The 72,089-nt window shown below is 39.1% G+C and overlaps 1 protein-coding gene and 1 long non-coding RNA gene across 2 annotated transcripts; both read left to right on the top strand.

Annotated features, from left to right (window-relative positions):
* The first annotated feature begins 14,340 nt into the window (after nucleotides 1–14,340).
* Nucleotides 14,341–22,421, top strand: LOC121147901. The gene is made up of 3 exons (XR_005882481.1): nucleotides 14,341–14,552; nucleotides 15,077–15,191; nucleotides 22,231–22,421. It is a non-coding gene; the product is annotated as an uncharacterized LOC121147901 (long non-coding RNA).
* Nucleotides 22,422–25,250: 2,829 nt separating this feature from the next.
* On the top strand, nucleotides 25,251–49,691 carry LOC121148215. Its single transcript, XM_040968301.1, has 9 exons — nucleotides 25,251–25,410; nucleotides 36,593–36,742; nucleotides 37,578–37,648; nucleotides 38,191–38,281; nucleotides 39,821–39,973; nucleotides 40,943–41,025; nucleotides 41,348–41,440; nucleotides 45,210–45,402; nucleotides 49,491–49,691. Exons 3-9 carry the CDS (start codon nucleotides 37,608–37,610, stop codon nucleotides 49,689–49,691), a joined length of 855 nt encoding a protein of 284 aa, XP_040824235.1. The 5' UTR covers nucleotides 25,251–25,410; nucleotides 36,593–36,742; nucleotides 37,578–37,607.
* The last annotated feature ends 22,398 nt before the right edge of the window (nucleotides 49,692–72,089 follow it).

Below are 72,089 nucleotides of genomic sequence, written 5' to 3'. Positions count from 1 at the left end.
ATCTCTGCTGCTGTCTCAGATCTCTTTGTTCCTATAGGGTTCCTGTATCCTCCAGGCTGAGTTCTAGTGTTCTCTCCCTCAGACATTCACTTTAATGCAGCTACTTATTTGTTGTTTCGATTCTTTTCCTGGAGGAGGAGCCAAATGCTGGACTGTTTCGGAGTCTCTCACAAAGTATATTTTAAAGGGTACAAATAGGACCTGGTGCCATGGTATAGCAGTCTGGGCCTCTGCCTGTGGTGCTGACATTCATGTGGGTACCAGTTGGTGTCCCAGCTGCTCCACTTCCACCCAGCTCCCTGTTTGTGGCCTGGGAAGACAGTGGAGGATAGCTTAGGTCCTTGGGCCCCTGCACCTACATGGGAGACCTGGAAGAGGCTCCTGGGTTTCAGCTTTGGATCAGCTTAGTTCTGGCCATTGTGACCATTTGGGGATTGAATCAGCAGATGAAAATGGCTCGCTTACTCTCTGCTTTCCTTCTCTCTATAGCAATGTTTTTCAAGTAAAAATAAAATAAATCTTTTTAAAAATAAAGTATACAGATAGATAACAATGGTTAGGAAATATATAGGGAAAAATCTTGAAAGGTCAGGTGTGCAGAAGCTTCTCTTTCCATGGAGCTGGTGTGTATCAGCCTCATGGTGGGTGTTTTATTCGCCTTCCTAAGGTCCCATATGCCCAGCTAGTGACATTCTTTCCAAATCCTTTCCCCTTTGGGTTTCCTTGCAGACTTCATTCTATAGGTTAAGTCATCAGTTGTTGGTGATCAGTTTAACCTTGATCTGTTTTTTCTTCTGCAGAAGTTGGTTTTCCTAGTGTCAGCACCCATCCTGGAGCTACCTGAGAGATGGCCACCACTATACCCATTAGTATAGGAAAGAGTCCAAGGATTGTACTTGTTTGTCAGGGAATAGGGACATAGAACAAATATTTTACAATATTTAAAAAGAGCTGGCAAAGCAGTAGTTCCTTGAGACCCAATCCCAAAGTTGGTACAGTGTAGGAGCGTGAGATGAGGTAAGAGAGCTAGTTTATTTAGAATCAGCCTGGAGTGCAGGTGGAGGAGAGGCTGAGAGGGGACAGCTAAATAAGGACTTCAAAAAAACCAGTGTTGTGCAAGACTGCTATCATTCATGAAGAAAGCTGAGAAGAATATGGGGGAAGGAGGAGTAGGAAGAAAGAAATGAAGTAAGTTCTGGAGCTGTTGTTCAATTCCTGGGATAATTCAGACAGAAGCGTCTTTGTCAGATCCCTGGGAACTGCGGAGGGCGGTGGGGAGTTGGGGGTCTCTCCTGTGTTAAAGATGCCTGAGATTGTCACAGGAATAAGTACCCCAGAATTTTACTCCTAGTTTTTGCCCCTGCATTAGACAGCAATTCAAAGTAGAGGCATAACTACGGTGCCCAGATGAGACCAGGATTTATTCCAATGAAGGAATGAGCCTACATTCAAGTGAGAGCATTGGTAACTGTATAAGGAGACATTTCCCATGAAAGGACCAGAGAGAAGGAGAGGGTTTTCCATGAGAGTGTAGGAGAAGGCCACAAGGGGCGATCCCCAGGTCCCACCCCAGTGTGGGGTAGAGGATGGTGAACCAATTGAATATACAAATGGGGTGGAGCTTGGATGAGGTTTAGCATGTGTGAGCTTCTTCTAAGAGTTTTATGGTGTCTTTATGTGGAAGTCAGTTGCAAGTGTTCATGGTGTTTCCTCTTTGCTGTGTGCAGGTGAGGTGGGTATATCATTGACAAGTGGGCATAGTGGATTGACATGCAAGGGAGTAAAGCATAAGCAGATGCGATACAAATGGTAGGACCATCTTCCAGTTCATTTCTCCCTAACTCCGTGCACAGTTCTCCCATACCTTAGTGAGTTGCACTTCTCTGGGATCTCCTACCTGTTATCTAAAAATAGGAGGCCATTGTTCTGGGTTAAGCTTCTGGGCTGTACTGCTCAGATCAGACTGAAAGTCCGAACAGAGTCAGTGATGCTGAATTTACACTTCATTCAGCTGGAATTAAACTGCAACTCTGGATTTCTGAGAGATTAGAATTACAGACAGGTAATAGCCAGGTTTCCCAGACCCCAGTTTTTATTAGCCAGTATTTTTACCCAAAAAAGAAATCCAAAGTAGCCTGATGTTAACTAAATCATTATTTTAAAAAAATACATTTATTTATTTTTGTTAGGAAGGCAAATATACAGAGAAAAGGAGATACAGAGAGAAAGATCTTCCATCCTCTGGTTCACTCTCCAAGTGGCTGCCATGGCTGGAGTTGAGCTAATCTGATGCCAGAAGCCCAGAGCTTCTTCCAGGTCTCCTATGTGGGTGCCGGGTCTCTAGGCTCTGGGCTGTCCTCTACTGCTTTCCTAGGCCACAAGCAGGGAGCTGGATGGAAGTGGAATAGCTGGGGCACGAACATGCACCCTTATGAGATTCCGGTGCGTGCAAGGGGATGATTTAGCCACTAGGCTATAATCCCTGGCCCAGTTATTTTTCTGTTGTTCTGTGTCCTTAACAGGAAAAGTAACTTTGAATGACTCAATCAACTTTTTTTGTTTTGGTTGTTTCTGCTTCCTTTAGTTCCTTTCTTTTATAAAACCAATTTCTTTTGCTTGGCACATTGGAATACTTACTCTATGTCATAAAGTGTTGCCCTATTCTAAAATAAAACAGGAAATCAATGAAGATTGTTCAACTAAATTGTAATTTTGTATTTTAAAACAAGTGAAGGTGAGAGAGGATGAGCATCAGAACTCTAGGGGTCACAAAAGGCTGCTGGGGGCTCTGAGGCGGGAAGGCTGGGGTGGAATTTCTTGTGGAGACACTGATCAAGGTGTTTCTGTGTGAGTTGCTCTCAGCAGGACGGGGATTGTGGGGAGGGAGGCACTCAGTGTTGAGCTACCAACCACTTCCTGTCTATTTGACCTCCCACGGGCTCCTTAATCTCATTGTGCCTCATTCTTTTCATCTATAGAAGAACATCAGGTTGGGGACAGAGCTGTAACTCAATTGGCTAATCCTTTACCTACAAGCACTGGCAACCCATATGAACAACAGATTGTGTCCTGGCTATTCCACTTCTGAGCCAGCTCCTGCTTATGACCTGGGAAAGCAGCAGAGGGTGGCCAAGTTCTTGGGACCCTGCACCCATGTGGGAGCCCTGGCTCCTGACTTTGAACTGGCTCAGCTCTGGTTACTGGAGAGTGAACTAGCAGATGGGAAATCTTCGTCTCTACCTCTACTTCTCCCTCTAAGTCTGCCTTTGCAATAAAAATTAAATCTTAAAAAACAAACAAAAAGTATGTCAGGTCCCAAATCTAAAATATTCTGAGGACAAAAATGTGTCTTATTAATTCATTGGGTGGTAAACATCTGATCCAAAGAACTTTTACTCCCTTTGATGTGTGTTTGTGTGTGTGTGTGTATGTTTTAATGATTTGAAAAACAGAGAAAGAAAGAAAAAGAAACAGAGAAAGTCTTTCAGCTGCTTGTTCACTTCCAAAGTGGTTGCAATGGCCAGGGCTGGGCTGAGCTGAAACCAGGAACCTTGAATTCCTTCCAAGTCTCTCAGTTGGGTTGAACTGTTATTTTCTGCCTTCACAGGTGCACTAACAGAAAGCTGGATCAGCAGCAGAGGCACTGGGATTTTTGAGCCATCTTATGTCAAGTAGTAGTATAACCAATGCTCTACTGCAATGCTGTTCACTGTTACTTGTTTTCTAGAAGGAAAATTAATTACTTTGCCTGAGAGCTACTTCAGATGTTGTTGGGAGATTATGACATATAAGTTACACGCACGTATCGTGTTACCTTTCTAAAGTCTGAAATTTTCTGAATTGGGAAAAATAAGTGTCTAGTGCCTAGCTCCCAAGGCTATTGTGTGTATCAAGGAGGCCAGAGTGATAACACACTTAGCATAGGCCTGGCACATAGTGTTAGCTGTTACTGTCATACTAGTTAGAGGCTGCTCTGTCTCTTAACTGAGTGGTCGGGTTTGGTGTCTCCATCCCCTACACTTCTGTGAGTGGATGTGATCTAAGGGCTTCTGGGAAGACTGAAAGTACAAAATGGTTTCAGCAGTTGTATTCTGGTAGGAAAAAATAAAGCAATGTGATAGAATATCAGGGAGGTATAATTATGTTTCAAGCTCTTTGCATTCCTTCCCAACCTTAATCCGCATTGTTTTGGCTTAGTCACTCTTTGCTTTCTACCTGAAGAGCAAATGCAGGAGTCTAAGCAAGAGCTTTTAGCAAATAACCTTTTCTTTTTCTCTTTCTTCCTTTTGTCTTTGAAGGAAGCCTGATCTTATCATTGTTTATACCAGTTATCCAGCAGTGAGAAGGGAGCTGATGTGGGGGAGGGTTTTATTCCCCTCCTCCCACAACTGGAGGTGGTGTGTCTCTCTTAGGTGGGGAAAGGGGACACGGCTTGTGGTCTCATGAGCTTCATGAACTCAAGCTTCAGTCCCTGTGGCCCAGGGCAGTTGGTCAGCTCTTGGAGTGACACAGCCATATGATAAATCTTCAGACTTCAAGAACCTACCACAGATGCTGCTGCCCAGGCTTGGCATTGGAAGAGAGAACAACCTGCCCTATATTTAGAAGAAGACCTTTGTTTCAGTGGCTAAATCCTCCCCTTGCACACACTGGGATCCCATATGGGTGCTAATTCATGTCCTGGCTGCTGTAATTCCCATCCAGCTCCCTGTTTGTGGCCTGGGAATACAGTAGAGGATGGCCGAAAGCCTTGGGAACCCTACATCTATGTGGGAGATCTGGAGGAAGAAGCTCCAGGCTGCTGGCATTGGATCGGCTCCAGCCGTTGCAGCCCCTTGGGGAGAAAACCAGTGGATGAAAGATCTCTCTCTGTTTCTCTCCTCTCTCTGTAAAATCTGCCTTTCCAATAATAATAAACAAATCTTTCTTTTTTTAAAGGAAGTCCTGAATTTTCATATGAACATAGGGAAAGAGACTCTGGAAACTCTTGTGTTGGCTATATAACATTTTATGCACATTTAGCTAGCAGACTAATATTAGTAATGTGACACAGCAGATGCAAAATACTATATTCATACTATGATTCAATTTATATTAATTGTCCAGAAAAGGGAAATAGAGACAGAAAGCAGACTGATGGTTGCCTGGGGTGGAGATGGTTTTGACTGCAATTAGAGCTCAAAGAAAATGTGGATTGTGATGGAAGGAATATTCTAAAAACCAGATGGTAATGAGGGATGTACACCTCTGTAGGTATAACTAAAAATCACTAGAATGCACATTTTGAATGAGGTAAATTTAATAGCATGTTGGTTATATCTGAATACAGTTTCACAAACACTACCACAAACCACACTAGAGACTGGTCCCAGGCTTGTGATAACAGGGGGATGATAACAGTGATAACAGGGGGTGGGCATCTGTGTTCATGAGTAAGACAAATCTTGGGATGTCCACATTCTTCACTGGAGAATCTGGGTTCAATAACCAGCTCTGACTCCTCATTCCTGCTTCCTGATAGCACACACCCTGGGAGGCAGCATGTGATGGATCAAGTACTTATGTCCCTGCATGTTCAGTTTAGTTAAAGTTCTTAAATTTCTTACAACAGATTCCCACAGCCAAGTCCTGTTTTCATGGTAAGTTTACCACAAGCCAAAATCCCAGATGTAATGAGGTATTAGGAGGCCTTTTATTTCAACAGGGTAGGAACAGGAGTGGGAGTGTGAGGAGACAGGAAGGGAAACATCTCCTGCCATGGTGGCAGGATGAGGACTGCCAGGGCAGGGGAAGGGGACAAGCTAGAGGACACAGGGGAGAGCCAGGTAAAAAGGGAAGGGGAGAGAGGGGCAAGGAGAAGGGAAGGGCTGTGGGCGGGTCCCAGGGACTGGTGACTGAGTTGCAGGTAGGTGGATGCGGACTAGGGGGAGGGACTGCAATCAATCCCTTGCTCTGTGCATATGTCTTCCTGTTGGTAGGTTGTCAGGATTGCTCTTAGTTCCCCCTGTATGTCTTTGACTGATTTTGCCTATTTTTGGAGATGGGAGCAGGTGAGACAGAACTAGGTTTATGCTCACTCAATAAAGTTGAGTTTTTGCAACAAGAGGGGACTTGAAAAAGTTCATGGAGAATGCAGTTAAAGATACATTCATTTTGATGAAAAAAAAAAAGAAAAGTTGAAACCAGTGCAGGGCAGGTTTTTCATGTTTTGCATTTCCAAGATTTTGAGGATACCCTATGTGCATCATCTCTTAGAGATATGAAATTTAGTTTTAATTTCTTTTAAAGATTTATGCGTGTGAAAGGCAGAGAGAGAGAGACAGAAAGACAAACAGAAGGAGGAATAGGAGGAGAAAGAGAAGAGAGATTCTTTATCTACTGACTCACTCTCCAGATAGGTGCCAGACCTGGCCAGGCCAATGCAAGGAACGAGGAATTCCATCCAGGTCTTCCTCTTGAGTGGCAGACTACACATAAAAATGGAGAGACTTCCCATGTCCATGCGTTGGCCCAATTAGTATCATTAAAATGTCCATCCTACAAAGTAATTTATGGCTTTAAGGAAATTTCCATCGAAGTACCAATGACATACTTTACAGAACTAGGTAAAACAACACTAAAATTCATGTGTATGCAATTTGGAACTAAAACAGAAGGCATCACACTAGCAGATTTTAAAATTATTTAATTTGAAAAAAGTCAGAGACATCCACTGATTGACTGCAATACTGGTTACAACAGCCAGGTCTTTGCCAGGAACCTCATCTTCGTCTCCCACATAGGTGGCAGGGGCCCACATAGTTGAGCCATCTTCTGCTGCTTTCCCAGTTGCATTAGCAGGGAGATGGATCAGAAGCAGAGCAGCCAAGGCTTGGCCCACACTCTAATATGGGATGTCCTTATTGCAACTGGGAATCTATGCAGCTGCACCGCAATACCAGCCTCTGAAACTTAGTTTTGATCCCTGATTCTCACATAACCTTTCAAGGTAAAAAAAAAGTCTTTGTCAATGATTCATTTTACCTGGAGGCATGTGTTCATTATAGCCAATAGCAATTGCTGTATTTTAGGGCTCTCCTGCATTTATAAACAGTGGTTTGCTCAATGCATATTTCCTTTTCATTTGTGTTAAGATTTACATAGCTCCCATGCAACTGAAATTTTCTTATTTTTGAAACAGCTTGTAAATCCTTTCTTAACTCTTTTTCTCAATTACCATGTCCTCTTAATGATGACTAGAAACCCATGCAATTTTAAACATACCTGGTGAATAAGACCATCTATACATCCTGCCTATAAACTAACATGAATTTTTTTGTGGATTGGGCTTCTGGTAGTGTTGATTGTGGCTGCCAACTATTAGTTACATAGGTATTCACTGCACAAGGGTACATTAGCCGAGCAGAATTCAGAACTGCAACTGGCATTGCCCTTGCCAGCCCATGCACTTCAATACAGACCTATGGGTAGCAACTCCTTTTTCTAATTCATATAGAAGCCTTCTATCTTCTAGCTGAGTCTTAAGTTTGATCATTTTAAGCAGATCTTCTACAATGATACCCTAAAAGGCAGGGGTAGGACAGTCCTTCCTTAAATGTCCAAATGTGAGCATAAGGTCTGGAAGAGCATCTAACTCTTACCTTGAGGTTGTAGCTGTTCATTCAAGCCCATTATAGAATTTGCGAGCTGTGGCTCATCTGCTCTGCATGCCTAGCTGCCCCCTCCACCTTCTCCACTGGCCACAGAGCATACTTCTTGTTCTGAATCACATAATTGTCCCCTTGCGGTTGGGAGGAAAACCTCTTCCCTTCTGGATCACCTCCTTTTCCCCTTCTCATTTCCACTTTGTCATGGCCATTGTGTACTTTGATCTCACTCACCCTGCTTCCAGGGGGCTGTGCTGACATGTGGCCTTTTTATCCGCTCTTCCATTGCAAAGGTGCCTGGTTGTTGATTTTTAAAAAAGATTTATTTATTTATTGGAAAAACAGAGTTAGAGAGAGAGAGATACCTCAGTGTTCTATGTGACGGTTCATTCTCTAAATGGCCACAATTGCTGAAACTGGGCCAGCCCCAAACCAGGAGCTAGATTCAGGGACCCAAGGAGGCAGACTTTCCCAGGCACATCAGCAAAGAGTTGAATCTGAAGCATTTGAATCAGTGCCCAAATGGGGTGCCAGAATTACAAAGGGCACCTTAACCTGTTAAGCCATAATGCCAGCCCCCCTGGGTTATTGATTTTTGATGAGAAGAGGAGTTGGGGTAAGCATGGGGAAGGGAGAGGGGCCAAGAGGTTGTAACAGATGCTGTCAGCCCATTCTTACTTTCTTTCATGCTCCCCTGTAATTCGAAGGTTACAAACCTGGAAAGCATTTTTTTAAATTTATTTTTATTAGAAAGATTTACAGCAAGAAGGAGAGACATAAAGAAAAATCTTCCATCCACTGTTTTAGTCTCCAAGCCGCAGTGGCTGGAGCTAAGCTGATCTTAAGCCAAGAGCCAGGAGCTTCTTTAGGGTGTGCCATATGGTTGCAGGATCCCAAGGCTTTGGACTGTCCTATACTGCTTTCCCAGGCCACAGGCAAGAAGCTGGAAGGGAAGAAGAACAGCCAGAATACGAACCAGTGCCCAGATAGGATCCTGGCACATGCAAGGTGGACTTCAGCCACTAGCCCTCTGCAGCAGACCCTGGAAAGCATTTTTTAAAAATTAATTTGAAAATCACACACACACACACACACTTGTTCCATTCACTGATCCAACTCCCCAAATAGATACAGTGTACTCAGCCTCAATGAAAGCTAGGATCCCAGAACTCCATTTGTAATTCCCACAAGGGTAGTTCGTTTTTTGGGACTTGGCCAAGCCAAAGCCAGGAGCTTAGAGCTTTCTGCAGGTCACCTATATGTGTGCAAGCAACTGGGCTATGCTCAGCTGCTTTATCAGGCACATTAGCAGAGAGCTAAACAGGAAGTAGAGCAGCTGCAACTTGCATCAGAGCAGACATGGACACACCGCTGGCCCCCAAGACTTCTTAAATAAATCTTTAGCTTTCTGCTATACCTAATGTTCTTTGTGGTTTTTATAGATTTTCTGCCTCCAAGATCAAACTGGTTTTGTTAAACAACATTGAGTAGGTTTCTTTTACAAGGTCTTTAACATGCATGACAAAGCTCTGAAAATTGGATGTGATATTTAATGTTTCAGAACACTTTTATTTACTTTGTCCAAGATGGCCAAGGGCCTCTGATGTGGTCACACAACATGGTGTAGAATTGCTTTAAGAACAAGAAACTAACAGAAGTGGCAGGCTATTTGAATTTCTGGCATGCATACAGAGTCATCATAAGACAGACTTTCTGAAAGAGCCAACTGAAGTGGCCCCTCTTAATTTCAGAGCTAACCTTGTTGGAATGCAAATACAGAAATGTATTTATATACTCATTTTCCACTGGGCTTGGCTTAAGAGGCAGATCTCACACCTGGGACCATATCCCAAGGTTGCTGGAATGTTTGTGGCTTTTTGCCTGGAAAATACCTTTCCAATTTGTTATTTTGTCAGGATCTTAGAAGTGCTCAGGAAACACTTCTTTTCTGCCTTGGTTCTGAACAAGCAACAACCAAAGGAAAAGGCAGAACTAAGAGAAGGGTAGACGGAAGATTAGGCATTTTTGTTATGGCTAGGGGGAGGCTCTGTTAGTGGGAGGGTGTGGATTATTCCTTGGAGAACTCACCTGCTAATGGGCAGCACCAGAACTTCTGTACTTATCTACCAGGTGCATTGGATTCCAGATGCTGTGCTTATAAGTGAATACAGCTGAGCTTAGGTTCTTTGGGTGGCTCACACCCGGATGAAAAAAGAGGCGACATAGGTATGTTTGGTTGATTTTTCTCAAATTTTCCTATCAAATCAACCTCCCTCCCTATCTTCCCTAGGGTGAAGTAAACACATAGGCAGATGCAGGTGGCATCAGGAGTACTCCCAACTGCTCCAGAGAAGCTGGAATTGGGGGCAACACAAGCCCCTTAAATTGGACACACACATACACTTATCTAGAGGATCTGTATAATGTAGGCACTGCAGTATACATCTTTGCTTCTAAATAAAAGATGGACTCCCAGTGAATGCTGGACTTTATACCATTCTTTCTATCTACTACATCAGGACACACTTAAATAGCAGAATGATGGACCTGTGACTGTTGTTGAGGGACTCAACTATTGTTACAATAGAGGGAAAAGCAGTGGGGGGAGGTGGAAAGGGAAATCCCTGAGCCCAAGGGAACTATATCATGAAAAACAAGTGGATTAGCATATCTGATGAAATGAGAAGACCTCCCCATGATCAGCTGGGGATCCTTTAGGGTGAGACTTCCATGCACAGAAACTAGCTGATGCAGTGGATTCTCTTGTTCCAAGCACACCTCAGAACATTGGGGTTCCCTGAGAGAATTGTCTGTAATTACATACATACATACATACACATATGTATGTATGTATGTGTGTGTTTGAGAGAGAGTTTGTGCATTGTACACTCTGAAAGACATTGTAACACCAAGGAGTGGTAGCTTGAGGTCCTGGCCTTCTTGATGGCTCATGGCAGTACTAAGTGGAAAGGCAGCCTTATGCTGCCCTGTATCATGCATCTCTCTGCTTCCATTCAAAGTCTGCTAGCAAGTGCTTAACAATCAGTTCCAGGGGATGGCCCTGATCTGCAGCATTTGCTAATTTTTCTGGTATCACCACTCTCTGTGGCTAACTTCAAACTACTAAAATGTGAGAAACTTTTCAGCATTCCTAACAGTTGGCTAAGACTAACAGTTGGCTTTTTATGAGATGGTACCAGCCAGCTTCAGGACATGCTGGCCCTAATCCTGGTGCAGGCTTTTGACATCCATCCCCTTTTCTCTACCTTCTCCTGGTTCATGGCCTTTCTCTAGCTGATTGTTGCTTGTGGAAGCCTCTCTGTCCAAACTTAAATCTGACCCTGCATTGCCTGCGTGATTCATTCCACCCTTTTACTGACTGGGACGAAGCACCTTCTACCTCTTCAGTGCCATTTCCAGTCCTTGAGGGGTTGACTCTGTCCACTGGCATTTATACTGGTGTGACTCTTCCCCAATATCTTTCTTATGCTGTCTGCCCCCTCTTTCTTCCTCTTTTTCATTTGATCTCTGTATTTTGCTTGTTTGAGACTCAGCTTGTCTGAAACTACCTCCAACCATTCTTCAGAATGGGTTAGGGCCTGTGTCTGTGTCCATAGTGTCTTTAGTATGCTTTCAGCCCTACACTAGGACCTTACTTATATGGGGACCTATTTGTTTTGTCTTTTCTTATTAGTCTGTAAGCTTCTTGTGTGGATATGGGGAACTTGGTTGTTATTACCCTTATACATCGTCTATTTGCTGATAACAGGGTTTCTGTCTCCAGCTCCCACCCCTTTTTTTGATATCACCTCCTGTCTACCTGCCTCCTGGAGGTATCAGCCAGTCTAACTCATAGGCAGCTCCAATGTAAATGGACAGAAGCAGGCTATGTCCAGCAAGGCCTGGGATGCTTCCCTCAGTACTCTCTATATTCACTTCCCTCAAGTTTCAAGGAGCTTACATTTTGGCTTCTCTGGTTAATCCAACAGGTGGATGCATTGCACAGTTGTTCTTCATAGCCATGTCTAGTGCCCAATCCTGCTTGTTTACTATGTGCTCTTTCCTCCTACCACCAGGTAGTATCTGTTTATCATTTACTTGAATATTATGGTTCACTGTTCATTGATGAGCAAATGTATGGTTATTGTGAGCAAGTTACCTAAGCTTGTGAGGCAATTAGGCTTTTTCTGTAACCTTTAGAGGACTGGATAACAAGTGAAACAATGCCTATGGAAGAGCCTGGTTCACAACCTGACACACTTCAGATGCTTACTTAATATTGCTGTCCTTTGGGGCTGTACATAGTAAGCACATAATGAACATCAAACAGTGCTTAAGCAAATCTGGTGTAAAGTACATCAAGTAGTTCCTAACACAGCATATCAGCTCTAGGACTTAATACAAATAAAGATGCCCTGGAGACAAGGATTCAAAGAATTGAGTCCTGAAGCATGCTAAAGAGTGAGAACCAGTGATATAAAATACATATTAAAGTGTGGTATTGGGTTTAGTACTTAGAAGTCTCCAGGGACCAGAGCTAACAGGAGAAGGAAGTATAGAGAGGTGGACAAATTTGTAGGGTAGAAGGCTAGAATGTCAGGCAAAGTTTCTATGATACCATCTTAAGAATATTCTTGCACTGGAAAAACTGTCTATGCTGAGTATTAAGGGTGAGCTGTGTGACTCCAAGTCAACTGACTGTGTCAACAATACATCTTCACAGCAGTAGCTCAACTGGCATTTGACCAATTACTGGGAACCACAACTCAGGCAAGTTGCACATACAATTGACCGTCACATTGTACAATTCACTATTGATTTTTAATAGTATATAGAATATCTGATGCGTCTCTAATTCTAGGCTGGGTTGCATGCAAAACCCTCATTTCTTCCACAAGAATTTGTTACTGACTGTTTAGTACTTCTTATTCTTAAAAAAATGGTTTATTTATTTGAAAGGCAGAATAACAGAGAGGAGAAACAGGGAAAGAGAGAGATCTTCTATTTCCTGGTTTACTCCCCAAAAGCTTGCAACAGCTTGGACTAAGCCAAGTACAGACCAGGAGCTAGAAACTCCATTCAGATTTCCTTTGTTTGTGTCAGAGCCCCATCTACTTGAGCCCATCTTTTGTTGCTTTCCCAGGAACACTGATGGAAGGAAGGCAGATGTGGAATTCAATCCAAATCTCTGATACAGGATGCTGGCTCCCCAGGTGGCGTCATAACCTGTTGGAAGCTGCCCCACCTCTCTCATTCTTCACAGATTAATTTTAGAGATGGGGAGAACTTCATAGTCTTCATAGGAGCTTTTCAATCATTACCCCCCCTTCCAGGCTGGGAAGTCTAGTGGAGAAAACCTCTCTTATTGAAATAAGGATATCTGTGAGCCCAGTGCAATGGCTCAATGGCTAAATCCTCACTCTGCAAGCGCCGGGATCCCAAATGTGCAGAGGTTAGTGTCCCAGCTGCTCCACTTTCTATTCAGCTCTGTGTTAATGGCCTGGAAAAGCAATGGCGGATGGCTGAAAGCCTTGGGATCCTGCACTTGCATGGGAGACCTGAAAGAGGCTCCAGGCTCCTGGCTTTGGAATGGCTCAGCTCAAGTTAGACATTCCAGCCATTTAGGGAGTGACATGGTGAGAAGATCTTTCTGTCTGTATCTTCTTCTCTGTATAAATCTGCCTTTCAATAAAAATAATAACTTCATTTCCAGTTCTGCTCAGTAAGTGGGATGAAATAGTGGTTTACAACAATCAACAATGCTGCTTACTTAGGTGGGAGAGGGATGTAAAAACAAACACCAATTCCTCCAATTTGTCCAAAAATAGCTATTATCTAATGGTTTTGACAGCTGAAGAATGACTAGTACCAGAGGCTGAAGGTTAAACAGGAAATACAAGTGGGAGTGCCCTCCCCTCCTCATTCCCACCTAGTCCAGAGCTTCTCTCCTTCAGTGGTGAGAGGTCACTCAGCCTGAGGTCTTGGCTTCAGCACCCACAGGTGGGCATTCTCTCCTTTGCAAATCTGTAGGATCACCTGGTTCAGATCGATTTCTCCCTGGCCATTAGCTCCCATTTGACTGGCTTCACAGACACCTGGCCTGTTTTCCATTTCCTGGTTCCTTGTTGCACACTTGCAGGCAACCTGCCCCACCTAGGGTTCTGGGACTCCTTGACACCCCTTCTCCACTAAAGACCAACCCATTCCCGAAATCCCAGGCTTAAGATAAAAGCGTCGGCCAAAGATCCGAGGAGCACGTTTGACCCTGTAGGAGCGCAGAGCCGAGGGGGCACCCACTTTCATATTCTGGGCCGCTGCAGCCAGTAGGGTGCGACAGGCGGGGGAGCTGAACCAACTGCCCCTCTGCTGCCCAGCACGAGGACATCCTCAGGGCGGGCAGGGAGAGGTGGAAGAGGTGAGGCAAAGGACTCTGTGCCACACTAAGCGGACAAGGAGGAACACAGCCATTCTCAGGATGAGGGAAAACGAAGGCAGGAAGAGAGCAAAACTGCAGCTCACAAAGAGGCAAGCCAGGCAGCCACCTCAAACCGGAAGGGGGGAGGAGGAGGGAGGGACCGAGCAGTGGAGACGTACATACAGAACTCTGCGAGGGCCGCCAACCACGTTCTCCCCACCTTCTCATTGGCTGTATTCCACCTGTTGGTGCAATTTTGCCTTTCCCATCTCGTGAGAGGAGTCGCCATCTTGGGTTTCTGTTGGCTGCCGTCTCTCCACCGCGGTGTTTGGAGTGAGGCCAGGGACCAGGGATGGCGTTGACAGAGAGGCTGTAGCACAGCTTCCATGGTCACGACTTCCCTGCTCGTGTAGGAGCTCGCCTTGGTTACGGTGCTTGAAAGAGGGCATTGGACATTGTGTGTGGGGCCTGCCGGTGCGGTGACTTCGTGGGTAAGGGGATTGGCACAGAGTGGGCTTTTGGTGGCTGGCGGCCTGAGTGCCCCCTCTTCGGACCCTGACAGGGACTGAGACAGAAAGAGGGCCACTGCTGCCCTCCAGGCTGGGCAGAGTGGGGCGCTGCCGGGACAAGTTCAGACTTGGCGTGCGTAGTCTTTCCCTGGTTCTGCCACACACGTTTGGCCTGAACTGTACCACGACTGAGCGCAGTGGCTTTTCCCATTGCAGTGCCTTTACTGCCTAGCTTGATGTAACCTGAGAGTGTCCTAGTGCTAGGCAAATGAACCTCAGCAAGCTGGGCTGAAAGCTGCCAGCATATTTGCAAATAAGGCAAACAGAGAATTGTCTGTTCTGGCATTTCTGCATGTGATTTCCTGCTTTTCTGGTTAGAAATAGTGTCCACCAAGTTTTTTGGGGGGGGGGGGGATCTTCTAAACCATCTATGGCCCAAAGAGCTACTGTTACTTATTGATTGCTTCAATAAACATTAGTTTAAAGCATTTTCTTTTTTTCAACAGATTGTTGTGATGGGTGGAACTAAAGTAGAACTTTGAGCAGCCCTCAGGAGCAGCAAGCCGCCACACCTGGAAGCTTTCAAGGCCCTTGGAGCTTAAGTGGCAATGGCGCTCTTGGGTAAGTTTCTCTCTTTGGATCTCAAATCCTATGCACTTTGTGTTCAGACCTTCCTGTTTTCATGAGCAGACTCTTTCTCCCTTGCATTGTTGACTTGGGATCAGTTAAGAGGCCTTCCTTGTCTTCCTGGGTTGGTATCTGAACTGACTCCTTGGATTTGACAATTAACTGGATTGAATCTACAAAAGGACTTGCAAAAAGTTCCTAAAAGATAATGAAAAGGTAAGCTTATTTTCTTGCAAAAATTTGTTAAGACATGAATATGAGTTAAGGACCTTGAATGACTTTTTTAGGTCTAACCTTTATGATTCTTGATAATGTACTATCCCAGACCATGGACTCTGGGACACTTACCTTCTGAATATGCACATTTTGGAGAAAATAGTTTAGCCTGATGAGAGACACTTATATAAAAACAGTGTTCACAATAAGAACATTTTTATTTGGATGACACTTGTGAAGCATATTAGAAAAATAACCTGCAAAAATGACACATTCTTTAATATTTGGAGGCATCTGAAGGACAAAATTGCTCCTTAAAAGATGCTTTGGGAAAAGAAGATGAAAAGCATAAGCAGAAAACTAAAAACAAAATAAACTAACCCCAGCCATTCCATCTTTATGTAAATATTCTGATTCTATTCACCGTTTCACTTGATTGCATTGTCACTTGAAAACAGTTCATACAGGAAAGAGAAATTCATACCTTGTAAGGTGAGACCTCATGACGAACGAGGCCTGCCTGGTTTAAGACAGGGATAGGGAACCTTTTCTCTGCCAAAGGCCATTTGCATCTATATGATATTATTTGAGGATCATGCAGATTTGTCAACCTACAAATTAGCCTTTGTGTGTTTATTGAACTTGAGTTCTTGCCTGTACTTGCCTTGGTAGAGCCAGACAAAATGACCACACTGACCTTTCACAGCCAAAAGACTGGATGTTCCTTACCTGCTAAGGCAAAGCTTACAGGCGTCACAAGAGAATTCCCCATCCAAAACAAGATTCTCAAAAATACAGTTTTGTAGGTAAAGGAAAGATTAATAAGCTTCAAATTACAGAACTCATGTAAAAATGGTATGAAGGAGTCTGCACTTCTCTGCAGAAGCCATAGTCAGGAACTTTTCTGCAATGAAAATCAGCTGGCCATGAATCCTTCAGAAGATAATGAAGATAATGAAGAAACACTGCTGTTACACCTTTCACCCTTTGATTGCCTTCCTACAATTTCCACATGGATCAGCAACCAAAGGATCAGGAATTTGGTCAGGTGGAAGACGTAAGAAATGCAAAGGCCTTAATGAGTCTGGACTAACCTCTTTTTCTGCCTTTAAAAAAAATTTACTTACTTGAAAAAGCATTGTATAAACAGGGGTGGAGGGGTATTTTCTATCCATTGGTTCACTCTCCAAATGGCTGCCATAGCTGCTCCATACTGTAACTGAGATCATAGAAGGCCATCCTCATCTCCCACATGTGGTTAGCCAGGGCTAAATTCCTCAAGCCAGCTAATGGTGAGTTCTCAGATGCATTATCATCACCTGGATGACAAGCGGAGCACTCCCAACTGGCGCTTAGGTGGGTTGCTGACATCCCATAAAATGATTTAACCCACTGTGCCACAAGGCTAGTCTGTTTCTGTCCCTTTCAGTTGTTGGAACACATGACATCTTGACAGCTGCATGAGTTAAAGTGAGATCTCCCTGTGTCCTGTGCATGTCCAGTATACCCAGTGCAGTCCTTCTACAGACTCAAACTATACTGTAAGGCCAAGGCTGGCTCCAGGTGTAAAGCCGTTTATTTGGAAGGCAGTGTGGTAGCAAAGACAGAAAAGGGAGAGAGAGAACAGTACACTTCCATCTGCTGCTCCTCTTTAGCAGTGGCTGCAAGGGCTAAGTCTAGGTTGGCCAATTCCAAGATCTTGGAGCTCCATTCTGGTCTTCCACATGGGCAGCAGAGGTTTTCTATTTTTTTTTTTAATGCCATAATTTAAGTGGCAACATTCTGAACCGTCATTGAGTTTGGAGTATTGCCTGTTTCAGAGCCTAGATATTTCCCACTTCAACTGTATTCCATTTAATTCATCTCAGTTTTTTTTCTTGCGCTATGGGAACATGAGGAGAACTGGGAGGAGTAAATAAAAATATTCTTTTAAAAGGAAACTTTGAAAGACTAGGTTTAACTTGGAACCAGCTGTTTACCTAATGAGGGTTATAACAAACCACCCAAAACTGGTAAACTGACCAGTGCATGAAATTTTGGTTATGAATATAGAGAGAACTATCCCATTCGCTTTCTTTCTGCACTCCCTACACATGCTTTCTTCTAGAACTTTCTTTTTTTTTTTTTAAAGATTTATTTTTATTATTTTTTTATTGGAAAGGCGGATATACAGAGAGGAGAGACAGAGAGGAAGATCTTCCGTGCGATGATTCACTCCCCAAGTGAGCGCAACGGGTCGATACTATGCCAATCCGAAGCCAGGAGCCTCTTCGGGGTCTCCCACGCGGGTGCAGGGTCCCAAAGCTTTGGGCCGTCCTCGACTGCTTTCCCGGGCCATAAGCAGGGAGCTGGAAGGGAAGCGGGGCTGCCGGGATTAGAACCGGCGCCCATATGGGATCCCGGGCGAGCAAGGCGAGGACCTTTAACCACTTGCGCCACCGCGCCGGGCCCTCTTTTTTTTTTTTTTTAAAGATTTATTTATTTTTATTACAAAGTTATACAAAGAGGAGGAGAGACAGAGAGGAAGATCTTCTGTCCAATGATTCACTCCCCAAGTGAGTGCAACGGCCAATGCTATGCCAATCCAAAGCCAGGAACCAGGAACTTCTTCCAGGTGTCCCACATGGGTGCAGAGTCCCAAGGCTTTGGGCCATTCTCGACTGCTTTCCCAGGCCGCAAGCAGGGAGCTGGATGGGATGTGGAGCTGCCGGGATTAGAACCAGTGCCCATATGGGATCCCAGGGCATTCAAGGTGAGGACTTTAGCTGCTAGGCCATGCCGCCAGGCCCATTCTTCCAGAACTTTCATTGCAATCTCCAGCTTTGGTTGAATTCAGGGTAAGCAGAGGTTATATTCCCCAAAGGGGTGGGCTGTGAGGAGTCTTAGCCAAGTGATTTTTCTAAAGACATTCTAGGAAGTCCATGTTTATAATATGTGATAAATCACTGTACTCAGCATATATTAAAGAAGTGATATTTCCCTCAAGATTCACATTCAAATCTGAGTGGATAAGGACTATCCAAGGCATAACTTGATAGATAGAGCTTTTTTTTTTCATAGTTTTTTTTCATAGTTCAATAATTCAGGTTGGAGAAAATGTGATGATGTTTTACAATATTTCTTTACCCTATGGAGTTTTAGAAAGTATGCCGAAGTGTGCCATGTGCTGCTTTGGGGAGCAAGGAGAAGAGTTAAAGTTTACAAAAATAGTAAATTAACTTGCTAATTAGAAAATGAATTTGGGGGAATTTAAAAATTTTAAATTATGTTTTGAGAGACAGGATTCCCATCTAAGCAGTTCTCATTCCCAAACCTCCAGCAGCCAAGGCTGGACCCACCCAAAGTCAGAGCAGAGAATGCCTGTCAGCATTGAAGAGACTTTGAAGCATATATGCTGAGTTATTTTATAGTTTGCTTTATTTTAAAAATATTCATTTATTTTTATGTACCCAAAATGCAGAGAGAGAGAGAGTGAGAGAGAATAATCTTCCGTACATACAAGATTCTTTCTGCAAATTTCTGCAATAATTAGGACTGAATAAGGACTACAAAGAAGAGAAAATGGGCTTCTGCTCTGTTTCTAAGTATTCCTCTGTTACATAGAAACTCCCATATTGTCATGACAGATCCAGTCAAACCATATATGGACTAAAGTGTACTCCCCCACTTGTCTAGTTAATTTCCTCATTCTGTAGAAATACCAAGCCATGGGAAGTATAGCCCAGCCGTCAGTGAAGAAAATGGCATTCCCCTCTTGTGGATTAAGACAGCCACTCAGCATCTTACTTGCTTGGGTTTTTCGAGAGAGTTCTTATGTTTTGCCTAACAAACTTCTCACTTGACTCAAACTGGCTTTGGGGTTGGCTGAGGCCTAGCCCACACCTGGTTGTTGAAACCATCTGGAGAATTGAACTAGCAGAGGGAAATCTCTTTCTCTCTTATTCATTGTCATTTTACATTTCTGATAAATAAATCTCAAGAAATAGCATGCTGTGCCTTTAAAAGGTTGCAGCTTTTGGTGGATTGATAGGTTAATAGGCTGCTAGGTGAGAATTGCTCAGGTTTGTTACACAGCTTTAGACTCTGAAGTATTGGTTTGGCATTTGTATATAAAATATTTGATAGGTTGTTGTAAGCTGTAGTCATCCCACCATCTGCTTATTCACTCACCAGATGACCACAATAGCCAGACTATCAGGCTGAAGCTAGAAGGCAGGTGCTTTATCTGAGTCTCCAATATGAGTGACAGGGGCCGAGGCTCTGGGGCCATGTTCTGTTGTTTTTCCCAAGCCATGAGAGAACTTACTATTTCGCTCTAACTCCTACTTTTTTTTTTTTTTGTTAACATATTCCAGTCCTGTTTTTCCCCACCCACAACAACAAAAACAACAAAATGCACATGCATTTTGGAAATAACTGAGGAAATCCAATTAATTAAAACCAGGGCTTAACATGTAGGTAAAGCAAGAGACAATTAAGTCTATGTATGTGACTGTCATTTATTGCGCAATCAAAATACAATAAGCAACATAGGAGGATATGAAACTACTTTCTCTGATGAAACTGTGTATGAGTTAGTCTTGTTTGCATTATTGTTTCCAGATTCATGATTCAAAACTTTATTTTTCAGTTTTTCAATCTGCCATTGTACTTTGACATTTGGTAATAGGATTTGTCAAAAAAAATTGGAAATTTGAACATTGATGATAAAGATCCATTGTATTACAATCAGTGACAACAGTCAGTATCCCACAGAATTCAGACAGATGAGCTTAGTTGATGAAGCAAAGAGTGTTGGAACTATATTTCCATTAATTCTGTTGTCCCTGATCTGTGTGGATCATAGCTACCATTAAACAGAATTCAACCCCAGAATATCTCTTTACAACTTCATTGTACCGCTATGCCAACTCTCAAAAATCACTTGGCAATTTTACCTTGTGTTTAAGAGTAATTTTGCTTTGGTTGGTATTTAGCGGAACATGGCAAGCAGATTTTAGGATTATACTTACAACTTTGACAGGCTGATGGAAAGTAGAAATCCAATGATAACCAACTCAAACACAACATGGCTTTGGCTTTTGTTTCTCAACTCTGGGTTTGAAACTATTACTTAGAATTGAGTGCTGTTTTTAGAAAGCATCTTTCAAGTCAATACATAAAATTATTTCTTACAACTTATGTGACTTTATTTTTAGAATTGACTTTTCCAGTAATAATGAATTTTTTAAAATTAATAACATTGTATTATGTGACACAGTTTTATAGGCACTGGAATTCCTCCCACCCTTCCCCAAACCCTCCCCTCATGGTGGATTCCTCCACCTAATTGCGTGACCACAGTTCAAGTTCAGTTGAGATTCCTTTATTGCAAGCATATAATGAAAATTGAGGATTTATTGAATGATATTTCCTCAGATGTATTCAGTATAGTCTGTTGCTTGAATTTTTATGAATAATAGTTAACATAAATTTGTTTTAGGGAAAAGGCTACCATTTACAAATAATACATGAAATCTGTTCATTCTACGAAAGCCCTCAGAATTAAATGTGTGTCCTACTGTAAGTACCAGCTAATGAATGGTCTCACTCACGTGATCACATCTGTACAAATACATCCTTTAAAATTTTCATGCCTATGCTTTACATTCCTGTCTGTTGAATTGTCATAAGAGTTTTCTCCAGATCATTGATAGTAACATAAGTACTGACTTATCCAAATTATTTTTTGCTGTTATTTCTTCAGGAGCTTTGTGAATTCTAGATACAGGAATTTTCTTTTTTTTTAAAGATTTATTTTATTTATTTTTATTGGAAAGGCGGATATACAGAGAGGAGAGCCAGAGAGGAAGATCTTCCGTCCAATGATTCACTCCCCAAGTGAGCGCAACGGCCAATGCTATGCCGATCCAAAGCCAGGAGCCTCTTCTGGGTCTCCCACATGGGTGCAGGGTCCCAAGGCTTTGGGCCATTCTCGACTGCTTTCCCAGGCCACAAGCAGGGAGCTGGATGGGAAGTGGAGCTGCCGGGATTAGAACCAGTGCCCATATGGGATCCCGGGGCGTGCAAGGCGAGGACCTTAACCACTGCTCCACTGCATCGGGCCCGATACAGGAATTTTCAAATGGAATACCTCAATTAGTTTTCTTAATAAAGGAACGTGTCTAGTGTCTCCCCAAGAAGCTGTTGCCATTTACGAGAAATGAGAAGTATTTCATAAAGAGGAAATTTGAAAACCAGTATTGTATTGTGGCACTTCAGATTAAGCTGCTGCCTGTGATGGCACGGGGCATTTCCTCGCTGCTCCAGCTCTGATGTAGTTTTCTGCTAATGTACCTGGCAGAGCAGCAGAATGGCTCTGCTGGTCTGGTGGGAGTCCAGGACAGAGTTAGAGGTTCCTCCCTCCAACCTGGCCTACCCTTGGCTGTTGAATGCATTTGGGGAGGCAAGTACTAGATGCAAGATTTCTGTCTCTGGCTCTTCTTTTCTCGGTGTAACTCTGCCTGTCAAATAAATGAAATCAATCTTTTAAAAAAGATTAAAGTATCATTAAAATTTAAGCTTAAACTCTGAATTGATAAACATATATCTTTTATAAAAATTGTACCTGTCATCTTACTCAACTAAGCAATATATTAAGTAAATATCCAGAAATACCAACGGTAACAGACCTAGCGGTGGAAATGCCAAAGAAAATAGCACTAATTGGATTAGACATCAGACAGTTGCTTCTACTATGGTCCAAAAAGATTTCCTAACTACACCAGAGAATTGAAGCATATAATTCAAAAATAAGACAATGTGTTTGCTGTTACAGAAAGGAGTAAGAAAAGAAAACTACTATGGGCCATATTCATGAAGCCATTTTGTGGTCATGGCAGAATTTATAACTCTGTAAGTATGGTACCTGAATTAGAAAATGCTGGTTCTCCAACACAGAATGATGTTGAAAGAATACCCAAAAAAGCACAAGAGTGGCTTCACAGAAGTGAACATAACCGGCCACAGGTAGGTTGAAATGTAAATTTTAGATTTTTCTTTCACTATTTTTTAGTATAAAAACAAAGAGTATGTCAACTGAAATTATCTTCCACACTAACCTTTTAGAAACATTAGGTCTTAATTTAATATCTAATTCAAATTATTTTATCTTTTGCAACTAAATGGATGCAATTGGAAACCACAATTCTTAGTTACATAACCAGTCAGTCCCCAAAAGAGAAGTTTATACACTTATCCTAATTTGTGAGTACAAAAAATATAATGTATAGATATGAGAGTGACATTCTGTGGTTTGATTATTGTGTATAGTCTTTGTTTATACTTTGAACAGTAGTATTTTTTTTTTTTTGCTTTTAAAAATTCTTTGTTATTTTCAGCTTGGCATGAGCTGATATTATTGCCTAATGGAGTGTTAAACTCTGGAAAAAATATAAAAATATTATATATAATTAAAAACTTCATATATTCTTAGAATCTGTTGTAAAGAATAACTCATTTTTATCATTGGAATAGAGACAAAGAAATCCTTAAATAGGATTTGCACTTTTAAGTTAAATTCTTAAGTTGGTCTTGTATTTTTATAAACCATGTTGCATGCTCATTTTTTCCTTGTGCATACTTGGATTACATCAGAAAAACATGCTTTAAAGACACGTGACCTCACAGGAGAGACATCGTAGATTGACACTGTTGCAGCTGATCTTGTGTGGCAGCAGGAATCAAAATCTAAAGAGGCACAAATAGATAAGGATTGTGATAGTTTGGATATATACATTCTGCTTTCGGTAATTAATGTATCTGTTTGTGAGAATGAAGATGCATTTGTAGTATCTCTGTGACAATGCAGGAATTTTGTGGAAAACAAAGATCCTGGGCTTAAAAATGTCTTTCTGTTTCTGGCATGCTCTGGGTTCCTAGAAAATGATACCAGCTCATCTTTAAGTTTCATTTAAGTGAGAATATGCTACACTATTAAAATGATAGTGAAGGAGCAGTCAGAGTTATTACTATAGTAAAAAATAAGGAACCTTGAAATAGCTAAGTTGAAATGAAAGCATACAAGGAGCTATTATGCCAGTGACAAAATATATGGAGAAAAATACCAGTAGTTGGAGTTTAGACCCCAGACATATGCCTCATTCTATTACTCCAGCAGCCCTTTTGGATGTAGGGCTTGCTTATCCCACAGAAATGAAGAACATGGTTAAAAGAAAACAAAACAAAACAAAAAAAGATGTTTTTGCTGTTACAGTTACTAGGAGAAAAAGGCAAAAGTCACTATATGATAACTGCAAAGTCAGCAACAATAAAAGTATGAAATGCTGTGGAGAAATGAAATGGTATATTATCTCCTTTTATTTTTAAAGATTTGTTTATTTTTACTGCAAAGTCAGATACATAGAAAGGAGGATAGAGAGAAATATCTTCTGTCCGGTGATTCACTCCCCAAGTGACCCAATGGCCAGTGCTGCACTGAGCTGATCCAAAGCCAGGAGCCAGGAGTAGATCCGTTTCTCCCATGTGGGTGTAGGATCCCAAGGCCTTGGATTGTCCTCTTGGACTACAAACAGGGAGCTGGATGGGAAGCAGGGCTTCCAGGATTAGAACTGGCGCCCATGTGAGATCCTGGTGCATTCAAGGTGAGGACTTCAACCGCTAGGGCACTACACACTGGGCCCCTCCTGCTATTTAATGTACATCTTGGTCATAGAACAAACACCTAGGCTAGATGTTGCTAAGGTAACTTGAATTAGAAAACGTGAATTCGTTTCTTTCATATAGTGACAAAACTTCAGAAATATATTTAAATGACATTTTACAACAAGGAATGCAAAAGGAATGCAGTGATTTAAAATCAGTTGGACTAACATTTGTCAGAGTGGTGAAACACTGCTTGGAACGCCCACAGTTTTTGGTTCACACTCACATACTTGTGGTGAACAAGTTTTTTACTTCATATTATCTAATGAAGTATAGTAAATATTGGCAAGTATTATTTCATATAAACAGTATTAACCATCACTAGCAATTCTGTATTTGATTCCAAATTAGAAAACAGAACATGGTTCTGAAGTAGTTTGAATGTTATAGGTAAACAAAAACCTAGAGAAATGCTCATGAAAACATTAAGATATTTGGCCAAAATCACATTGTAACTTATTAACTTGATGATTTCTTTTCTGGTGATTTAATCTGAACTTTTATCTATCCCCTAGCTTTAAAATTGTCAGTTATTGATCTGAAATGTGGGAAACTTGGCATGTTTCAGAATCGCATTGTAGTGGCTCAAACATTTTCCTCTGTTCCCTGAAGTATGAACATTTGGCTGATGTACTGTGGGAAGCATTTCCACTGTTTGTGTTTTGTTTTGTTTTAATTATAAAAGCATCAGGGACACACATATCTCAGTGCACAGGGGAAAACCTTCCTTTCTGTTACTGTGGCCCTACATGCTCAAGTCCTCTGACTGTGGCTGCTTCATTTCAATTCCAGGTGGTAAAGATAGGAAATGACACGTTTTCTCCCTGTGTCCTATCTTTACCGGGCAAATAGGTTACTGAAAATGTTGGATAGTGAGGAGTGAATAGCATTAAATGTTTAAAATTAAGAAGTGCTACCTTTGGTATTTTGGACAATTTTCTAAGAATTTTGAATTCAAAATGAAGGAAAATACATACAAATTTAAGTGGCAGATAATGTTAAAGCCAAAGTAGCACAAAATTTTTGACGAAATCATCACACTTAGCTTAAGTTTCAAATAAGCAAATGAATGAAAACAATTTTTGTTGAATGAAGTAACAGCAACAATCTTTAAACTTTCATTAAAGTTTGAAGAAAGGAAAAAGTTGGAAAGAAATGACTTGGGAGTATCAGAAGATTTGTCTGAGTGTGCTGCTCCTGCTCATGACAGTGATGATGGAGGACTCATCCCTCAGAGAAAGAGTGGACACCCTGACCACCAGCAGCTTCCCAGCAAGGAAGAAGGAGACTTGGAGTAAGCCAAGAATCATATTTAATGGTAGTTGATGGTTATTTAACCACAAAATTGCCCTAGTTTGGAGAATATTAGTGAGCAATACGTTCTATATTTCTAGGTCTTAAGCTACATTTGTAATCAGGCAAATACAAATTGATAAAACTGAGATCTAAGGTTTAAACCATATTGATAAGCGTATTGATCATAAGGTATTAACTAGTTTGCAAATGTAAAGAAAATGTATTTTCAAAACTTGGTACAGAAAATTATAAATCATTCTAAAAGGTAATAGGAGCATGTATCAAACTGGATTGTATCATTCTCTTTGATTTGGAAACTTACCCTTTAGGAAAAAATACACATACACACATCTAAGTTAGATGTTTCTGATGCATTAACCTCAAATATAAGGTAAAATCATGTAAGACATTATAGATATAAAAAAGCAACGACACATACATTTATACAAACATGGCTTGTGTGCAGGTGTTTGAGCACTATTTGGGATGTCTACATCACTTGTGGGAGTTCCTACTTCAGGTCCAGGCTGCTAGTGTGAATCCTGGGAGTAGATGGGAGCTCAAATGCTTGAGGGTCTGTCGCCAACAAGAGAGATCCAGAGGGAGTAACAGGTTTCTGGCACTCCGTGCTTGCTATCATGGGCATGTGGGGAGTGAACCAGTACCTGGAATATCTTTGTATATCTGTCTGTCTCTTCATGCCTTTTGGATAATATAAATGTAAATTAGCATTCTTTATGCATACATATGCACAATATAGATTTTGTTATAGCATTTTTGTATTATATTGGAAATAGTCAAATGCCAATCAGTAAGGAAAATAGTTAAGTCTTCATACATGTAACTACTTTTGAAATTAAATTAGATCTTTGGTATACTGATTATTTTAAATATAGAGTATAAATAATTTTGTTAAGCTTATGACAAACATTAAGCACGTTCTGTCAGAATGTTCATTCTGTCTCTTGAATTGTCCATGGTACACTGGCACTCTTCCTTTTAACTAATGGAATTATGATTCTGTTTTGGGGTTTTGTTCATAATGCCCAAGTATTCATTTGATCCATGAAATAATTTGAATGTTGCTGAGGGATTCCATAGCATATTTCTATATTCCTAGAAGCATTTCAGCATATTGGTTAAATCTGTTAAAGTTTATGAAGGCTAATTGTATGAACTAAATGAGGGGATAAAAAATGTTCTTTGTAAGGAAGTGTGTAATGAATACTTTAGGCTTTGTAGACTAGAAGATATATATTGTAGTCTAAAATATGTTGGAAGCCTGAAGTTAATCAGTGTGACTTTGTATCAGTGAGGCTTTATCTACAGAACCAGGCAGTGGGCTGAATTTGGCTCACAGGCACAAATTTACTGGAGGTCATGACAAACCTTTGCTGCCGCGAATGTGACAAATCTTTGAAAAGGTGTGCTGTTTACAAATTTAGAGATAATTTATTTCAATATATTTTTTAAAAACTTTATTTTGAAGATAAGATTATTTTCTGTATTTCTTTTTAATACTTATTCTATAATTCAGTATTTTAATTTCATTGATTACTGTTTGTATATGACTGATATAGGACACCTTAGAATTGTTATATTTCACCTGAACCTTAGGTGTTCTGTAATATTTATAAGCATAAGAAAAATACACATCGGTTTACATAATAAATGAGAAGCTTTTCAAGGGGGATTATTCTATGATTTTATGAAGTTATCCATTTGGAGTGCTTTTCAGATCCAAAACCATCAGAATGTTACAAATGGTCAATATGATCATTGTGTAAACTGGAATTAAGCTAAACAAGAGGATTTGACCACATCTAATCATGCCCCTTAGTGATGGTGTCCTTGAAAGAATTCACCGTACTCACTGCCTCACGCTTCCTTTCCATTCAGTCCTGAACTCACTCCCATTTGCTTCCCCAACCTCCTCCAATGCTGGTTTTCTCCGGGTTACCCCTGATTTTTCCTGGAGTTAGGCATAGTTTTTTTTTTTAACCCATCAGTCATCTTTGACCCGACAGAAAACTCTGATTCAGACACTATTCCATATTTGAATTTCAGAATATGATTCACTCACTTGTTTCTCCTCTTGCTGTTCTTCTCCATCTTATATACAAAAGATAGACTAAGAATAAAATATTACTTTTCAGTGTATCACAAGTTCAAATTGAAATCTTACTGCTCAAAGACTTTTCTTAATTCCACACCCATAAAACAATCTGCTTACTTAACATTTCTCTTTGGTTATCCCTTGAGTATTTCATTCAAATTAACTGGTTCAAAATTGAGCTAATGACAATTCTTCACGTAATCTTTCCTGCTTGGGGAAATGACAGCTCTTCCAGTTGCTATGACAAAAGCCTGGGTGCATATTATGTATGTGCTTCTGTTTTTTTAATCTCATCTCTATATGGTCACCAAATCTTCCAAGTTTTTTTTCAAAATATGTCTAGAAAATAGACACATTATTTCCAAGCCATTTTTTTCTCCCTCAGACGACTTTTCAATTATTATCATAGTGAACCTCTTAAAATATAATTCATTATGAAATTCCTTTGCTAAAAATCTTAGAACTGCCACTCATTTCATCATTCATTGTGCATGCTGAAGGTCTTCCTAGAGCCTACGAGACAGTACAGGATCTGACATCTTTGACTGAAATCTCTGATTTTCAGTCTCCTTTCCTCTGCTCCAGCCACACTTAATTCACCATTCCTGTACTTTAGCTTCATCATCTGTACTTTAAGCTGTTCCTTCAACTAGTATCTGATGTTTCTTGAAATTTCCATTCAGTTTGTTAACATTTATTTAAATATAGAAGTGTGAAAATGCTACATTCTTTAGGACATCAGTAAAGGCATAGTTTTATGGTTGAAAGTGTTTCATTCAGAGCTGATTTAGGACTGTTGATTTTACTTTTTGATTATTGAATACTTGGAGTCATTGACTTTTGGGAAATAATATATATATAATAAAATGTTCCTTAAAGGGGCTTGTGCTAGGCTCAATAGGCTAATCCTCCATTCTGTGGTGTCAGATGTCATGTGGGTGCTGGTTCCTGCCCTGACTGCTCTACTTCTGATTCATAAATCTACTTGTGGCCTGGGAAAACAACAGAGGATATTCTAGTTCTTGGGACCGTGCACCCATGTGGGAGACCTGGAAGAAGCTCCTGCTTCTGGCTGTTTGTTTCAGATCAACTCATCTCTGGCCATTGAAGCTATTTGGGGAGTGCACCAGCAGATGGAAGACCTTTCTGTCTTTCCTTCTCTCTGTAAATCTGCCTTCCAAATAAAGTAAATCATAACATTTATCTAAAAATGAAATGTAAGTTTAAAGAAATAAGTTCTTCAATCAGAACTTTTCCAAAAATTTGAGATATATACATGTAGAAAAAACTGTATAATAAATATGAAGGGGCATTTTAAATTGTTTGAATAACTTGTGGAGATTAATGAGAAAAACTTATGAATTGTGAAATCTTATAAATAGTAAAATATATTGGAAACTCTTAAATGTGAGTACTTCTTACTCTTGCACGTTCCTTGCAATTTAGTTTTAATGATTCTTGTATTCTGGAACACCATATGGACGTGTAAGATTATATAAAGTCAAATGTTTTGTATTTTAGTTTTTTGTGTTATGAATGTGGTGAAATTTTTATTATAAATATTTAAAGATTTTTGACAAAATAATATATCTGCAGTGAATCTGATACAAATATTTGTTTCTTTTTTTCTTTTTAAAACAAAATGTAATTCCCATAGAAAAGGAAGACTCTACGGTAATTGTCTTCATGGTTTTGCATTATTTCGCTCACATAATGTTCTTCAGTAGCAGCCATTTTTATGCAGATGACAAATTTTATTCTCTTAGCTAAATAATAATCTTTTATGTATGTGTGCATGTGTGTGTATACATATTTTCTCTCCTCTTCCATTTAATGATGAGCAGGTTAGTTAATACCACATTTTGGCTTTTGCGAACAGTGCTACTCCAAATATTTTGCTGCATGTATCTCCCTGCTACAATATTTTCCAGACTTTTGGATATAGACCCAGTAGTGGATTGCTGATTTGTGGCAAGTCTATTTCTGGGTTTTTAGGAAATTCTGTTTTTCTACTCTTCTTGCACTAATTCAGATTCCAGCAGTGTATAAGATCTCTTGTCTCCATATCTTTATCAGAATTTGTTCTCTGTGTTTTGGAAAATAGCCATTTGGCAGAGGTGAGGTGATGTCTCATTGTAGTTTAAAATTGCATATCCTTGGTAGCTAATGATGTAAACATTTTTTCATACATGGTTTCCCTTTTGTGTTTTCTTCTCTTGCAAACTGTCCATTAAAGTCCTTTCCCCTTTTGTTAACTGGATTGGCTGTCTTTTTCTTTTTTAAAGATTTATTTATTTTTATTGGAAAGTCAGATACACAGAGAGGAGGAGAGACAGAAAGATCTTCTGTCTGCTGATTCACTCCCCAAGTGAGCGTAACAGCTGATGCTATGCTGATCCAAAGCCAGGATCCAGGAACTTCTTCCAGGTCTCCCACATGGGTGCAGAGCCCCAAGGCTTTGGGCTGTCCTCTTCTGCTTTCCCAGGCCACAAGCAGGGAGCTGGATGGGATGTGGAGCTGCCGGGATTAGAACCGGTGCCCATATGGGATCCCGGCATGTTCAAGGAGAGGACTTTAGCTGCTAGGCCATGCCGCTGGGCCTGGCTGTCTTTTATTGTTGATGTTTTTGAATTGCTGATATGTGATATATTCTGGTTATTAATACCTTTCAGGTAGGTTGCAAAGATTTTTTCCATTTTTTTGGTTGTTGCTATATACTCTGTTGAGTCTTTCATGTGCAGAAGCTTCTAAGTTTGAAATAATCCCATTTATCTAGTTTTGGTTTTGTTGCATGTGTTTTGGTGGTCTTATTCAAAAAAATATTTCTTTATATGTCCAAGTACGTTATGTTGAAAAAAAATGTTTCTGTATAGCATTATTTAGTTAAATTTAAGGATACTTTAAAGCACCATTACTGATATTTTAAAATATTTCTCAAGGGAGTTAATTTTTGATTCTGCCAGAATTATGTAGCATTGATTTTTCAAAACCCAGAAGGGTTTTTCAAGATTTGATTTATTTTCAGCATATATGCATTAAAATTAAAAGGCAAAATGATTACTGTTAAGTTTTCACCTTTTGTTACACGCAAAAAATTACTATGTGCTTGATGTTGAAAGCACGTAGCATTCTTGCCTAAGTGACAAGAGTTCCTGGCTTGTTTCAAAATCAGTTTTAGACTAGTCCCTGAGATAATTTGAAAGTATTACACAAAAAGCAACATAAAAATGTGTGAAGTAACATATATATTTTTCTTTTAACCTTGTGGTTAATACTTATCAGTGGAAATATGCTGTATTAAGCAATCTGAAAGGTTGTCTACAATCAGTAGTTTTTGAGGAGACAAGTAGTATTTGATGAATAAATTGTAGTTTAATGACTATTTACAAATAATAAACAAATCTGTTTACAAATAATCACTCATTAAAGATTAGCTAACTAAATTACCCTTCCTAGTTGATGGGTTATTATGAATGTAGAAATAAAAGGTAATTTTCAACTTGTAACTTTACTGGGTAATTTCAGTAGTGCTTTTTGATATTTGTTGTAGATACTGTTAACAGAATGTTATCCATTTTCAAAATGTTTTCAAGTGTATCTGTCCCTTAAAGAAAAAATCTAAGTGAGGCCAGAAGCAGTAATTATACAAAGGGAAAAATTAGGGCACATAAAATTTTTATTACAAAACATAAATGACATTAATAGAAACCAGATTACAAAATAAATATTTTATAACAAAATGAATTTTAAGCATTTTTAGCTTAAAACAAGAAAATAAAACAGTAAGTACTAATGTGTTCTATGAAAAACTTAGGAAACAGTTAAGAAGAGTGAAAGAACAGTGTCATGAAGAAGTGGAAAGAAACCAACAATTAGAACTGGCACTTAGCACACTAAAAATGGAATTCAGTACTTTGAAAAATGATTTAAATCAGGTAAATTCTTTTTTTGCTAAAAATGTACATTTCTAACTTCAATCATCACTAAATATCATGTCCCATAAAGATACTTATTTTTCCTACATAGCAAATGAAAACTATTATTCTACAAATGAATTATGTATTACTAAATGTCTTAATTATAAATATTAGCTCCCACTATTCCTAGTACATATATTGTAATAAAGCAGGATATTTTAATATTAAAATTCAGACTAAGTAGCTGCATCAAATTATAAGAATAAATATTTTGTAAAAGGATTTTATTTTATGTGAGATATAAACCTTGATGTTTTAGTGGGTCGCTTCTTTTTTTAAAATTTTCTGTTTATTTTTTATTTATTTATGACAATCTTTACATGGTTAATTAGGGTACAAAGGTTCAAGGGCTACAGGAAACTGGGTAAGACTATTATTTCCACATTCCCTCTCTCTTTTTTTTTTTTCTTGTGTCTGGGCTAAAGGGGGAAATAAAAGAAGAAGCCCACCCAGCCTCCCACCCATCCCAGGTTCCTGATGTGGGGCATGCTCCGAGGGTCTTGCTTAAGTGGTTTTGATAGTTCAACAGTTATGGATTGCTGCCAATCTCACCACTCCAGGCACGATGAAAACTCTCCAGAATCTACTGGCTGACATAGTCCACCTTTGAGTCTCTGTTTACCCAGTTTCTCACTGCCAGCCTCTGGCTGGGGGAGTTGAATGATTTGATCTGTCCTCTATTGTGGTGCCTGGTGTCCTCTGCAGGTTCTCTGCTATATTCTCCATGTGCACCTGATTGTGCTGCTCTGTCAGCCTCTAAGGAGGTTTGGCTCTGGCATTTGCATCTTCACTTCTCTTCATGGTTGGGGTTCTGAGTCCAGCAGTTCAATTGGGGAGATCCTCAAAGAAACTGAGGTGATCCCAGACCAGATTCTTGCGTGTAGTTGCAAGTACAGGGCTCAGCACAGTCCATCGCCCCAATCAGCTGGTGATTGCAGTTGCTGAGTTGGTTCTGTTTCCAGCCCTGTCTTCCCCTGGAACCAGTGGGTATTGCAGTCCTGCCCGATTCTGCCCAGCACACACTCAGCCCTCACATAAACCAGTGGGAGCTGCAGCCTAGTTGGAGCGACTGACAATAACCCCCACTAGGCCCGCCCCCTGTGCTGGTTCCCGTGCTTGCCAGTATGTACAGCAGACTAGTCAAGTCTGTCCCACATCCCATTTAGCTCTCATACATGAAAATGAGCATTGAAGCCTAGTTTAACCCAACCAGCTCCACTATCCAGCCCACACACATGCTGGTGGTGCCATTCTGTCTAGCCACCCCTGCCCCAGTCCTGCTTTAGTGGGTTGCTTCTTTTTAATATAGACTTTTAAAAAAAATTTTACATTAATTAAGCTGTTAGACTATTTTTTCTCTCTCTAAAGATGTAGCACCAAAAAGTTGTTAAACTTGTTCTCTAGGTAAGAGAAAAACAAAACAACATCCAGAGGCATCTCTCTGGACAAGAGAATACAAGAACACTGCAAGATGAAATGCAGGTGATTCACCTTTGCCAGCAACAGGAAGTAGATACTGCTGCCCAGGAAAGAGAGGATGAAATACAGGCAGGTGTATGTTTTCATATGTATAAAAATGTATACAGCTGTATGAATCATGGGGTATACAGGACATTTTAAAGCAAGTATGCAAGCATGTTGTGATGGTGGTAGTGGTGGTGGCATTTTTAGCAAGTTGGATATTGTCATGTTAATGCATTTGCATTTGTCTGTGACTCTCAGTCACATTTATCACAGCCTCCTTCAAAGGAAAAACTTTTAATATTTTCCATAAAAATATATTTATTTTAGTATGTCAAAACCTTGAAAGTTACAATGGAAATTCTGATTTGGGCTGTGATTTCCCTCTGAGAATCAGTTTCCTTCTTTGGATCTATTCATGGAGAGCTCAGTTTATGACTGCCAGCAGTAGACAAGGAGAAGTCAGACCAGTAAGAAACCGTCTCATTGCTGCGTGGCTCTTTGGCATAGTGCTAAAATACCCTTTGGCATACCTGCCATTAAAAAAGAAAGAAAGACTGTATTTTGGACTGCGTGGTTTGAGTGACTGCTCCACTCCTGCTAGTGCATGCTCTGGAATGCGGCACATGACATACTCAGATTGTTGGGTCCTTGTCTTAGTAGCCCTGAATTGAGTTTCAGGATTCTGACTTGAGCTTGACTAGCTCTGGCTGCTGTGAGTGGTTGGAAGATATCCCTGGCTGTGACCCTGCATGCCTGCCTCCCTCACTGTCTCCCTGTCTTTCTGCCTTTTATACAGTGTATAAGTGAGCAAATATTAAAAATGTTCCCTATTGAGTTTTGAAATATTTCTTCATTTGTGCTTATATATACTATGAAGAAACAGTGATTTGATGGAAGTACCTTAGAAACGTAGTCAAATGGGCCTGGCTTTTTGGCATAGCAGGAGAAGCTGCCATCTGTGACACCAGCAACCTGTATGTTTGGGTGGTGATTGAGCTCCCCGCTAGTGGTCTGGGAAAAGCAGCAGAAGATAATCTAAGTGCTTGAGTACGGGCCACCCATGTGGGAGATGTAGATGACTTACCTGGCTTCTGGCTTCAGTTTGGCAGCACTGGCTGCTGCAGCCACTGAGCAGTAAACCGGTGGATAGGATCTTTTCTCTCTCCCTCCTTCTAACTCAGACCTCCCCGACTTTGTCTCCTCCCCCCTCACCTAGTCTCTCCTTGTCAGTCTCCCTTTCTAACTTTTCAGTTAACTGAATAATTTAAAAAGTAATGAGTCAGATGACATAAAGAATTGTGGAGCTGGCTTATATTTTTTGCCCCTCCTGGTCATAAGAAACTCAACAAGTTCAATGATAATGAACTCATTCCTCAGGTGGCCACAATGCCTGGAGTTGAGGTGATCCAGACAGGAGTCAGGAGCTTCCTTCCTCCAGTTCTCCCATGTTGCTATAGTGTCCAAATGGCTTTGGGCCATCCTCTCCTGCTTTCTCAGACCACAAGCAGGGAGCTGGATGGGAAGTGGAGCAGCTGGAACACAAAACGGAACCCATATGAGATGCTGACACTTGCAAGGCAAAGCTTAAGCAACTGAGCTATTGCGTCAGCCCCCATTGCAGATTTTTATGATGCATAATAGGATGTCTTACACAGTTTTTTCTACAGTACTTTATATATTTTAAATGGTATTATTTTGTTTTTCTTCATGCTAATGTGACTTAAATCTAATAATATTTCACTGTCAGTTTGTGCCTTATTATGATCACAATACTTTAACAGCATCTCCTTTGGAACAAATATTGTCAGTTTTGCCAAGATTAGATTTGACTTAATTTTCTTACTTTTATGTAATATTTTTTAACTTTGAAAGAATTTGCTTATCATGTTTTATTTCCAAGCTGAATTACTATCATTTGGTGCAGCTTTGTCTTGTGCTAAGATATTGGTAGCTGTCTTAATTTGTTAATCTGGCAGTGGAGCCCCATTTTCAGATTGTAAGAGCTGGCTGGATTAATGTGATGCAGTTATTGGTAATTTGGAGAGAGGACTGTAGATGTGAGGATGATATAGAGGGAGGAGAGGAAACAGCTTAGCCCCTCAAAGTCATTGACATTTCATTGCTGTTCTGAAATGGAAAGCTCTTGGAAGGCCTTGAGCAAAGGATTGAAAGTGAGCACTCTTAATTTGCTCTACAATGAGAAGAGAAAACTTGTTTTATACTGTAGAAGTTATAAACATCAATTCAGGGCCTGAAGCAATAGTGTTGCAGCAAAAGTCCTTGCTTGGCATGCGCTGGGATCCCAGATGGGCGCCAGTTCTAATCCTGGCAGCCTCACTTCCCATCAGCTCCCTGCTTGTGGCCTGGAAAAGCAGTTGAGGATGGCACAAAGCCTTGGGATCCTGCACTCACAAAGGAGACCTGGAAGACGCTCCTGACTCCTGGCTCCTGGCTTCAGATTGGCTCAACTCCAGGCATTGAGGTTCCTTGGGGAGTGAACCATTGGACAGAGGATCTTCCTCTCTGTCTCTCTTCTTCTCTGTATATAAAAAAAATTAGTCTTTTAGAAAAAGTTATAAACATCAATTCAAAATGATCTCTTCTGTGGAATTTGTACCCGTTTCACACAATCACAAATTTATTTATTTATTTTGCTGATTTTACATAGTTGATTAGGGTACAAAGTATCAAGGGCTACAGGAAAGTGGGTAAGACCATTCTCCTTTTTCCACGTTCTCTTTTTTTTCCTTCCTGCATCTGGGGGGAGGAAGGTAAAGGGAGAAGCCACACCCATCCTCCCAACAATCCCAGGGTCCCTGATGTGGAGCATGCTCTGAGGGCACTGCTCAAGTAGTTTCATTAGGTCAACTGTTCTGAATCACTGCCAGTCTGGCCGTTCCAAGCACGATGAAACCTCTATAGAACCCACTGGCTGAAATAGTCCATCTTAGAGTCTCCATTTGTCCCGATTCTCACTGCCAACACTTGGCTAGGATAATTGATCAATTTGTTCTGTCCTCTGTTGTATTATCAAGTGTCCGCTGCAGGCTCCAATGGGTACCATATCCTCCATGTGCACCTGTGTGTGCTGTCCACTGCTCTGTCTGAGCTACTGAGGAGGCTCAGCTTTGGCACCAGCACTCCATGCTCAGACCATGGGACCTGCACTTCTCTTCATGGTTGGGGTTCTGAGATCAGCGGTTCATCAGGGGAGATCCCCAATGAAACTTTGTCTGAGGTGGTCCCAGACCAAATTCTTGTGTGTGCATGCCAGTACAGGGTCTAGCACAGTGCATCACCCCTACCAGCAATTGCAATTGCTGGGTCAGTTCTGTTTCCATCTCTGTCTTCTATATGAACCAATGGGTGTGGCAGTCAAGCTCTATTCTACACACCACACACTTGGCTCTCATGCAAACCAATGGGAGCTGCAGCCTAGTCGGGGCGACTCACAAAAACGTCCACCAGGCCTGCTCCCACAATCACAAATTTAAAAAATCAAATGCAAAACATCTCAAGTCTGTGGCCGTTTATTTGTATATAGCTTAGAAGTAAATATTATTAGTACCTTTTAATAGTACCTTTAAGTGATGTATAAAATTCTAACAGAAATGTCGTCTTAGGAATTGGAGAGCCACCTTAATCAACTGGGTGATAACAAAGAAACACATCCTATATCAGAACATTCACTGAAGGCTGTAAGGAATTACTATTATTACTTAGAAGATGAAATAAATATTATAAAGAAGACAATAGTGGAATTCCAAAGACAAGTATGTATGAAATTTAACATGATAATGACAATTCTATTAAATAAAAAAATTAATTAAATGTTACATTTATTTTAAACCGATTAAGTGTTTAAGAATACAAATTTCCGAGAACATAACTGTCTTTTACATTTTAATTATAATTCATTTTGAGTCAATTTTCACAATATATTTATTAAACTGTCTCCTTTTATGCCACTTACTTTATGTTACATATACATTCTTCCTAGAAAATAGTATTTAGTTTTGAGACTGTTGAGAATTATGTATTGTTCCTCCTGCTAGCTGACCAATGATAATGCTAATAAAATATTTATACCTTGAAGTTCTTTCTATATATACCTTTTTCCCCCTGATTTTATACTTCCTAATTTCAAGTGAGGTGTATTTTATTATTTCCATTTCACAGGGAAGAAATCAACATATAGCAAGTGACATTGCTCAAGGTCACATAGATCCTAGAGTCAGAATCCAGGCATTCTGGCTTCACTGTTGATACTGCCTCTAGAAGATTCCATTGTAACTGATTGCCATGGATAATTTCCCATTTTATAGATTGCAGTATTTTTCTGAGAAGATATTATGAAAAACAAGTCTACTGTCGTGTCATTTTCCCAGAGCAGCTATTTATTAACTTTGTGTAATGGATCAGTTTTGTTTTAGATTTGAGGCCATAGGATGCCTGTTGCCACAAATCAGAATTTTAATTTCCAACATGAAAGTAACCGTGAACAATATGTAAGAGTTGTTGCTATATTCCAGTAAAATTTTAATGACAATCTAAGTAATGAGCAGATATTACTAGGTACTGGTACATTTTGTGTTTTTTTTCTTTTAGTACCAAGAATCACAAGATCAACAAAATGAGATGGTACCAAGTATAGAGAAAATTCAAGATCACCTGAAAATGTACAATTCCAACCTCTCTGCAAAATAACTTCTCTTTCTAAAGCATATATGTCATGTAACTACATGTCTGTGAAGCCAGAAGAACCTTCATCTTTAAACTATTCTGAAATGCATAGTTACTCCCTAGAATCCCTAATGTTAGACTTTATTGACATAACACCATACAGTCATGAAGTATTTGCCAAATTCTTGTTTCAAATTTCTAAGAATATACAGAACAGCACCCTCAGATATGTATTCAGAAATGTGTTTTCTTTCTTTGAGGGGAACCTCTAAAAGATGCATTCCCCACCATTAATATGGGTCTTTTTCTTGTCCTCCTGCCACTATGGCAGAGGACTAGGGTCTCTTTTTTCCACTTTTCCTCCTGCCACTATGGCAGGGGTAAGGGTCCTTTCTATCAAAGCCCCCTCCTGTCACTAGGATGGGAGTCTCTCTTCTCAACTTTTCTACTAAATCTTGCTTTAAAACTGAAAAAAAAAAAGAAATGTGTTTTCTTAAATTGTTTCGTGGGAATAATTAATATGAAATATCCATTTTAGGTTCAATCAGAAGTACAGTAAGTTTAAAAATGTAGTGCTACATCAAGCAAGACTAATGAAAAAACGGGAAATCTTGCTAAAACAGATTTCAGTAAGTCAGCATTCAATTACTATCAAACTGAGAAGACTGTTTCTATTGCTAATGGGAGATTATAAAAATGTTAAATATAACATGAAATTGATAAATATATTTACTGTATACACATTGGTAGTACTTGCTGTAAATAATTTATATTCTATTAGTTTTATGTTAGAGATTGAGTAAGTAAATTGCATTAATGATTTTGGGAATAGGATTTTAATTTTAAGATTATAGTAAACAAAAAAATAGCAAGTATACCAGGTTGTGTTTGTCTTTATATCCATTGATTTACTTGGGATTATGTTCATATTTAAGCTTGTATGTGTTATGCTGCTATGGAAGCTGGTGTATCAACACCTGTTGGAGTCTCTACTTCTGAGTAATATATTTTAAAATACCAACAAGGGAAGAGTAGTGAAATCTGAAATTCTGAATTTCTTTTTTAATGGAAACTCTTTAGTGGAATTATATACTACCTTATTGGTGTTCTAAATTTTACTCATATAATATGACTACATTTTGTTAGAAATACCTGCAACTCAGCAGCTCTGTCACTGTATCAAAATATGGGATCAGCTAAGATATTCCTCATAAGATTAATTGATGTAGAAAATATGGGTGACACACACATGCATGTAGTGCAGCTACAAAAAAATAGTGAAATCTGTCATTTCCATCAAAAATGGTCGCAACCAGTGGACATCATGTTGAGTGAAAGCCTAAATACCCTGTTTTTTTTGTATGTTTAAGCCAGTGTTTTTGAAAATTCTAACAAGTACAAAAAGTAATAACTCTGCATGCCAGTTTTGTTACAGATACATTGTTTTATTTATTTAACTTTGTTTTAAATCATTGCCAAATACTTAAGAATTTTAAACTAGTTTAGTTTTTTTTTTTCTTTAAAAACAGGAAACATATAAGGACAGTACATTTGTCACGATCCTAAAGATATGGATGCCTAGAATACTAGAAAGCAATGTTCGGCTCAGAGTCACACCCTTGGGCTTTCACTAAGTCAGTATAAAGTTCATCATGAGAAAAATAGAGAACTGAGTCTGTTGGCTAAGTAATACAAACTAATTGTGCAGGAAGATAATGCTTTATGATCCCTAATTTCAATAATTAGCAGGAACCTCTGTGCATGATGAAGGTGAAGTGATCTCTGTGGCGACATTCAAAATACAGATGCCCTCAGGTGTTTGATAGCCCCCTGATAATCTCGTTGTCCAACTGAAATTGTCAAAAATCCATGCAATACACCTAGCTTCCTCAATCCTAGCTTAGCAGCATGTTACACTGTAGAGTGCTGGTCATTTCCTCTTACGAATGTATGTGTGACTGGCTGACACCCTCAGAAAATATATGGCATATTTCTAGCTCTGGAAAGGATTAAAATTCAAAGTATGTGTCCTTGGAAGACTTATCACTTACATGCCATTATAAAAGATGAAAAGTTGTTAAGACTTCACAACTTTGGAGCACATTTTATATAAATATGACTTAAATTTCAACATTATTTAAAAAATAGTAAGAGACCTATTTTATCAGGCAGATTTGACACACGTTCATCAGCAACACAATGGCATGGAGAAGAAGCAATCTGAAATTGAGGCATTGCTGAAAGATGTGGCACAGTTTTACCTTCAGTTCAAGAATGAGTCTCAGGATGCAAGGAACAGTTTAGATAAACTCCACAGGAACGTATGTATGCTATTTAACATGTCTGTAGGAATTTGAGAGCTGATTAAATAATAATACTAGTTTTAGTATGCAAATCCCAAAAATACTTTTTTGGAACATTTTCTAAAATTTTAGTACACATTTATAATTCACTTAGTTCTTAAGCCCTGGCATCCATCTACCTATGTGTTGTTACATGTTCTTTGTTAAAATAATAGTCACTGTTAAAAATTGAAAAATATAATCATTTTGTTGCAGAAAATGAGGGTAATTTTTCCTTTAAACAGTATTTGTTATAGTGATATTTCAATCATCATAGTAAAACAAGTCAGTTTAAATTATAGGATTAAAAATTAGTAAGATTCTCAAAAATAATTCTCCCCCATCAGAAGCCATTTTTTTCCCTACAATTTATTTATTTTTATTGGAAAGGCAGATTTACAAAGAGAAGGAGAGGCAAAGGGGACGATCTTTTGTCCACTGATTCACTCCCTAAATGGTCACAATGGCTAAAGCTGAGTCAGTCAAAAGCCTGGAGCTTCCTCTGGGTTTCCTTTGGGTTATCCTTTTCCACCTTGTCAGGCCATAAGCAGGGAGTTGGATGGGAACTGGACACCAGGGGCATGAACTAGTACCCATATGGTATGCTGGAGCTTGCAGGCAGAGGATCAGCCATTTAAGCCATCATGCTCCAGATGCCATTTTCACTTATGAGTGCGAGGAATAAGTGAAATTTGCATAAAATACCAGTTTCATTTGCATGCTGCTTATCTAAAATCTCAAAACTTTTAAAAGCATGAAATCAATAATAATAATCCTTGACTGGGTCCTGTTGTTTTGTGTATTGGACCAGGTGATGTCTATTGTAGTAAGTTTTCCAGAACAATATGCAAATAAAGAGGTAAAATTATAACCGCAAAAGAGGCTAATGAGCAGATGTATATTTGGGCATTGCTAAGGTTTGTATCTCTTTTTAATTGTTCATTTCAGTTGCAAGAATCAGAAGCTGTCCACCTAGAAAAGCTACAAAATGGGGAGAAGTCGCTAGATGACCTGGAACACTGTGCCTCAAGGTACCATGCAAATTAACTCCATTCATTGTAAAGTGCAGTAGCCATAACAGTAAGACTATATATTTATCATAATAAACACATCTGTATGAAGCCAAGGGAAATGTTAGCTTTAAGTTCCTTTCAGTGCATCCTTTTTGCACACACTCCCTAAACGTTCATTACATGTTATCTACACAAGCGCACAAGGAGACAGGATAGTTGCCAAATCAACTGCTTTTCAAATTTTAAGAATTTGTATAACTATAACTTCTGTTATTTATTCAGAAACCTTTGTGTGCATGTTTAGAATGACATGTGACAGCATTTTCAATATACATTTTAGGCTTCGGTGTGAAAGCTTGAAATTACAGTCTGACCTCAGATTGTGTGCTGGCAGTATTGAAGAGCTGCAGAGGATCCTGGTAAGAGCACTTCTGTAAGTCATACTGAAAAGGAGTTTCTGTTTTTGTAACGTAAACTGTGTAAATACCTTGGCCAACATGAAATCTTATAAGTCTATCATCTCTATTCCTAGAAATGCTGCTTGCTACTACCACTGCAGATCTGCTACTTTTGTAGAAGGAATGGGCTGAATTCTTGTTTTAGTAGCAAAATTTCAATTTAAAATTGTCATACATATTTTTAATGTGTCTTTTCTCTGCTTTCATCCATTGCTGTGTCCTTGTATTATTTCTACCTTTTGTCTACCATGAATAATGTTGTCATGGGCATACAGCTGTCACCTGTCAAAAACTGTACCTTTTGAATAGTGAAGAAAGCTGAAAAATGATGCAGTCCAGAATTCTGGATCTTTTTTGTTAAACTGTAAACTTTTTTCTTTTTGTTATTGTTGTTTTTTATGATATAGTTTCATAGACACAGGGATACTCCCTACACTTCCCCTGACTGTTTTTTCACTGTATTATTGCTGCTTCAGCAAAGTTACAAATCCAACCTTTTGCTGTGTAAGTGTATCGTGGTGGTGGAAGTAAACTGTAAACGAGTAAGATTTTTGAATGGTTTACTTTCTAAGGTGTAAACTGTATTCCATATGCAGAATGAATACTGGTTCATTCTGCATGCTTTTACCTCACAAGGAATATGTTACCTCTTCAGAGTTTTAAAGGAAGTCAGCGTCAGAATCTGGAAATGAGTTACACAGTGCTCCAAGCACTGTAGTTTCGGAAACAAACTCATCTCCATTAGTCGGGGTTCATCAAAGCACACAGTTCATTCTCGCAAAAGATTGATGTGTGACCCCGGATTCCAATTTATTTATGGATAGTGAACAAATAGGATTATCCTGTCATTCATGTCCTTCCTTCATAAGCATTATGATAACAAGATTGCGTGTAAACATAATATGAAAGAATAAGGTTATTGATTTTACCAGTTTTTTAAGTGACAGTAAGTAGGTAGAGTGCTGTTACATTATAGATATTCATATCTAGAGAAAAGGTTTATATTCCCCTGTGATTTTCATGAATTAGGAAACATTGAAAGAATGTATTTTTCTAGACATGTAATAAATAATTCCATATATATTACGTGCCTGTATTGATGATGATGATACTGCCAGGAGATATCCTTTAACCCATCATAATGAAATGTGTTAAGGAGGTCAACATTCAAAACTTAGTAGTGGTATCTAGTAGTTACTGAGTTTGTTAAAATAGTGGAAGATTTCCTGTAGTTCAATAGAGAAACCAGTTGGTAATTTGCCATAAAATTTTTAGTAACTTTGAATTCTACTCTAGGAACCAAATATTAGTAAGAACCATATTCATACCCACTCTGTCAGTAATCACTTATGATTTCTAGAATGTTCTTATTTCATGAATTCTATTCCAGAGAGGATCTTATTTCATGTACACAAAATCATAGTAAGAGGACTGAATTTTGGAGTATACATTGTTCTGCCTGACTATATTGATGTAATTGAGTACATGTCTGAAAGGACTTCCAAAGACTTCTCTAGGATCATACCTTTATGAGGGGAGAGAAGTATTTCAACAAAATCAGAGGAATACATAATCTGATTTTGTAAATGTTTTGCAGTAGCAAAGAAAATTTTAAAAAGTAAGATTGACTTATGTTGGTCAGCTTCCTAACAATGATGGTGTCCCCGAGATTAGAAAACTCAAAAATGCACTCATAAGAATCATCGTAAATTGTAGAGGGTTAATTATCTGCAGAATAATCCACATGAAAGAAGTGTAAAAACATGTGCGTAATGATATGGTCTCTATAAAAGATAAGGCAGAAAAAAGATTAAAATGAACTGTGTGAACAGGACAAAGTTCAAAATATAGGTAGGCAATCTGACATGAAGACTTGGCAAACTGGGAAAATTTTCTAAGAAAAAGAGGAGGCAGAAATAAAATTCATAGGTAGCTGCACTTAAAAGTGAAGTTAATATTAAAACTATGGAACCCAAAAGAAAATAGGTATCAAGCAAATCAAAATAATTTAAACCCCCTGAGAAAAAACATAGTCTTACTTGATTATAGCTAAATGTTGAATCCAGATGAATATAAAATTATATTTGCTGAACTGCTTAAAAATCTACCTTTTATCTAGGAAGTAATTTGGACATGAGAGATGGACACTGTGATGTTTTCAAACTGACTTTAAAACTAGTATTACTCATATATAAAAACCGTTATTAGTAATATGCTACATAGTCCTAGAAATAATTGCCAGTGTGTCTTTACATTGCCACACTGAAGACTGTGTAGAATTCAAATGCTCACACCTGAAAGGCACATTTTGAAATCAACTTTCAATTCAGTGGGTTGCCTTGGCAGTTATGTGAGGTTTCCAAATAAACTAGAGCATAAATGTTGTATCTCATGATACAATTCCTTTGTACCCCTTTGTCTTTCATTTGTACAATTTAATTGTTACTCATGCCCATTTGTCTTCAACCTGAAGGTATCTCAGTGAATTCTTATTACCTCTCAATAACTCTTCCTTTTTAATTAAGTTATGATTGTAAAAATTTGGGGGAATCTTAACATTATTTAAGTTCCTCAAAGATATGCTTGATTATTATGATGTGGGTATAATTTGCTGTCTGTGGTTTCTTGATTTTGCATTGGGTCCCAGTTCATAGAGTCAGAAGAATATGCAGGGTTCCTGAATCTCAGGTTGTGAGTTAGGGAGAGGATTGTTAGAAGCTGAGTTCATGAAGGAAAGTGGAGGATAAGGTTGCCTAGGGCCATTGCAATTTCAGTTTTATTCTAAAATAGGACTCTGTTGGGAATATTTGAGCAGAGAATTGAAGAATGTTTGAGGAATTCTGAAATTACTAAACAGAGGAAAATTGTTCAATACTGTAAAATTTTTACAGCCCTAGTTCAGCCACATATTTATTGCTTTGTGATGCTAGCATTGGTTAAATGTTGGCTAAATGATGTAATCATATTACAGGAAGATAATGCCTCTGTTTTACCTCAGCTCGCTAATAAGTATGTATACATAAGGGAAAGTAAATGAATTGATGTGTGTAGTGATAGTATTCAAAATTCAGAAACTTCTTGGAACTTTATAGGGCTAAAAACTGATAACCTCAATGTGAAATAGAAAATATCATGATTCAAAAATGCATTTATGGACCAACATTGTGGCACAGTGAGTAAAGCCATGCCTGAATACTGGTTTAAGTACTGCCAGGTCTGCTTCAAATCCAAATTCCTGCTAAGGTGCTTGGTAAAACACAAGATGGTTCAAGTAGATGGATGCCTACAACTCAGGATAGAGACCTGAACAAATTTTCAGACTCCTGGTTATAGCCTGATGCAGCCTTGGCTGTGATTGTGGGCATTTTGGGAGTTAACCATCAGGTGTAATATTTCTTTCCCTCCCTCCCTCTCTGTAATTGTGCGTTCCAAATAATTGTTTTTAAAATGCATGTATTATACTTCATCTCCTTGTCAACCTAGTGTCAAACACAGTACACCATAGAGTGTTGATCATTTGCTTTTATGGTTAGCCAGAAACTACCATTCATTGCTGCTGTCCGTGTCTTAAGGAAGGAGACATAGCATGGCATGTTGCTAGCCTGGAAAAGATCAAAATTTAAAGTATGTTTCCCGTGGAATACTTATCACACTCTATCATAAAGATGACAGATTGTACCTCAAATGATCACAAACATTGAAATAGTTGTATATGCCCTTGAATTAAATATAATCATTTATCAGTAAGATGGTTTATAAAATGTTAACTGGAATTTATTATCAGGCAGATGTAAAGTACCTGCAGGAGCAATATGACGACCTTAAGCGAAGACAGGCTGGATCAGAGGCATCCCCAGAAGATCTGGAAGGGTTTTACCACAGATTGAAACAGAAGACCAGGGAAATCATGGAGAAATTAGGTAAAATCGACAGAGAAGTATGTATGCTATTTAACATGTCAGTGGGAATTTTAGCTAGCTTAATAAAATAGTGTTTTAGGATACAAAATTTCAGTAAACAACTTTTGGTCTAATTTTCACTGTATACAGAATTGTTAAGCACATTGGTGCTTACTCTAAGAATCAAATTTTAAAAATAATCTGTTTCTTTCCCAGTCTATCATTAACTCCAACATTTTGGGAATTTTTTAATTTTATGAATTCTGTGTCCGAGAGTCAGGATCTTGTTTCATGGAAACACAATCATAGTAAAAAGTTTGAATTTGTGAGTATGTGTAGCTGTAGCTGATTCTAATTATGTGCAGCTGAGTGAACACTTGAAAGGACTTAGAGAAGCCTTCTCTAGGATCATATCTTATGTAAGAGAAGTATTGCAATGAAAGCCAAAGAAAAGCATTAAGCTTTTTAGTAGGTAAAAAAAATCAAGATGATTTATGCTGGCCAACTTTTAATTGTGAGGATGCCCCATAAGATCATACAACAAAATGGGCTGGCATTAAGGCATAGTGGTACAACTGCTACCTGTGACAATGTCATCACAAATAGGCACTGGTTCCTGCCTTGGCTGCCCCACTTCTGATACACTCTGTTGATGTACCTGGGGAATGCAGCAGGAGATGGACAAAGTTTGTGGGCCTATCTCATCCATGTGGGAGGCCTGGAAGAAGCTTCAGCCTGGTCCAACACTGCCTGATGCAGTCATCTGGGGAGTGACCCAGTAAATTGTCTCTGTCTGTAACTCTGACTTTCAAGTACATAAGTAAAATCTCAAAACCCCACTCAATGAAAAATATACCCATCAGAATAGGTAATCCATATCACTTAAATGTGTGTAAGGATGTAATCTGCCTGAAGTAACGTAAAAAAAGGAGATAAAAAGAACTCAGTAAGGTGCAGGGCCCAAATTATAAATAGACAATCAGAGGATTAGGGAGTTAAGAAACTGAAAAAAATGTGTAGAAATAAAAAAGGGGGAGACTGAAATTTAGAGGTAGTTGCATTTAAAGGTAAAGTGAAAAGTGTGGAGCAAAAATCAAAGTGTAGCGGGGAAATGAAATTGTTTTAAATTTCCTGAAAAAAAAAAACTTAGACATGTTTAATTTGGGCTAAACATTTAGTTGAGGTGAATGTAAAATTATATAGACCACAGATGTGTTTGCTTATCTGCCTAGAAATACACCTTGTTTCTAGGAAATACATTGGACCTGCGAGATACATTTTGGCTTTTAATAGGTTCACATCATGATAAACCATTGTTAAAGGAAGAGTGTAAGTCAAAAATGCACTTACTACGCATACCCATCTCAGCATGGCTCATCAACACAGTATTTGATGGACTGTTGGTTGTTTTATCTTGTGATGGTTTGGTTGACAAGCAGCTGTTGTTCACTGAGGCCACCCAGGATCCTAAGGGAGGGCATATAGCATGGGTCCATCACTAGCTTGGGAAAAACTTAGAATTCAAAGTGGGTTGTGTATCACTTACACTTCTTCATAAAGATAGAAACCCATAAGTCACTATCACAAATGTGGAACCAGGTGCATGTAATATCAAATCAGTTATAATAAGCATTATTTAATGATAAGATGATTAGTAATAAATATTAACAAATATACTTTATCAGGTAAATGTGAAACAATTTAAAGTGGTTGTTACCCAAATGACTGTACCACAGGCATCGTTGGAAATTATGACACACTATTTCTTTTATGTTAGATGATGAGACAAAGGACTTAAAGATCAAGTTAGATAAAACCAACATAAAAGTACATGTAATATTTAGCATGAATAGGAATTCTAAGGCTGGTTTAATAATATAAGTATTTTAGTAAATGTCAGTAAACACAACTTTCTCGTAAATTTTAATTGTAATATTTGCATGGCTTTATCATTATAATGCACATGTTTTTTATTCATTTTGCCTGCAGTTTTTCTTGTAGCTAAATTCTTTATTAGAATGTTAATTACCTTTAGAAAATATCATAATTATCTATCATTCTATACAGAAGTTAAGAACATTTATCTCATTTGGCAAAATATTTAGTGGTATCCCATTGCCATAGTAGAAAAATGCAGATTAAATCAGAAGATAAAATTTATTAGAGTTCTATAGAATTCTCTTATTTTTGTTTATTGGATAATACATAGACCTGTATACATACATAGATATGTTAATTTAATGTGTTTCAAAGTAACTTGTACAGAAATTCCATTATGCCATTCTACAAAATGCAGATATTTTAGACAATATATACAATCTGTTTGAAGGATTAGTCATTTCCTTCTTTTTCATTTTATATACATATATATAATGAATATGTGTATATATGATGTATAATATATATGCATACACGTGTGTATATATACATGCCAGGAAATGTTCAGATCATGTATACTCTATAAATCCAATATAGAAAATTTAAAAATTACATACATCAGTACCAGTGTTCTGGCTGAGCTATTATGGTTTTGCGAGATGCTGTTACTGTTTGGGGAAACTGGGTAAATGGGAAATCTCTCACTATTTTTCTTTTTACAGCTAAAGGGGAAATGATAAGAATTTTTTTAAATAAAAAAGAAAGCCTTAGTACACATAAAGAAAAAAACATGCACATCTTGTCACTGGATTTTGAAAACTCTTAATTGAGATGCAAAGAAGATTTCACTAAGTTCAAGTGAAATGTTCTCTGTGAAAACATGTGCTTTGATATCAAAATGTTTGCACCAAAACTGATTTATGTGTGATCTGAGACAGCTTTTTTGGTATGTTTTTTTTCCTTATTATTATTTTCCATGATGCAGTCTGTAGGTATAGGTATTTTCTCTCTGCCTCCTCTTTATCCCTCCCTAAACTGCCCGACACCGCCATTTTCCACCATATTATTTCAGGAATATAATCCTTCAGCAACAGTCACAAATCCAACATTCTGCTATTTTGAGTGGATCATGGCATTGCAGATACTGACAGTGGTAGAAAATCTAGTATCATTTTGTCAAGGTATATTTAACAGTTTAATTGGGACAATTTTTAAAAGAACCTGTACACATTTCTGTACATAGAACTACTAATTTACTAGAGCAAAATTTATTGTTCCAAAACATGTTTCCATAGTTCTATTAGTTTTGGAATATTTGTATTGTCCTGAACAGAAGCTTGTATCACCTGTCCGTGACCTCTTCACTCCCCCTTTCTTCCTTATTCCTTCAAAAGAAAGAAAAAAACTGACAGCAACAATGACAACAACAACAACAACAAAAAAAAAAAACAAAATAAAAACAAAGACCAGTCTGTGTTGTGTCTTCAAGAATCACCTGTTTGGAACATTTCATATATAGCGAGAAGCACAGTATGGAAGTCTTTATGGCTGGCTTCCTTAATTTTCCATAATACTTAGAGGATATAACATCTGTCAACCTTTCTTTTGCTGTGAAATAATGTTCTGTCATGTATTAGAATACAATTCTGTTGTGTGAATTATCCACTCTTCATTGATGAACATTTAGCTTGTTTTTGTTTAATGCTGTCCTTTCCATTGATTCACGCATTATTGCATCACAGAGTTTTTCTTCTCATTGGATTTAATCAAATTCTGAATTAACTGGGCTTGTTTCTCCTTATCTCCTCCTTCCTTCATGCTGTTCCTTTCTTGGTCTTTTAGATTTACAGAAAACCTCACTTATTCAGACCTAATCCCGAGTTTCCTTTTGTCAATAAGCTTTCCCCTTTGAAAATTTTTACTGCTACAACCCTTTTTAGTGCCTATCATTCAATTTGTGTAAAACATTCTAGGCCTTAATTTCACATTGATTTTACTTCTATTCATGGGAGACAATCTCACATAAATTTACTTCAGAGGACATAATGTGACATACATGCCACCTGTCCTTGTGGAGATGAAAAATATTTTAGTTCATCAATTTTTTTAGATAAAATTAAATACTTTATACCTTAGCAGAAATTTTTCTTTTGAAATGATGTAGTAATATGCCTACATTTGTATGATTAGCCTTTTATTCTAATTCAGTTTATGCCACAAATTATAAAACTAATGTGCTTGTTTGCAGTATAGAAAAAATGGCTATGAAATACCCAGTAAGAAAAAAGTTGCATTTATTCTCTCCCATGAGATAGCCAGAAACGGGACTTTGTTTTATCCCTCATTGTGCAATGGTTACAGCTTTTCTGATACACAAAACATAGAAGCTCATGCTACCATCCGAATGTCTGTGATGACGCCTAGGGATGAATTGGGAAATTTTGTTTAGCCGTTGAGTCTAGTATTTCCAGCTCTGTGGTTTTAGCTTGTTTCTGATGGTCTTATAAAGTATGTGCTACTCAATCTGGAATCCTGGTTGCATTGTATTTTGTGGTCATTATCCATTCAATTGAACAGAGAGAGTGATACTATTGGCTAGTGGAATTAATGTCGGCTTTATGCAAGCTTGGAGTATATTGTGGTGTTTAGCTTGCCCACTGGATGCCTCTTTTTAATTGTGTGAGCAAAGATTGAGTGCAGCGTGCGTAAGAGACCACTTTCTTTTTCAGAGCACTTATGTAAATATTTCAAAAACTTAAGCATGAAATCAATATTGATTATTCTTGATAATAGTGTTATTGTAGAAACCATGCAAGGTGATATATAGTGCAACAAGTAAACTCTACAGCATAAATGTGGCTGAGGGTAATAAGCAAATGGCCAGGCATTGCTGTGTTCTAATGGTGGCAGGAAATGCGAGTAGGAGAGAGGGAGGGTGAGAAGTATCACTACGCTACTAAATCTGTGTTGTGAAATATGTGAAATCTGTTCACTTTGTGTAAATAAAATGTGGTAAAATATTGAAAAATGTTTGTTAGGGAACCAGGTAATTGGTTGTCTTGTGGCATAGCATAGAGTGGTTTTTTTGTTCAGCTTTAAGCTCCGTTGAAAAGTATAACTGTTTCTCAGATTCCCTAAGCATTCACTCTATATTATGCACGAGAAACACAAGCAAATGTGTCAACAAATCATTTACTTTTCAAAACTTTAAGTATCTACCTAAGTATAGCTTCTGATAATTATACAGAAATTGTGTCTGTTTGTGTGTGAGAGAACATGTTAATGTACATTTTAGACTTGAGTCTGATAGAATAAAGAGATATCAGGGCCCAGTGCATTGCCCTAGAGGCTAAGGTCCTCACCCTGAACATGCTGGGATCCCACATAGGTGCCAGTTCTAGTCCTGGCGGCCCCACTTCCTGCCCAGCTCCCTACTTGTGGCCTGGGAGGGCAGTCAAGGTTGGCCCAGAATCTTGTGGCCCTGCATCTGCATGGGAGACCTGGAGGAAGTTCCTGGCTCCTGGCTTCGGATCAGTGCAGCTCCAGCTGATGCGGTCACTTGGGGAGTGAATCATTGAACTGAGGATCTTCTTTGAATAAAATATCATAAAATCCTCTGTGAATAATTGACTTTGCAATAAAAAAAGAGAGAGAGATACCATCAACCTGCATGCTGATCTTATTGAAAAGCTCCAGAGAAACTTGATAATACCAAATTCAGTAAGTTAACCTCTTAACTCTGTCACACTGAAAATGAATTTTTATTTGTCAGCAATTTTCAGCAGTATTTTAGCTAATGTGAGAAGTCTCCTTGATAAGTATATTTAATGTACTCACACAGAAACTGCTTGGTGTACTACCAGTTCACATGTGCTTGACTCTGTAGAACAAACTGAATGAATTCATGAAATCAAGTATTTGGATGGTAAGATTTCAATTTGAGATTGATACATTAAAAATGTTTAGTATATCTTTTGTAACTTTTCATCAATTGATGAACATATTCATGATTTCTACCTTTGATGTACTATGAAAAATGTTAAGGTTATAGTAGTACAACTTGTTATACTATGTAACTATATAGTTATACATAGTATAACTGTATACTATATATGGCTAAATATAGTAGCTGTGGTTTACTTTTTCAATGACACAGCTGTTGTGTCATGATTTGGACTGGAACTCTGAATCTTGTTTTTTAAAATCTAAACTCCTGAGTAAGGTTTTGAGGATGAGTCACATTTTAGGATGTAAATTGTATTCCTTATCCAGGATGGATAAAAGTTCTTTTTTTTTTTTTAAGATTTATTTTTATTATTTTTTCATTGGAAAGGCGGATATACAGAGAGGAGAGACAGAGAGGAAGATCTTCCGTCCAATGATTCACTCCCCAAGTGAGCGCAATGGGCCGATACTATGCCGATCCGAAGCCAGGAGCCTCTTCCGGGTCTCCCACGCGGGTGCAGGTTCCCAAAGCTTTGGGCCGTCCTTGACTGCTTTCCCAGGCCACAGGCAGGGAGCTGGAAGGGAAGCGGGGCTGCCGGGATTAGAACCGGCGCCCATATGGGATCCCGGGCGTGCAAGGCGAGGACCTTTAACCACTTGCGCCACTGCGCCGGGCCCGATAAAAGTTCTTTTGCCACAAGAAAGATGTTACTGTTCCTCTTCGCATGTTTAAGAGGAAATAGGGAGAAAACTGCTTTGAAAACTACTTTGAAATTGCCTTCCAGAGTAGCAAGGTGCTCTAAGCATCGCAGGTTCAGAAATAGCCATTTCCCCGGTAGCCTTTAGAAAGACTTAGTTTAATATCACAAAGGGTGGATGTGTGCTCCAAGATTCCTATTCATTGATGGATAGTGAATACTGTTTAGCTGTTTACCAGGAAACAGGTTTCTCCTATCATTGATATTTTATTTAAATAGGATCTCATATCACAAGACTAAATAGAAACAGTAATGTGGAGTAATGAGGTAGCTGATTCTGGTAATTGGTTTCTTTGATTTTGGTGACTACAGTGCAGTTGTTTTGTACAGATGCATGCGACTGGGCTTCTGGAACATTTGAATTAACTGGTCTTTCTCATGAACGCATAAATTTGTCCTATACCAGTGACATGTCAGTACACAAATGACAGGTTTTCTGTGAATGAGAATGCCAGGAGATGTCCCTTTGCCTATTTGTTAGAAGGAAATATATGAAAGAATTAATATTAAATTTTTTTTTGCAGTGCCAGGGTTTATAGTATCAACCATATTTGAGTAATGAAAGATTTTTTTGCAAATACACTTGTCACTAATCTACCAGGGAAAGGTGGTTGCTCTTTTACTCCAATAAGAAAGTAATTAAAAGTTATTCTGTTTTCTTACATTGTTGACATTGCTCAGTCTTAAGTTTTTGATTCATCTATTCTTTGAGAATCATACATGAGCATTAACATAATAAGGATTCAGTTTTCAAACTTAGACAGTTTGGGATATTGAAGGTATTTGAAAGCTCTGTTTTTCATGTTTTCAGAATTTATCTTTGAATCGCTGATTCAAAACTAAAGGGAACAAATCTATAAAAGTGATCTAGGTTAAAATTATTTAAAATTTTATATATTTTAGAGATATTTTTATTGAAAAGTCAGATTTACAGAGAAAAGAGACAGAAAGATATTCCATCTACCAGTTCATTCCCCAGGTGACCACAATGACTGGGGCTGAGCCAATCCGAAGTCAGGAGTCAGGATCTTCTTCTGGGTCTCCCATGCAGGTGCAGGGTACCAAGTGTTGGGCCATCCTTGACTGCTGTCCCAAGCCATAGGCAGGGAGCTGGATGGGAACTGGAATAGCCAGGATACGAACTGGCACCCTTATGGGAACTCAACTCATGCAAGGCAAGGACTTCAACCACTAGGCTGCCATGCTGAGTCTAACTATTTTTTCTATGATTTAGGCAAAAGTATCATAACAAGAAAGCTCAGAACATTTAAGAGGGACTAATAATTTTTCACTTAGGAGTCAGGTGGGAGGAACACTTATTTTAAAAATTGGATGAGAACTATTCAGTCAATTCAGCCTAGAAGTGACAAAACACCAGCTATTCCATGTAGAAGAAATGCAAGTTAGATAGGCATTTTCAAATAAACTAGATGAGTAAGTCCCCCTTTCCTTGAGGCAACTGACCCCAGGCAGTTCTGTAGGAGAATGTGGGCAGGGGGGAGTCTAACCCAGAGTGGACAAGGGGCAACTACTCCTGTTTGTACTCTTAGTAGAAGAGAGAAAAGTTGACATCTGCTTCAGTTTGTTTACCAAAGGTCTCCTCTACCTGACAGTATTTCTTCAGTGCATAGCATGCAAGCTTTTAGGCAGTGTATTTTCCTTTTCTGTATGTAAAATTTACATAGAGAAATAGGTATGTGAATGAGGCATAAAAGCATATTTATCTAGAAAAACACATATAGGGAAAGAACTTTCAGGGGTAGATAAAATTAAATTTGCAGCAGAAAATGTGTTCCACACTTCACATACTGTTTATTAATTATGGTATGATATGCTCAGTCCCCCTTCTCACAAGATCTGCCTGGCATTGCTGCTGTGCGTTTTAAATTTTTATGAAGCTTTTCTGTAGTGCTCCTTTTGCAGGAATGCTATGTAAAGCTCTAAATATTGAAGAGCTTTTCAGTTAAAGGTATTTGTCCTCATACCTCAAGTTTGAAATACATCAAATACCATATTATCACTATTGCCACAAAGTATTGTGTTCAGTGCTACTTAGGTCATGTTTGGGGTGTTTACATGAGAGAAAACATTTATTTGAGAGACAGAGTGACAAGAATAGTTAGTTCTTCTATTCACTGGTTGACTATCCAAATGGCTGCAAGAACTGGTGCTGGGCCAGGCCAAAGCCAGGAGCCAGGAGCTGCATCCAGGTGTTGGGGCCCTAAGTGCTTTTCCAGCATCTGCTGCCTCAACAGGTGGGTTAACATGAAGCTAGACTGGAAGTGAAGTGGTTGTGAATCAAACTGGTATTCTAATGTGGGATGCCAGCAACTCAAGTGGTAGCTTAAGCCACTTTGCCATCACACAAATACCAGGATACCTTTAATTATAAATGCTTTAATAAGAATACCAGACTCTACAGAATTGTACCATAAAATTAAAAAAATTTAAACAAAAATAACCCCTGCAAAAAAAAAAGAATACTCCTAATAGGAACAGTTGAAAATACAGTGTAAAATATTTGTTCACATTTCATAATGAAGAAAATAAAGCTAAATTAGTCAGTTGTTTGAAACATTGGCCTTAAAAAAAAACACAAAACATTGGCCTTAACTACTGAAGAAAACTCAGTTGTAATTAAAGTTGTATTTATTTGCTTACTTCTAACCTAGGCAATCATAAATCATAAGCTAATTTAAATATTAGCTCTTACCTATATTTAGCTTTTTTCAAGTAAATAATTTAAACATTTGTGTCCATATGAATAAAGAAAGTTGACATACGACAAATAGCATGGCATATTTAGTATTTTGCCAGCAGAATTTTCAGATAATGTCATTAAAGTATCACTTCCTCCACTTAAGTACTAACAGTTTTCCAAAAAATGAGTGTAGAATATATTTTGTTTTTTTAGTGTATTGTTAACTTTATTTTTAGTTCACTTGCAAAGTAAAAAGTGAGACACAGAGATGTGTCTGCTGTTTCGCTCCCCAGAGAACCACAATAGCTGGGGATCAGCAAGGCTGAAGCCTGGACCAGGACTCAGTCTGCTGTGCAAGTGGCCAAGCCCCAAGTCCTGGAGGGGTTATTTGCTGTCAGAGGCTGGAGATGCAGTAGTGGAGCTAAATTGCAGCAGGTGCCCCAACCAGACTCTTGCATTGGAGTGCACCAAAACGTGCCCCCAATATACTTCAAATTTTTAATTTTCTAAAAGTGGATACTGGAAAGCTCAACTTAAGTGATAATAAGCTTAACTTTTACAAGAGGACACATTTTTGCTAAACATTATAGAAAAACTCATTTAGTATGAAATATGACTTAATGCTTTAGCCTTTCTTTTGTGAAGATGAAATACCACCCTTCCAAATTTATATTTCACAGACTAGTTGTACTTTGTGTCAGATTAATCAAAATAGCATTCCTTGTAACTGTTTTCTATTACATAAACCAAAAACATTGAAATTTTAGTTTATGTTACTATTCTAATTAAGTGTCTTTAATTTGGGTCTATTCTATAGCATTATTTTAAGATCTCATACAGTGCCTGATTCTGCACTGCATGATGTTTCCTTTTTGCCTTAGACATGATAAATAGCATTTGACTTCAGATACATAGGGAGATATAAATTTAAGTAGAAAACTAGATTAAGTATATTTTTATAACTTTAAAACTACATTTAGATCTGGGCCTGGCATGATGGCTCAATTTCCTAAACCTGCCCCCACAAGCACTGAGAACCTCTAAGAGCTCCTTTTCATGTCCCAGCTACTCCACTTCCCATCCAGGTCCCTGCTTGTGGCCTGGGAAAGTAATGGAGGATGACCCAAAGCCTTGAGAACCTGCACCTTTATACTGATTTGGACTTAGTTAACTATGACATCTACAATATAACCAATTCTTTTTTTTTCCCCAGGCACTGATGAACTGAAATCCTTTTACACATATTGAGAAGATATATCAAAATCATAATCTAGCGTTCAAAGCATTGCAAGAATATTAAATATTTAAAATAAAAATTATATGTTCTGAAAGATAATCCTTGTAAAAATACTTTTGTGTGATATGTGTATCATAAAAGCATAGCTTTAAAAAAAAGTTAGTTGGAAGGATAAGAGAGGAAAGGGGGCAAGATGGTTCTCTTTCACTCTACACTGAGCCTTAGTCAAGCCAGGCCAAAGCCAGTACCTGGGAACTCAGTTAAGGTTCCTCACATCAGTGACAGAGATCCAGCAATCTGAATGGTGATCAGCTTCTACCTCCCACAGTATGCATTTATACGAAGCTCTAGAATCAGGATTACAGCTGGGATTGAATCTTAGCTACTCCAATATAAATTGTGGGCATTGCAAGTAGCCTAATAACTATTATGTTCAGTGCTGGGCCCTATATATTATTTGAAACACTTCCTTTGGATCTTTTTCTTTTTAAAGATTTATTTTTATTGGAAAGGCGGATATACAGAGAGGAGAGAGAGAGGAAGATCTTCCATCCGATGATTCATTCCCCAAGTGAGCGCAACGGGCCGATGCTATGCCTATCCGAAGCCAGGAGCCTCTTCCGGGTCTCCCATGTAGGTGCAGGGTCCCAAAGCTTTGGGCCATCCCCGACTGCTTTCCCGGGCCATAGGCAGGAAGTGGGGCTGCCGGGATTAGAACCGGCACCCATATGGGATCCCGGGCGTGCAAGGCGAGGACCTTAACCGCTTGCGCCATTGTGCCAGGCCCTCCTTTGGATCTTGAAGCTGGTTTTGCAAATGAAAACCAGTGTTATTAATATGCTCAGTATGTGTACGAGTACACACATGCCAGCTATTATGATACATAGACTATCAATGATATAGTAAACTGATTGTATTTTTAAATTTTTGTCAGTATATACAAATATAAATATTTAGGAAGATACTGCTTTGGAATACTGGTACTGTGGCCATTGTTAATGTTTAGATATATTGCAATTATTATGCTGCTTATAAAATATATAAAATGTAAAAACAGGCCTTGTGTCTAGCGTGATGGCTAACTGGCTAAATCCTCACCATGGAAGTGCCAGGATCACATATGGCCACTTGTTCATGTTCCAGCTACTCCACTTCCTATCCAGCTTTGTATTTGTGACCTGGGAAAGCGGTGGAGCATGGCCCAAAGCCTTGGGACCCTGTGCCCTCATGGGAGACCCGGAGAAGGCTCTTGGCTCCTGGCTTCAGTTCAGCTCAGCTCCAGTGAATCATCAGATCTTTCTCTTTGTCCCTCTCTACTCTCAGTAAATCTGATCTGCCTTTCCAAAAAGAAAAAAATAAGATAAAAAAATAGGCCTTATATCATGAGGTTACTAGAGCTTTCCTCACAGGGAAATGCTTACCTAACGCTTTCACCCTTTCTGTTTGTTTATCTTTGACTAACTTTCTGGAAGCAATCCTCAATTTAGAAAGAAGTCCAAGTTTCTAGTGCAAGGAAGGCAGGAAAAATGTAAGGAAGAGAGAGAAGAAAGAATGTTCTACGTACCTACAATATAACATTTGTAGTCTGAAAATTAACACCTCTACATTCTATCCTGTAATCCTCAAATGCTTTTCAGCCGTCACTAATGAACTCTAAGTCCTTCGTGTGATTAAAAACAAAATACCATTCAAGTCCAGAAATTGCATTTAGTTGTTGCATTTCTTAGTTTCCTTTTGTCAGAACAATCCCACAATCTTTCCTTGACTTTCATGAGCTTGAATCCTTTGAGTAATGAAGTCCAGTCATGTAGAAAGTGATGGTTAGGAAGGTCAAGAGACTGTACTGCAGGAACATAAATATGACATCTGATCTGATGTCAAGGGTTTAACACTTCCATTGCTTGCTCCTTGAGGGAAAAGACCAGTGACCATGTAGGAAGAAAGAAAGAAACTAAAAAGCCTGGATGGTGATTGGCATAGCAGTAAAGACTCAGATGCCTGTGCTCCTAGCCAGAGTATGTGGGTTGGAGTTCTGCTTCTTGTCTGGAAGGCAACAGGTGATGACGCAAGTTGTTGGGTCTGTTCCACCCATATGGAAAACCAGGAATGGGTTTCTGGTTCCCAGATTCCACAGCCACTTTGGGCATTCAGGGAGTAATTGGGGGCCCCATTTGTGGAGAGGAGCTTTCTCTCCCTACATCTCAAATAGTATCTGAAAATAGATCTACCATTATGACCCAACCATCATACTTCTGAGAATTTATCTAGTCCAAGTCCAACTTAGTGCATCCACAGATCCAGACATTTGCTGCAAAGCTTGGCCAGGAGAGTTGTCTAACCTGTTCTGCTTTCCATCTTTGATATCCTCTGTTGCCCTAGATGAGGTGGCTGTCATGTCCCCATGTGTATCTGGGCATGCTGTTGACTGTGCAGGAGTTAGCAGCTGAAGAAGCCTTTTCCTAACACATGCACTCCAAGGTCAGATGACACATCCTGTGTTTTCTCTGTGGCCATAATCTGAGTCCAGCAGTCTAGATGGGAATCCCTCAAGAAATCTTGCCTAATGACCTCAGACTTAACTCTTGTATGCACCAGCTAGTGCAAGGTCAGGTATAATTCATCACCTGCACCAACACATATACTTGTGGATGCAAGGTGCCTGTTCAGTTCTGTCTCATTCCCATAACTCATGTGAACTGATAGGTGATGCACCAGGACCTAGCTGGGATGACGCCAAGTAACCCCCAACAGGCCTGCCCCCATCCCTGGTTTTGTGTGTGCCAGCCTCTGCTTTGGCCAAACCCGACCCAGCTTGCATCCCATCTGGCTCTCATGAACACCCAAGGGTGTTGTGGCTTAGTTCAGCCCACCCTGCTTCCAGCCCTGTTCATTCCCCTCCCCCAGTGCAGCTCTCACGAGCAGGAATAGCACCCTAGGCCAATAGCCTTCACATAAGCTGATAGGTGTTGCAGTCCAACCTGGCCTAGCCAATACCGCAGCCTGACTCTCACTCATGCCAGTGTATACTGTGGAATGACCCTGCTTGTCCCACCCCTAGACCCAGCTCAAATATGTGCTGACAGGTGCTGCAGCTCAGCCTGCCTTAGCTTGCTTCCAGCCCAGGCTCTTGCATTCACCAGTAGGTGCTGCAGCCTAGCAGAGGAGTTCCCCAAGTTCCCTTTCAGGCCTGCTCCTAGCCCCAAAACTTGCATGGGCTGGTCAGTGCTGCTGCCCAGACTGACATGGATGGCCCCCTGTCCTGGCACCTACTAGTGGATACTGTGGTCTAGCCCAATTGGCTTGCACCCATTCTGGCTCTCACTGATAGGTACAACAGCCTAGCACAGCCTTATCCAGCCCCAGCCCCAGATCTCATGCGACCCAGCAGGTGCCACAGCTTAGCCTGGCCTGGCCCCAGACCCGGCCCACATACATGCTGTCAAATGCTACAGCCTTGCCTGGCCTGCCTCTAGCCCTGTCTCTTGTACTCCTCAGCAGAAGCTGCAGTCTAGCTTCAGAGTTCTCCAAGTTCCTCAACCAAACCTGCTTCTAACCCTGGATCCTGCATGTGATGGCAGGTGCAGCAGTCCTGCTTGGCATGGTTTTCTCTCAGTCTTGGCTTTTGCATGTGCCAGTGTGATAGCCCAACATCCTACCAGCCCGGCTCCCATGAGTGTCAGGTGAGTTCCTGTCAGGTATGTTCTGTGGCCCACTTGGTGTGGTCTATCATCACCTGCAGCTCTTTGCATAAGCCAGTGGGTGCTGTAGTCACACAGAGGCAAGCCCACAATTCCCCTACAGAATCTGCTCCCAGATCTGGTTCTCCTGTGTTCTGGTGGGTGATGTGTCTCAGTGTGACCTGGCCCACTCCCTGCTACAACACCCATAGGTGGATGCTAAAAAGCCTAACCTAGCCAGACATGCCCTTCGCAGCCCCAGCTTTTGTATGTGCTGGTGTTTGGGGAGTGGTGGTAGTTAGCCAGGCCAGGCCTTCCATGTGGGCAGGTGCCTTGGCCTCACCCAGACATGCTCTCTGGTACCCCCACTCCAAACCACCCCATCTCAGCTCCCTTGCCTACCAGCAAGTGTAGTGGCCCAGAAGTTAGCCTACCCCATCAAACGTGCTGTCAGCTGCTGCTACTCCAATATGTCTCCAGACCCCTTCCCTGGGTGGTTTGAAGTGCCCCAGCCAGGGTGAGTGTAGTTTATCCCAGCCTGGTGTCCCTACCTTCCCCCCAAATAACTAAGCCACTATTCTGGCATTCTGATGTAGTTAAGGCAAATTTGTCATTAATCATGGCCAGAATGCCCTCCAGTTATTAGCTGCTTTTCTACCAGCAGAGTAACACTTGCTTGGGTGTGAGGCAACCTAGGTAGGCACCTATAGCTGAGGAATCTGTATTCCTTTACATAGAAACCTTATTTCTTTTATTTCTAAACAAAAATTAGTGTGGAAAAAGAAAAAACTCCTTTACACTGTACAGTGCCTGAGCTTTACTCCATCCAGCTCTTTATTTTCAGGAATAACATTATTTGAAGCATCAGAGCTTTCTGTGAGCCTCTAGCTTTCTACCTGGATTTCCTAAAATTTCCAGCTGGGGAAAGGAAATTGGATCACTGCGCCCTCTGGTGTACAAAATACTGAAGATACTCTCCCTTCCCCACTACCCCCTCCAACTTAGAGATTTTAGTTCTTTTTTTTTTCTGCAGTTTATCTGTAATATTTATTGGATGCATGCCCTATTTGTTTTTCTAGTCACAAGAATAAATTCTTTCCCCATCATTACATTCGCCTGCCTGTTTTCCCCCTTGTGAGCAGGTGGGTACATATATAAGGAAGAGATGAGTCTGTTCTGTGGACACAGGAAGAGAAAGCCAGTGGATCCTCCCATAGGGAGAGTGGATCCTCATAACTTATTTTGCTTGCACAGCCTACTAATAGACTAAGTGGTAGATAAAGACTGCGGAAGCTGCTTTATAAATGATAACACTAGCTGTGATGGAAATCCTATTTATAAGAGGTTGCAGTCATTTCTAGTTTGTTTTTGCTTTAAAGATTTTAGCAAAAGCTACATATTTGATTAGGAAATTGTGTTACTGTAGGCTCTGTATAAACCACAGTATTTAAATTGCTTGCATTGATGGAAACACAACTTTTGGTGTCAGTAGTTTGGGTCTCCATGTTAGTTGAAAGATGAAGAAGTGATAATAATTAATTAAACAATAGTAAATATTTACTTAAAATATGTTGCTGGTATGAAATTTCTTTTGGTTATGAAAAATTCTGTTTTAGCAGACTGTTTTAGAAAAGACAGTAACATATTAGAGTTTGTGTTTAGGTTTTCTTTATAATTTGTTTTAGTACCTCCATGAAGAACATATTAACACAATTCAGACTCGCTTAGCCTTCTTGCTCAATTAAAAGAAAAGATGAAAAAAATTGATCAGGTACAACTTAATTTTATGTATGCCCCCCAAATTATTAATAAGTTGAATATAGATGGTATACAGTTTAATATTAGAAACATTGATTTGGGGTATGCATTCAGCATAGCAGTTAAAATGTTGGTTAAGAAGCTAGTTCCCTGCTAGTGCAGCCTGTGCGATCTAGCATGTAATCATGTAGGTAGTTGGATCCGTACACTCATGTGTGAGCTCTCAGTTGAGTTCCTGGCTCCATCACACATCCCAGTCCTGACCATCACAGGCACTTGAGAGTTGGCTCACTCCCTGCCACATGCATAAATTAATAAAATTGGCTTAATGTTTTCCCAGGTACTCATCAAATTTTCCCTAAACAACTTTTTCTCTGTTTGTAAAGTTATTGAATTGTTGTTATTGCCATGACAATGGTGATGATTATAACTCATTACTACTGTTGTTACTATTGTTTTTATTATTTTAAACGATAGCAATATATGTGGCATAAAAGCAGTTTCTGTCTAATCCACACATCATGTAGATCTTTAGACGTCTTCTGAGAAGTTCCTGTCAGCTTGATTCATAAAACATAATTATCTAACTCTTTACCCATTAAAATTGTCCTATTTTTAATTTGTTTATTATTTTATGATACAGTTCTATAGCCTCTTGGATTTCCCTTCCCACCTCCCCAAATCTCCATATCCCCCACTGATCTTGCCTATATTATTACAATGGTATAACCCTTCATAAGCATCATAAGGCCATCATTCTGCTGTTTAAGTGTGTCCTGACACTGTCAGTGTAGATAGTGGCAGAGAGTCTAGCATCCTATTATTAAGATAAATCCATCAGTTTGATTGCAAGTCCATCTTTGATTTGGAAGTAGAGATGCATACTGCATTGTATCCGCACATCTGGATATGATACCCTCTATTACACAGTCATTATACATTCCCTTAAATGAGAAGCCATGAAAAAAAAATCAGGAGTAAAGTTTAAAAATTTACAGCACCAAGGAGTTAAATAACATGCCACTGAATGACCAGTGGTGTTGATGAAGAAATGAAATAGAAAACAAAAAATATTCTTGGAAAAAACAGTGCTACTGTGTGATCTATGAGTCAGTGAAGAATTTAATAAGGAAAAAACTATTTTTGAAGAGATGAAAATAAAAACATCAAAACCCATGGGTTGTAGCAACAATTGTATTAAAAGGGCTATTGATTTTGTATTTTCCTTGAAGGTTACCTTGTGTCAGAGGGAACATTATGGTATTTGTCCTTTTGGGTTTGATATATCTCACTGAGCATAATGGTGTCTAGTTGGGACCATTTGGTTGTAGATGATAGAATTTCATTCTTTTTAATGGCTGAGTAGTATTCCATGGAGTAGATGTACCACAGTTTCTTTCTTGTTTTTGTTTTTTTTTTTTTTTAAGATTCGTTTATTTTATTACAAAGTCAGATATACAGAGAGGAGGAGAGACAGAGAGGAAGATCTTCTGATGATTCACTCCCGAAGTGAGTGCAACGGACAGTGCTGGCCAATCCGAAGCCAGGATCTAGGAACCTCCTCTGCGTCTCCCACGCAGGCGCAGGGTCCCAAAGCTTTGGGCCGTCCTCCACTGCTTTCCCAGGCCACAAGCAGGGAGCTGGATGGGAAGTGGAGCTGCTGGGATTAGAACCAGCGCCCATATGGGATCCCAGGGTGTTCAAGGTGAGGACTTTAGCTGCTAGGCCATGCCACTGGGCCCCACAGTTTCTTTATCTACTCTTCTTTACTGAACTTATGTATTGTTCTTTTGGTCTCTGCTTTTTTTTTTTTCCTATTTGGTTTATTTCTTCCCTTATTTTATTTTATTTTTTTCCCACAATCTTGGGACTGCTTTGCTGTTGTTTTTCTAGCTCCTTCAAATATATGGTTTGCATTTACTTAGTGCTTTTCTAATTTCTTAACATAAGCATTGATTGAAATTAGCTTTCTTATTAACACTGCCTTGATCATATCCCATACACTTTGATATGTTGTGATTATATATTCATTAGTGTCAAGCAATTTTCTTGTTTCCCTCTTTGATTTCTTCTATAACCCATTGTTTCTTTAATAGCATATTATTCGGTCTCCAGGTATTTGCTTGAGTTCTGGGGTATTTTGACCAATTAGTCTCCAGGTTCACTCCATGATGGTCTGAGAAGATGCATGGTATAATTTTGATGTTTAAAATTTGTTGAGGTTTGTTTTGTAGCCTATAATATGGACATTCCTGGACAAAGTTCCATGTACTGATGAAAAAAAAAACAGTGTATTCTCTGCAGGATAAAAGATTCAATAAGCATTTATTAGGTCCACTTGCTCTAATGTCTGGGTAAGCTCTGTTGTTTTCTTGCTGAGTTTCTGTGCCATGCCATTGATTTGTCCATTGATGTCAATGGGGTCCTAAGTTCCTCCACAATTATTATACTAGAGTTTATTTCTCCCCTTAAATCCATTAATGTTTGTTTCATGTAGCTAGGTGCCCTGGCATTTGGTGCCTACACATTTATTATGGCGCTCTCGTCTTGCTGAGTGGATCCTTTGATCATTATTTGGTGTCCTTCACCTCTTTCAGTGTTTTTCATGCCCATTTATATTATTGATATAAGAATGGCTATACCAGTTTAGTTTTCATTTCCGTTAGCCTGGAATATATTTTGCCATACTTTCAGTTTCGGTTTCCACTGATCTTTGTTAGTGAGATTTGTCTTTTGTAGGTAACAAATAGATGAGTTTTGTTTTTTGATCCAGTCTGCATATCTATGACGTTTGTTTGGTAAGTTTAAGCCATTTACATTTAGGGCTAATGTGGATAGGTAATAATTTGGTCCTGTCATTCTAGCAATGCTTTGTTCATTGTTTGATTTAGTCTTCTGTTGTCATTTTACTGGGATGTTCTCCATGTTTGCCTTTGCTTTTGGCAGGTGATATTCCTTTTCTGTCAAGAGAACATCTTTAAGTATTATTTATAGGGCAAATCTGGAAGAGGCATATTCTTTGAGCTTTTCTTTCCTGTGGGAGAATTTTATTTCATTAAAAAAAACAAAGGAAAGTTTTGCTGGATACATTATGCTGGGCTGAGGAATTTTCCCCTTAAAATCTGGAATATGTCACCCCATTCTCTTCTGGCCTGTAGAGTTTCCTCTGAAAGGTCAGGACCGAGTCTAATTGGGATTTCCTCTATATGTTAATTGAGTTTTTCATGTGCATATTTGAGGATCTTTTCTTTAATGTTGACTGAAGAAATTTGCATGTCTCATGGTGAAGATTGCTTTTGGTCAATCCTGTTGGAGTTCTGCTTCTCTCTTGTATGCTGTTTCCCAGTTCTTTCTTCATATTAGGGAAGTTTTCCTTTACTATTTCATTGAATACATCTTTAACCCAGCTTCTCTTTCTGCACCCTCTGGAATTCTCTTAACTCTTATATTTGGTCTTTTAATAGTTAATTAAAACATTCTTGAATACTTTTTTTGGTTTAATTCAGTTCTTCCATTTTTTTTTTATTGTCTCCCTATTATGGCAAGGAATATATTCCAAGTCTGGAGATTCTTTCTTCTGCCTCCTTCATTCTATTATTGAGACTTTCCACTGAATTTTAAATTTGCTCCATTGAATTCCTAATTTTTAACATATCAGCTTTGGTTTGATTCATTGTTGCTATTTCTTGTATAACTTATTTTTTAAATTCCTTGAACTCCTGTTTATGCTTCTCATTGTTGACAAGAAGCTTTATAACATGACAAGTTTTTAAAAGTTGTTTATTTTGCATTTTCTTAATGTATTCCTCAGTTAACTCTGAGATTGGTAAAGGTTTTTGCTCCTTTGCAGTAATATTCATTGTACCTCTGTCTCTTCTATTGCTCCTGGTAATTGCACTTCTGGTTAGTTGATTCTGCTCCTTAGGACAGATTTCTAAGCTGTGTTGCCCACAGGTCTACATGTCAATTTTACTGCTTGCGTTCGGTACCCAGTTCTTCATTTGCAGTCACTCATGCCACTCCTTTCAGTGAGTTTTAGGCCTGGGCTCTTCTGCTAGATTTCTACCAAGGACTGCATAGACCAGCTCCTGGCTCACCACTCTCCACCCTCTGTGAGTCCATGCTTTGACCCTACCATTGCCTGCACAATTTTTCTCCCACTCCCAGCTGAGGCAGTGCCCAGGATTAGGGAGCCACCAGTCGTCCTAAATCACTGGGTGCTGATCTTGTTGAAACTTGCTGGTCATTAGGACTGAGGGTCACCTGGACCATTTTGGTTGGACACTGCAGGAAGCCAAGTTGGTACTGTTTTCCCTATGGGACCAATGCAATGCGCTGAGGCAGAAGTGGATTCACTTCTGGCTCTGTGCATGGACAGCTCGCTGTTGTCCTTCCAGACCCACAACTTTTGGCAAAGTACACAGTATAATTTGCCTTGTGCCTTTATGGCCACTTGAGGACTGCAGCTGTGTCTCTGTTTGTAGTCATATAAAACAAATCAATAGGATAGCATTTCTACATCTGGGTTCACCTCTTGATATCCCCTTCCCATCTGGTTACCCGTAGAGCTCCGATCACCAGTCGCTGACCACCACTGGAGTATCTGGTCACTGCAAAACTGCTCTGTTGTCTCAGCTGCTTTCCCATGTTCATGGATCTCCAGGTGCCCCTCTGCCATCGGCCCATCCTCTGCTATTTCCTGGAATCTGTCTTCTCTGCTTCACTCTGGTTAATTATTCTCCCATCAGTTTAACCCTGTCCTCACCCTATACTGCCATCTTAAATTCTTTTAGTGTGTCTTTTGGTACTATTTTCAGTTTCAAAACCAGGAGGGAAAAGCTTATAATTCATTTATACAGCCACTTGTAGGGAAATAATGAAAACATTCTGCCTTCTAAGTAAGCTATAAAGTTTTGGTCTTATGGTTGTTTATTTTAAAAGTTGAGTCTTGCGTTAACTCTTTTCAGGTAATAAATATAACCAGAAAATGTAACTGATAATTCCAAACTTCATCCAGAAAAAAATAATTCCAAAACTTTATTGATGAAGAATGGAAATTTGTTCTTAAAACCTTAAAGGCTATTTTTCCCATTCCAACCCACCTACCCACCAACCCACCAACCCACCAAGGCTTTGGGCTGTTAAAGATGCCATTTTATCTTTAAAAATTGCAGCCTCTTAAACGGATTAAAACTACTTTCTTTAAGTCCTCAAATATTTTTTTTAATTTTCATTGTTTTCTCCAAAAATCATCTTTTAGTTTTAAAAAATTGATATTCATTTTATTTTATAAATTTGAAAGGCAGAATTAGAGAGTGCAGCTAGGGAATGGGGAAAGATCTTCCATCTACTAGTTCGCTCCCCAGATAACCACAATGACCATGTCTAAGCCAGATCCTGGAATTCCATCCAAATCTCCTATATGAGTGGTAGAGGCCCACTACTTGGGCCATCTTCTACTGTTTTCCCAGGTGCATTAGCGGATAGCTGATCAGAAGTGAAACAGCCAATGTTCTTAATGGTTGCTGGCAACACAGCCTGCAAGTGCACTTGTTGCACCACAATGCCAAGCCTCAAGATGCCACTCTTAAAAAAAAATTATTGGGCAGGTGTATGATCTAATGACTAAGACGTCATATGGGCAGTTTGCATACAATGTCCCAAGTGTCTAGGTTCAAGTCTGCACATTGCTTCTGATTCTGGCTTCTTGCTACTGTGCAGTCTGTGAGGCAGTAGCTGATGGCTCAGTTACCTGGCTCTGTGTCAGCCATGTGGGAGGCATGGATTGAGTTCTAGGCTGCCAGCTTCGGCCTGATGCAGACCTGGCAGGTATAAACATTTGTTGTGTGAACCAGCTGATGAAAGATCTTTGTCTATCTGTGTCTCACTGCCTTTCAAATAAGTAAAATTTTAAAGATGTTTTAATAAAACACATCAGTCTCAAGCAAAGTTTAATCCTCCTGAGGGTAATCTAGCAGGCACTTATAAATCCAACTTCTTCTCAACCTTATGCTCAGCTTGGTAAACAGCTAGAATTTCCAGTTTCTCTTAATTATTCCCAGACGACATTGCAGATTCCTAACTTTAACCACCAAATAAATATTCTCATAGAATCATAATCTTGTCTTGTGACCTCCAAATCAACATTCTACGTCTGCATCGATTTAAAACTGAATTTCCCTTTTTTGATGCTTCAGAGACATCTTTGCATTGGTGTACTTTGTGGATATTTCATATATGCAAGAGGAGCTCAGTGATCAGCATGCGTACAATCTTTTTTCCTCTCAGCACATGCACAGTGAGGGATTCACAGCTGTGAAATGCATGGCCAGTTCCCATTTGTAGTGTTGTGGTGAATGGTTATGACTTAGAGATTACACATTAATTTCAGTAGTTTAGATTCCATATGCTTTGGTAGCATGTCATGACTGCTGCATGCCACTGCTGAAATTACTCATCTGCCACAAGCGACAATGATTATAGTAATAGCATTGGTTCTGGCAAAGAGCAGTGATAATATAACAACTGTTTCTGTAATAGGGGAGGTAGTGTTTATAAGTAATACAATTCCCTCATTTCTTAATGATTTGTTTCCCACTTCCTTTTGTCTTTCTTAGCAGTTGCTTTCTCAATGGAAACTCTTCAGGTCTTCCTCGTCTAAAATTTCATTTGACATTTGTTATCTTCTTTACCTAATTTTTTTTTTCCTCAGTATTAACCACTAGCACCTGTGCTATGCAGTTTTCTTTATTTTGCTTATCATCTGTTTCTTCTACTGGAGTGTAAGCTCCTAGAACAAGGATTTGTGTCTGCTTTGCTTACTCCATATGTCTTTAGTGCTTAGAGAATCATGGCACCCAGTAAGTTTAGATATTAACATTTGGTTAATGAATGCGTGATAATAATTTTTGAGTACTTTCTATGTGCTAGCTACTGCACTTGGTATCTTAGCTAGATTTTCCCTCACTTTATTCTGTAGTAACATTGTGCAGCCTCCTCAAGTTATTATCTCATCTGAACCATACCTTCTCATGTACACTTCTTCACAGAGGAGTCTAGCCTTATATGCTCAACTTATGGGCACCGTGAAACTCACTTTTAGTCTGGCTTCCCCTCTGCTGTTCTGCAAACTGTTCTCTAGTAGGCTATTCATGACTACAACAACAACAACAACTACTACTACTACTACTTATTTCAACGGGAATTTTTTATTTAAAGCTAATCTTAATGTTATTAACTTCACAAATATTCTCATTTAAACATCCAATCCTGTTTATGTAAAGTACACATTATAAACATACAAATTCACTCTCCACATGTCATTGCTCGCTTATATGATGGTTTGTGAAATGGGAAGAATAGGTTCCCATTAACCTACATGTTAATAAATGTTTTCCTACAGTTAACTTTAGCAAAATTCGTATAGAATAGTAATTAATTATGATCTTGTTTGCTTGTCAACTCACAAGGAAATATCTTCAAAACTGCATTATGTTGAAGATTGTATACTGAAGTGTGGAAAAACTGAATTACACAAATACTGGAAAGCTATGAGTCCCTCATTTTTTTCATTCCTACAACCACTACCATATTTACAGGGCAATATAATGATGTAATGAAAATGAAAAGATGAAGCTGCAGCAGATTAAAGATCTCAGGAAAATGCATCTGGTTGACACTACATTGCATTAATCAATAGCTGTACATTTTGTAAATCATACCTAGGACAGTCCCAAAGAAGAAGAGTTCCTTGACTAAGCTATAGCGATTTTTTTGGACCATTAATCATCATTTCTTCTCTAAAGCATTTGGAACAACTGTCTTAAAGTAATGTGCCACTTTCCTGACAACCCTTCACTTTTATTAAGAATTGTAGTTTTCTGCTGTTTTTAGAACCTTCTTCAACCATACCTACCACTTTTACTACCAGATCCAAAACTACCATCATAAGGACTGCCTGAGCTGCTTCCACCAAGGCCACCCCCTTTCACGGGTCTGTAATTTGTTCATTTTCTGTCTCATGAGCTGCATTAGGGCCTCTCTGTTCAATCTTAGTGAGTCTAGCCTCTGCCTCCTCCTTAATCAGTGTTTGCTCCTGATGTAGTTTCAAAGATTCTGATTTCTTTCGAAACCTCTTCTATTGCCTGCTGTATACGTTTGGTTGGTTTATCCAACATCTAGCTCTCCCATGACCTGGTTTCATGTATGCTGTATTCACAGCCTCAAGTGATGGCCCTGAAGTTCCCCTGGCTGACTAAGTTGGAAATTCAGGGGTCATCTGGCCACAGCCAGATCTACTTGTCATAAAAGTTTCTACTCCATCCATTCCACTCCTTCCCTGCTGTGACTCCTTGGTCTAGCACTGATATTCTTGCTCTGGACTGTCACCGAACTATAGCAGGTTCCTTTCCTGGTGAAGAGGAATTATATTCTTTACCAGAGTGGGTTGTAACATGAAGTTATTTATTTGTAGCAAATAAAAAGATACTAGCATTTCAAGCCATGGACTCCAAGCAAGGGAAAATGTGTATCTTATTTGAGGGGGAAATGAATATTCAGTAGAAGTTCTTGCCCTCACATGTAGAGGTGGGAAGCCAGAGATAGAAATATGCTATCATATACAAAGCATGCTGTGATAATAGGTCTTAAGCTGATCCTGGGGTGCTGTTAATATTAAAATGGAGAGTGACTTCTGGACACTTTGATCCATTTGTGCAGGAATTGCTCTTGTTTGTTCTGGTTCATGGTAGTTGGTGGTTGTGTCTCTTCCTAGTGCTTAATTGAAGAGCAATTCATTTATTTGACCAAGGGCATTATTTGCCACTGTCTGAACATTCATGCTTCCCCTCCCAGGGAATGTATTATACCTTCACCAGGATTTCTGATGCTTCCTACAAGGGATGTTGACTGGTCCTGAAGGTATACCTGCTACTTAGTGAGTGTATATTATTAGATCCAGTTAGAACAGAAGTTGGCAGAAAGATATAACAATGGATATGAATTACAGTAAGTTGAAAATAGCTAGAATCTAGTATACATCACTAAGAGAAATTATACGAAGTAGTATATACAAGACAAAAAAGGAAAGAAATAACAAACTCAGGCTAAGAGAACAAGATCAGCAAAAGGAGCTCAGGTAATAAGAGATAGGCTCAGGCACTACATTTAATTCAATCTGGGAACATTACTGTAATTCACCAGCAGATGGCAGAACAGAAAAATATTTTCCTAGACATTTTTTCTAAGAATTATTGTAAAATACTGAAAGTACCCAGAATAGTAAAGGAAAAAAATTAAAAGTGACCTCTAATTTTGCCACCTAGAGATAATCGCTCTTACTTTTTCTTAGTTATGTTAAATACACATATTTGATATAATTTTATATATACAGTTTTCCCTTATAATTATAGAATAAGCAGATCCCAAGGCTCTTAAAGAACTTTCTGAGCTTTGTTTCTAATGACTGTCTAGTGTTCCATCATATTATCACTCTCGCTGATTGTTTTCTATTGCCATTTTTATTGTCGTGTTTTTAAAGATGTAGACAGAATAATGAGTAGAGCTTTGCTAAGTTCAAATGAAAGCAAGGACAAAGAACTGAGATTGAAGAAAGGGCTGTTGGATTTGATCACCTGAAGATTGGAGGCTAAGCACATGGTTGGGAGATGGGACTTGAACAAGCCCATATTGTTTGGATTTATTGTGTGATAAGAAAAGGAAAGAAATACAGAGATTTGACAGGAGAGTGTGTTTTCTCAGAAACAATGAGGGAGTAGTGTGCTAATAGACGGAAAGACCAGTAGGAAGGAAGGACATGCATGGTGACAGTGGGACAGTGGGGCTTATTGATGCCATGTGGTCCTTCAGGTCAAGGGAGATGAAGTCAGAAGCTCCTGGTAAGGTGCCATTCCAGATGTAGCAAGAATATTTCCTTCTCCTGGTAAGGTGCCATTCCAGATGTAGCAAGAATATTTCCTTCTCAGACACTGAGAAAAGAAGAACAGGGTTGAATGTTTGCCCTACAGCGTTCAAGTCCTGGTCCCAGTACTGTATTTCAGCTTTCTATTAATGTATGTATGCGTCAACAGGAGCTTCACCATTAATTAAATACACAGCCAGAATCTTTTTTTTTTTTTCTTGAGAAGGCGAAAGACTTAGTGAAGCTCAGACGAAAGTTTAAAGTGGAACACACATCCATATCTTACTGAACAATAGCCATTAATGTTTTGGAGGGTGGAGGTTTAGTGGAATATGTTTACTATATTTTTTTACTATGATGAGTAATAATGTCAAGTTTTATTTGATTGACATTACACTTAATAAAATTACCTTAGCAAAACCAATGTGAGTTGGGGATCAATCAGAAAGAGTGATATGATTTTATAAAAAAAAAATGGAGATCTAGCTTTGTGGTGCAGGTTAAGTCACTGCTTGGAATTCCAACATCCCACATCAGAGCTCTGGTTTGAATCCGAACCCCTCTGCTTCTGATTCAACTCTGTGCTAATTACCTGTGAGGGCAGAGGGGGGAGTGAACCAGTAGAGGGAAGATCTCTTTCTGTCACGCCCTCTTTCACTGTCACTCAGTCTTTCAAATTAATCTCCAAAAAGGAAGAGAAGGAAAGTTAGGGGTGAGAGTTGGCTTCGGACATTTGCTGTGACAAAAAAGATTTGCTTGTAATGTGAGACTAGGCCCACGATGTGGCATTTATAGATTTTAAACTCCTTTCACTATCTCTGAGAAAGGTAAATGAGTTTATAATAAGGACCT

Source organism: Ochotona curzoniae, unplaced genomic scaffold (assembly GCF_017591425.1).
Source record: "Ochotona curzoniae isolate NIBS_2020 unplaced genomic scaffold, NIBS_Ocur_1.0 scaffold_4683, whole genome shotgun sequence".
NCBI classification, from domain to species: domain Eukaryota; kingdom Metazoa; phylum Chordata; class Mammalia; order Lagomorpha; family Ochotonidae; genus Ochotona; species Ochotona curzoniae.
The sequence above is the reverse complement of the archived record's forward strand: the minus strand, read 5'-3'. Positions and strand labels throughout refer to the sequence as shown.

Coding starts and splice junctions, on each gene's coding strand:
- LOC121148215 (XM_040968301.1), top strand. CDS start 37,608: ATGGTACCAAGTATAGAGAAAATTCAAGATCACCTGAAAAT. Junction 37,649..38,190: donor ATTCAAGATCACCTGAAAAT/GTACAATTCCAA, acceptor TATCCATTTTAG/GTTCAATCAGAAGTACAGTA. Junction 39,974..40,942: donor TAGATAAACTCCACAGGAAC/GTATGTATGCTA, acceptor TGTTCATTTCAG/TTGCAAGAATCAGAAGCTGT.